At 36.9% G+C, this 72,089-nt stretch overlaps 4 protein-coding genes across 4 annotated transcripts; 1 reads left to right on the top strand and 3 right to left on the bottom strand.

Annotated features, from left to right (window-relative positions):
* The first annotated feature begins 22,329 nt into the window (after positions 1–22,329).
* Positions 22,330–28,796, top strand: LOC136203217 (uncharacterized). The gene is made up of 13 exons (XM_065994319.1): positions 22,330–22,786; positions 23,729–23,802; positions 23,884–23,967; positions 24,056–24,136; positions 24,726–24,806; positions 24,983–25,075; positions 25,739–25,915; positions 26,015–26,082; positions 26,178–26,229; positions 27,241–27,294; positions 27,372–27,464; positions 27,560–27,626; positions 28,386–28,796. Exons 1-13 carry the CDS (start codon positions 22,645–22,647, stop codon positions 28,475–28,477), a joined length of 1,158 nt encoding a protein of 385 aa, XP_065850391.1. The 5' UTR covers positions 22,330–22,644; the 3' UTR covers positions 28,478–28,796.
* Positions 28,797–32,635: 3,839 nt separating this feature from the next.
* On the bottom strand, positions 32,636–39,153 carry LOC136203892 (uncharacterized). Its single transcript, XM_065995108.1, has 13 exons — positions 38,607–39,153; positions 37,793–37,866; positions 37,610–37,693; positions 37,441–37,521; positions 36,825–36,905; positions 36,452–36,544; positions 35,434–35,610; positions 35,251–35,336; positions 35,096–35,147; positions 33,813–33,866; positions 33,643–33,735; positions 33,480–33,546; positions 32,636–32,985 (listed from the first exon to the last, which is right to left on the bottom strand). The coding sequence occupies exons 1-13, from the start codon at positions 38,746–38,748 to the stop codon at positions 32,894–32,896; spliced, it is 1,176 nt and encodes a 391-aa protein (XP_065851180.1). The 5' UTR covers positions 38,749–39,153; the 3' UTR covers positions 32,636–32,893.
* A 1,624-nt stretch (positions 39,154–40,777) lies between these two features.
* LOC136203100 (uncharacterized) lies at positions 40,778–49,181 on the bottom strand. The gene is made up of 5 exons (XM_065994154.1): positions 48,675–49,181; positions 45,525–45,649; positions 43,487–43,798; positions 43,220–43,389; positions 40,778–42,249 (listed from the first exon to the last, which is right to left on the bottom strand). Exons 1-5 carry the CDS (start codon positions 49,017–49,019, stop codon positions 41,858–41,860), a joined length of 1,344 nt encoding a protein of 447 aa, XP_065850226.1. The 5' UTR covers positions 49,020–49,181; the 3' UTR covers positions 40,778–41,857.
* Positions 49,182–54,544: 5,363 nt separating this feature from the next.
* On the bottom strand, positions 54,545–59,268 carry LOC136204007 (probable inactive receptor kinase At1g48480). Its single transcript, XM_065995210.1, has 3 exons — positions 57,993–59,268; positions 56,249–56,578; positions 54,545–54,891 (listed from the first exon to the last, which is right to left on the bottom strand). The coding sequence occupies exons 1-3, from the start codon at positions 59,266–59,268 to the stop codon at positions 54,545–54,547; spliced, it is 1,953 nt and encodes a 650-aa protein (XP_065851282.1).
* Positions 59,269–72,089: the final 12,821 nt, after the last annotated feature.

Below are 72,089 nucleotides of genomic sequence, written 5' to 3'. Positions count from 1 at the left end.
AACTTTGCAAGTGCCTCACTAGCTCCTTAAACTTGCTTATTTTGTATCACCAGCTCCCTAAAGTTGTCCATAAAAGTAGATTAGCTCCTTGAACTTTGCAAGTGTCGTACCAAGTCCCCAAACTTGCTTATTCTGTAACAACTAAATACAAAAACTTATTTCGTATCACGAGCTCCTTAAAGTTGTCCATAAAATGCATTCCCCACCCCACCTGTCTCGTTTACATTCCTAGCAGATTGCATTTACAAATCGAGCAAACCACAAGTACCCTTTTCGTACTTTACCAAAAAAATAGCCAAAAGACATAATTACCCTCCACCTTTTCCTATATAAACACCATACCCAACATAACCGAACTACTCATCAACACCCTTTTCATACTCCAATCTCTCTCTCCAACCCAAAACCCAATCAATTTTCTCAAAAACTAAAACTAAACTTTGATGATTCTATTCAGACAAATTGAAGTTCAGTAACCATTTTCAGTGACCAACAATGCATTTACACCCTAAAAGACATAATTACCCCTATAATTTAACCTTTTCATATGATGTCACCATAGAGACTTTATTGAAACAAAAAGGGTAAATTACACCCATGACAACTGAATTTTATCCATTTTCACATTATGGTCACTGAACTTCATTTCTTCCTAGTATGGCTACTGAACTTTACAGGTGGCCATTCAATTTTAACTAACTTCTCAAAATGGCCGTTAACGACCTCAAAATGAAAATATTCAAGAATTAAAGTTGTTCAGAGTGACATTTACCATAAAACCACATTTTTTATTTTCGAAAATCACATTTCTTGGAACTTTCTCTCTCTAAAAATTCACTTTCTCTCTCCTAACCAAACAACACCTAAATGACCTCAAAACGAAAATTTTCAAGAATTAAAGTTCCTTAGAATATTATTAATACTTTGAATTTTTTATTTTTAGCAGTCATCAGTCGTTTTGAGGCGTTGAATGGCCACCGATATTAAAAAGTGTAAAGTTCAGTAGCCATACCGGGAAGAAATTAAGTTCAATGCCCATAATGTGAAAATGGATAAAGTTCAATGGCCATGGGTGTAATTTACCCGAAACAAAAACCAAAGTTGGATGACTTTATCGAAACAAATTAAAGTTCAGTGACCATTTTAACACAAATTCCAAAATTCAGTGAGCAACAGTGCATTTCACCCCAAGCAAAAGACATAATTACCCCTGCACTTTATCCTATATAAACACCACCCCCATCTCAACCCAATCACTCACACCAAAACCATCTCCAATCTCTCTCCAACCTAAAAATCAATCAATTTTCTCAAATGGGTATGAACAAATTAGCTTATGTGACCATGATTGTATGCTTATTAGCAGCAGCAAGTTCATGAGAAGCAGCTATAACATGTGGACAAGTAGCAACAAAGGTTCAACCATGTATAGGATACATGAGAAGTGGTGGAGCAGTTGTTCCACCAAGTTGTTGTGTAAGTGTTAAAGCTTTAAATGCACAAGCTAAAACAACTCCTGATAGACAACAAGTTTGCAAGTGTGTTAAATCTGCTACAGCTTCTACTCCTGGTCTTAACTATGGTTATGTTTCTTCTATTGGTTCTAAGTGTGGTGTTAATATCCCCTTCAAAGTTGGACCTAATGCTAACTGTGCCACGTAAGTTTTCTTTCTTCATTTCATGATTTTTTTGTGTTTTTTTTAAGTAGTTTTGGAGTGGATTATTCGGGTTTGAGGTTGTTCAGACACTGTAGTTTTACATCAGATTATTCGGTTGGATCTTGGACCAAACGGTCGAGGGTTCGAGTCCTGGCAACCTCATTAATTTGTGAAATTAAAAACACATGGCGGGATGAGCCTCTGTTATGCACGCTGCAAGCCCAAAAGGTATTTACATGTGGGGGGTGTGCCAGAGATTAATATAAGATCTATGATTAGGTGCTTAACTATCAGCTTAAGCTTTTAGTTAAAATGGTTCCATGACTTGGTGTCAGAGCCGCTTGGACCAAACGGTTAATGGTTCGAGTCTTGGCAACCTAATTAATTTGTGGAATAAAAAACACATGGAGGGATGAGCCTGTGTATGTGCAGACAGTAACTATTAGTTGCTAAAAATGTAAAAAAATCTATGGAAATTGTGAATGAGGCTTTGATATTTCTTTTTATGTAAAAATACTCAAAAAATTTGAGGTTGTTCAAACACTGTTTAATTAGCTTTAGATTGGATTATTTGGTTTGAGGTAGTTTTAGATCAGATTATTCGGTCTGGGATTTAGGGGCTTTGAGTAACTAGTGGTTGCTGAAAAGTGTAAAAAATTCTATGAGAATTGTGAATAGGGCTTTGATATTTCTTTTTATATAAAAATACTCAAAAAATCTGAGGTTGTTCAGACACAGTGTCTAAGTAGCTTTAGATTGGATTATTTGGTTTCCGGTAGTTTTAGATCAGATTATTCGGTTGGTTTCTGAGGTTTAGGGGTTTGAGTAACTACTGGTTGCTGAAAAGTGTAAAAAATTCTTTGAAAATTGTGAATGGGGCTTTGATATTTCTTTTTATGTAAAAATACTCAAAAAAATCTGAGGTTGTTCAGACACTGTTTTTTTTTTTTGGTAGAAAAGGAAAGGAAAGCAAAGCAAAACAAGCAACTACACCGGGATTAGGCTAGGAAAGCTAACCCCAATCCTATCCTCTAAAAGAAGAGGAGAAAGAGTGATAGGGGGAATGGTAAGGGTAGAAACACCTAACACCCCCTCATGGCCTGCCGCCGCCAAGTGATCTGCAACACGGTTCTGCTCCCGGAAAATGTGGCTGAACTCAAGGATATCAAATGAGGGGCTAAGCCTCTTAATAGCTTTAATAAGGTTGCGGCTATGAAGACCCATGGCATGACTACCCAAAATCATATTGATGGCCTCCAAGTTATCTGACTCCACAGAAAGCCTCTTAACACCCAGCCTAATCGCCAGCTGGATCCCAGAGAGAATGCCCCAGAGCTCCGCAGAGAAGGAAGAACCCAAACCCAAATTCTGGGTAAACCCAGAAAGCCAGGCGCCTCCCGCACCCCTAAGAACACCTCCGGCAGCAATCTTACCATTACTGAGGCAGGAACCATCAGTATTCAGCTTCACAATCCCCTCTCTCGGCCTGCTCCAGCTCACGAGGTGGACATCACTACTCGGGGAAGATCTGGCAAGGGACTCACCTTTGAAACTATCAATAATAGAGGAGAGTTTCTTCAAGAAGAACTCAGCTAAGTTAGGCAAAAGCACAGCTTTATTATCAAAAATCTCCTCGTTCCTCCATTTCCACACTTGATGACAGATAATGGCAAAGAAAATGTCCCCATGCTCCATATAAGACAATAACTTTCCCCTAATACCATCTGAGAACCAATCGTTCACAAAATGGGACATGAAGGAAGAGAAAGTATGATGAGGGAGATTTTCTTCCAAACCTCTTCACTCTTAGGGCAATCCCTAAGAGCGTGGCACAACGATTCAACATGGCCTCTACATCTACCGCAAGCTCCAGAGGTCGCCAAATGCCTTCTGTATCTATCTGAGTTAGTAAGTAATCTGTCTTTAACGCCCAGCCACAGGAAGCCCCTCATGCGGTAGGGGATTTTAAGGGACCAAATGGTCTTCCAAATATCCGAGGGATTATCAGTCCTGTTAAGGGAAAAAGCTTCAAAGGCAGATTTACAAGAATAGACTCCATTGTTAGTCAGCGCCCAGCAATGCTTATCCATGTCTTCCTCTTGATTACTCACCTTCACTCCTCTAATTCTAAGGAGAGTCTCAAGGCTAAAGAAAGAATCAAATTTAGGCCAAACCCAGTCCCCTTCAGAGTCCACCACATCGGCTAACCTCCAGTTTTGGATATCACTAGGCGGGGGGGAAGTGCACACATCCACTAAAGGTTTATCCCCAATCCAGGTATCAAACCAGAAGCTTATGGACTTACCATTACCCACATCCAGACCAACCCCCGAGCAAAACTCAGCAAAAACTGTTTAAGTAGCTTTAGATTGGATTATTTGGTTTTAGGTAGTTTTAGATCAGATTATTTGGTCGGGTTCTGGGGTTTAGGGGGTTTGAGTAACTAGTGGTTGCTGAAAAGTGTAAATTTTTTTTATGGGAATTGTGAATGGGGCTTTCATATTTCTTGTTATGTAAAAATACTAAAAAAAAATCAATTTAACACTTATAAATCAAGGTAAGCACCCGGTTTAGTGAATTCTGGATATATCATGTTAAGATTTAACGGGTTAGTTCTCTTTTCATGGATTTTTGGTTTTTTATAGTAGTTTTGGAATGGATTTTTGGGTTTCGGGTTGTTTAGACACTATTTAAGTAGTTTTAGATCGTATCCAAGGGTTTAGGAGGGTTTGAGTAACTGCTGGTTGCAGGATAAAATAATCTATGGAAATTGTTAATGGGATTTTGATTTTTCTTTTATGTAAAAACGGTAAAAGAATATCAATTTAAAAATTAAATCTTGGATTCGTCATTGTCATTTAAGATTTAATGATTTTTGTTCTCTTCTTCTTAGTTTTTTATTCTAAATAGTAAAATAAAATTGTGATTAGGGAGTTTTTATATTAAGCACTAGGTCTTTCATGTTACTCGGATGACCCCCAATTCACATTTGACATGTATATTGTGACCCCACGTAATAATTAAAATAGTGGGACCTCTTAAAATATGTGTGGGTCCATATTACACATGTCAAAATATGTATGAAAGATCCTCCATTTGACATAGAGAACCGGATGCTTCTAATAATTTGCCGTGATCAGGGTCGAGAAGAGTAGTTTAAATCAGTTATTTTCTACCAATTATCAGTAAGAACAGTAATTAGCTAGTTTTAATTTAATTTAATTGGGTAAATTACACCCATGGCCACTGAACTTTACCCATTTTAATATTGTAGCCACTGAATTTCAATTCTTAACGGTATGGTCACTGAACTTTACAGTTTTTAACACCGGTAGCCACTCAATTTTAACCAAGTCCTCAAAATGACCGTTAACGATCTCAAAATGAAAATATTCAAAAATTAAAGTTGTTCAGAACGACATTTACCATGAAACCATATTTTTTATTTTCCAAAATCACTTTGTTTTGACATTTCTCTCTCTAAAAATTCACTCCCTCTCCTAACCAAACAACACCTAAATGACCTCAAAACGAAAATTTTCAAGAATTAAAGTTCCTTAGAATATTATTAACTCTTCGAATTTTTTATTTTCAGACCGTCAATGGTCATTTTGAGGCGTTGAGTGGCCAGCGGTGTTAAAAAAATGTAAAGTTCAGTGGCCATACTGTTAAGAATTGAAGTTCAGTTGGTATGGGTGTAATTTACCCTAATTTAATTTGAATTCAAGTCTATTTTAATTTAATTTACATATATATAATTATAAGATAGTTTTAAAGAATGTTTTTTTTTTCCAACTTGTGCTTATGATTTTTTTTTTTCAATGATATTGCAGGGTTAAATAAATTGTGCTGGAGAAGAAGAGTGTAGAGTAAAAATAAATAAATAGTATTAATAAAATAAGAAAATGGGAATTAATAATTCTGCCATTTGTTTGTTTGTTTGTTTTTCGGATTTATCTTTTTGTTTATTGTTGTATGGGATCTTATCTTACACTCAGCCCATATCTATTTGAGCTGTCTTTTTTATTATTTATAAATGTTCAATTAATAATATGACTTTATTATGTTTCATATGGTTAATTTTTTTTAATGGAACAAGAAAAAAAACATAAGGAATAAAAACCTTACAAGATACGCTATAGTAGGAGGTTTGTTTCGTGACCATCGGGGGTTGTGGTAGGAAGGTTATGTGGTTAATATTGGTATTTGCACTGTGTTTATGGCTGAGCTGTGGGGGTTATATTTTGGCTTACGACTGGCATGGAGCAGGGGTGTGAAGAAAGTAAAAATTAAGATGGACGCTAAATCGGTGATTGATAGTCTAGAGAAGGGTGTTGAACTCCATCACCCTTTCTCTTGGCTAATCAACCAATGTCTTGATTTCCGGTCTCGGGATTGGGAGATCTCATTTAGATATACATATCGGGAGGGCAATCGGGCTGCTGACTGGATTGCGGAATTCGCAGGATCAATTCCTTTGGATTATCACAAGTGTGATGTGCCTCCTGTAGGCATTCAGAACATCTTATTTGAAGATCGTAGTGGAGTGGCCCTCAGCCGCTTAACCCGTATGTAGTTTCCTTCCTGTGTTCTTGGGCTTTTTGCCTTCTTACTGATAAAAAAACCTTACAAGATTCATAAAGATAAAAAAAAACGACTACAAAGAGCAAAAATAACCATAAAAGGTATTAAAAATACAAAAGAACAACAAAAAATATACTTCTCGTAAATTCAAATCCGTAGAAAAGCATCTGCAATCCAATCATCATCATTTAAGCCATTCTGAACATTCGGATGTAAATCATTTCTTTTGTTGAAACCATGTAGATCCATTGATCCACGAATAAGATAAATTGTTTCTGCTCGTGCTAAATTCGAAAAAGGTATAAACAAAAGAATAATAGAGAACTGATACAATTCAGACGAATAAAGAGATCAGATGAAGTATATGAACACAGACAGAAAAGAAAAATAACAATAATAAAAAAATACAGTAAATCTAACCCAGTGGGAGAGGAAGAAGGAAGACAAACTTTCCTCTTTCTCTTCAAAGTAGATTCACAAAATAAGAAAAGTTATGTATTTGAAAAAAGAGGGGAAAGAATTGAGAAGAAGATCAGAAGGGAGAAGAGAGGTTGGACAAGTTTTTTTTTTAAAACTATTATTACTCCTTTAATTACTTTTTATTTTACTTATTGTTATGCTAACGGGTATTGTATTTGCAGGTACTCGGCACGATCCGGTTTTAATGGGACTATCCGTACTCTGTATAAAAGGGTATGAGATCAAAACAATTACCCATTAAGGTATGAGAATACCTAAGGTACCCGGTACATGTCATATCTCTTTTCTATATTAAAAAATAGGCATTATACACATTTAGGTCTCCAAATTAAAGTTTCAAAGTCAATTAGATCCCTAAACTCTGAAAATCATCAATTAGGTTCCTGAGCTAAGCAAAAATCATTAATCGAGTCTCTATCCTATCTAAAAGCATAAACTATGACTATTTAATATAGACTGTAATAATCTTTGTGTTGGTTTAAAATGGGTTTGAGGAAGAGGGTCTGAAACTGTTCAATCGAATGATTTTTGACGAGGCCTCAATTGATGATTTTTGTTTAGAATGAGGACTCAATTGATGATTTTTGGTTAGTTCAGGGACCTGATTGATGATTTTGATAGTGTAAGGTTTTAATTGACTTTGAAACCTTAGTTTAGGGAGCCAAATGGATATTATGCCTAAAAAATATTATTGTTTTTTTTAGATGTAAGATGATGTGAGATTTTAACCTCAACCTTTTGTTCTTCAACCATTGAGTGAGACTACTAAACTATTTTATTCTTATTGATTAACGTTCAATTTTTTGAATTTTTTAGATGAGTGATTTATTAAATTTATACTTTGTTAAATTTGTAATATTTTTTGTTTTATTTTTATTGATTCTTAGCGGGTAAGGGTACGAGATGTAAAAAGTATACCCGTTAAGATGATGGGATAGATATGGATAATTAAAAAGTAAACGGGTAAAGGTTTGAAATTGAGATTGACACTACCTGCAGGTACCCTGCCCTCCCTAGTAATGACCTAAATACTTAAAAGTTTTCCAAAAAAAACAACAACTAAATACTTAAAAAGAAATTTAGAATTTTTTTTATGAAAAATGTCTACATCTTCATTAGATATGAAAAGAACAAGTGCAACAAGAAACGAAAAATATAAAAACATTACAAAATCTACAATGAGATGAAAATGACTACAAAAAGCAATAAAATCCATAAAATGAAAAACGTACGAAAAAATGTTTATATAAGTTTGGAAAGAAAAGTATAAATATGATCGATCAAAGAGACACGCTGTGTGAAATTAAAAATAGAACCATGTGGTTAAGCAACGAAAGCTCAAAACAACATGACGTCTCAACGAGCCAACAAGTCATTCTCTGAACTTCTAAAGTGTACAGATAGCCTCTTGAACTTGCATAAAATGTCCAAATAGCCTCAACTTACATAAAATGCAATCAATTAATCACTCGGTTGCAAAAACGTAAGATGCATATGGAAGATGTGTTGCATGCGTCTTTAAAATATCATTACATAATTCACATAATAGATTAAAATATCGTTAAAAAAATGAAGTTCTTACTTAGTCAAATGTAAAACTTGTCTTCTCTAATATTAGAACCGCATACATCAACCTTCATTTTCAAAGATGCGTGTAACACACATTTTGTATGTAACTTTTTTTTTTTGCAACCGAATGATTAATTGATTACATTTTTCGCAAGTGAAAGGGGATATCTGGACATTCTATGCAAATTTAGGGGGCTATCGAGACAATTAAAAGTTCAGGGAGCCAATCAAACTTTTTGGATAAGTTCAAGGTACATCATTTTTTTTTATTTTTTTGTTCTTTCTCCATTTATGAGTGGTTGTGGTATGTATCCTATATGAATGTTATCATGTTTTTCTTCATAGAAAAACAGAATAGTTTTGTCTATCATCACATAGATCTGACTAATTGAAAGATCATGAAGTCATTCCTGGATAAAAAGACTATGAAATAGATTCTGAGTGGAATGTGTTTCTCGTCGTTGTGCTAAAAACAGTTTCAAACAATGTCTATTATTGCTCTATCACGATTTAATATATTAAAGATGTAGATTCAAACTTTTTTTATATCTTCTGTATTATTATTTTTTTAATTATTTATGTAGAAATGTACTATTTTTCTTATGAATGAAACAATTATCATTTTTCTAGAAAATGTTGTTATATTTAGTATTATTTTTTTTTATGATAAGAAGAAGGTTAAGAAACCCATGGAACAATAACGAAGAAAAAACTACTGCAAACGAACTCGTCGCTTCGTAGTAACTCCACTAGCATCAGCTAACAGAGTATTTTGGATGCCTGTAGGAGGCACACCACGCTCGTAATGACCCATAGGGAGAGATCTGCGAAATTTTTCATACAGTCAGCTGCTCTATTCCCCTCACACAGGGTGTGAGCAAAACGGACGTCCCGATCCTAGTCCCGAAGAAAATAGCACTGCATTAGTAGCCACGCAGAGCGGTGCGACTCCTCCGAGTCACTCTCCATCAGTTGGACCACCACTCTTGAATCCAACTCAAACAACACATGATCCAGCCCCCTATATTTAGTTCGATGCATAATAAATATAGATATTGAAAATAGGCTTAATACCATCCGAACTTAGACTTGTGACAATTAACTCCCTCAACTTGCTTATTTAGAACAAATAATCTCTCAAATTGCTCAATTTGAACAAATAACTCCACAAATTGCTTATTTAGAACAAATAACCCCTAAACCTAAAAAAAAATTCAACATAATATTACATCAGAATTAAAAGATTTCAAAATATCGGTTGCTACATCTAACTAATCTACTACAGTAAAACATATGTATAAGAATACTCTACATGGGAATAACCTCTATTTTGTTATAAAAAAACTCGGTCCCAACTTGGTAATAACCTCTATTATCAAACTCTATTTAGTAATAACCTCCCAATTGTTATACAAATAACCCGGTCCCAAGTGTATTCCTATATAGAGGTTTTACTGTAATATATTAACTAAAGGGCAAAAAAAAACTCCTGAAATAACCTATTTGTGGGGTTATTTGTTCTAAATAAGGAAGTTGAGAGGGTTAGTTATCACAAACTTAAGTTCAGAAAGTCAATTACAGTATTGAGACAACTTGAAGAAGATTAGGAAGATATTAAACCTTGAAAATATAAAAAGAATATTGTATTGCATTTATATGCAACCCTAGAGATTGCATATATCAAAACCGTATTTAATATTACTTATTACATATAAACTGATTCGGGATATGAATCAGGGCCTGAAGGCCCAGGAAGGCCCAAGGCCCAGGAGGGCCCAAAGCCCAAGCACCCTCTATAAATACACAGCTCATCTTGGGAATCCAGATGGGTAACTCTTTCTATCTCTTACACAATTGATTAATAAACGCTCTTGAGCTACTAATTGTCTTGCTCGCCAGAGCAAGCCCCAGAAGCGGTGGTCATCGCGGGAAGAGGAGCCAGGGCCGTTGCGACCAGAGAGGGCGAGGAGCGGCGAGAGGGGACTACAGTCGCGAATAGCGAAGAGTTGTTGGAGCTGAAGATTCAGCATTTTCTGACAAAAGGGCCCTCGGGGGCGTGATGGGAGGAAGCATCACCTCCAGCAAAACACCACTGGTGCAAAGGATCATCGAGAAGAGGTTCCCGCGCGACTGGAAAGCTCCTCGACTAACCCAATATTCAGGGACCGAGGATCCCAACGACCATGTGGCATCGTTCATGAGCACCATCAATTTATACTCAAAGGATGAGGACATCATGTGCAAGGTCTTCCCCACCACTCTCTCATCCAGTGCGCAGGAATGGTATCGGGGACTTGCCTCAGAATCCATTGATTCTTTTGATCTCCTAAAGGATCTTTTCCTCTCCCGCTTTGCCGCAGCGGCAAAGGTCAGGAAAATCAGTTCGGACCTCAACGGGCTCAAGCAGCGAACAACCGAGCCTCTGCGCAATTTCCTCTCAAGGTTTCATCACATGGCCTCGCAAGTTAAAGGCCTTAACCTGGAGGTGGCCCACGACGCCTTAGCGAAAGGGACCACTTGCGAGCCTCTAAAGTAGAAGTGTTTCCGAAAGATGCCAAGATCTTTCGAAGAGCTGATGACCATGGCACAGACGTTTGTCCGATACGATGATTGTGACCATCCCGCCGGCTACGAGGAGACAGAAAGGGACAAGGCCAAAGGCGACACGCACAAGCAGGATAGAGGCAGGACGGTCCCGGAATCGCGTGAGGAGGCCCGAGTCCGCAAGGAGGCTCCGATGCCCTTTTCGGCCCGAACCGAGCGCGCCAACCCGGAGTGAAGGGGAGATCGATCCCGGGGCAAGGAAGTGCATTACGCTATTCAGAGTCAACCTCGCCGATTCACACAACAGGTTCCGACCGGAGACAAGGGCAAAACCGGGGCAGAAAAGGAATACTGTAAGTATCACAGATCCTTCGGACATTCCACGGAGAACTGCTATCAACTACAAAAGGAGATCGAGCGGATCACGGAGCAGGGAGCGCCACCAAAGGCGAGCAGGCAAAGGGAGCAAAGCCTGAAGCAGAGGGAAGTGGGGCGATCAGAGGAGCCAAAGAGGCCAAGGTACCATGGGGAAATACACGTCATAAGGGAAGGAGCACCAGCACTTTCCGCACCGCCCGAGTGCTCCCGTAAGAGAAAGGCGATCGGCCAGACACTAACGGTGCAACCTCCACTCCGTACCAGCCACTCGGAGGCCCTTATTGTCACCATTAGCATCGCAGGTTTTAAAACACACCGAGTGCTTGTGGACACAGGAAGTTCGGTGAACTTGCTCACCTGGGCAGCACTCCGTGCAATGAAGAATACTCGCACCGCCCTCCGGGCCGGGACTTTCCCTTTGGTTGGCCTCTCAGAAATCGAAGTGCCGGTAAAAGGAGTTATTAAACTACCGACTATCTTCGCCGAAGGGGTCGAGGAACTCGAGGATACCGCAGAGTGGGTGGTGGTCGATATCCCCCTGGCTTACAATGCTATTATCGGAAGGCCTCTTCTGGCCGCCCTGAGGGCCACGGTGGATATCTCCGGACTATGCTTGACTTTGCCCCTTCCGCGTGGAAAGATTACCATCCAGGGAGATCGTATGCTGGCCAAGAAATTGCAATGGGAGGCGACTCAGCCTCGAACAACGCTCTACCTAGAGGACGGTCTGATGGACATGAGGGGTTACAATCCCGTGCCCATTGAACCAGTTGATGACTGTATCCTCAGGGACAACAAGATAGTGAAAATGGGAATGAAACTCGCTTCCCCGCTGGCCGAAGAGATCAAGGCTGTCCTAACAGAGCATTCGGATGTGTTCGCCTGGTGCACCGGGGACATCACGAGGGTCGCCCCTGAGAAAGCAATGCACAAGCTGAATATCGACCCCTCTGTGAAACCAGTGAAGCAAAGGATGCGAGTGCAGGCGAAAGACAAGCAGGCAGCAGTAAAAGCAGAGATCGACAAACTCCTAGCTGTAAAATTTATCCGCGAGGTCAACTATCCGGACTGGCTTTCTAACGTTGTACTTGTAAAGAAAGCCAGCGGAAAGTACCGCATGTGTGTAGATTTCACGAATGTCAATAAAGCTTGCCCTAAGGATTCTTATCCGCTGCCTAACATAGATCAACTCCTCGATCAAACTGTCGGTCGCAAGATCTTGTCTCAGTTTGACGCCATCGCCGGTTTCCAGCAGATCCCTTTGGACCCGGCCGACGCCGAGAAAACCTCTTTCATTACACACGAAGGCATATATTGTTACAATGTCATGCCTTTCGGGTTAAAGAATGTAGGGGCCACGTACCAGCGTTTGGTAGATAAGTTGTTCGCCCATCTCATTGGTAAGACAGTACAGGTGTATATCGACGACATGGTGGTCCTAAGCACCGAAGAGGGCGACCATTCGCAAGACTTAGCAAAAGTATTTAAAATCTTCAGAGCCTATAACCTCAAGCTGAATCCGGAAAAATGTTTCTTCGGAATTCGCAGTGGCAAATTCCTGGGTTGCGTGGTATCAGAAAAGGTCATCGAGCCTAACCCCGCAAAAATCGAAGCAATTCTAGCAATGGAACCACCGCGTGATCTGCAAGGGGTACAAAGGCTCAATGGAAGAATCATCACTTGGGGATGTTTCATCTCCTGCTCGGCGCAGCGATGTCTCCCCTTCTATAAAGCAATCAAGAAGGAGCACCCCTTTAGGTGGTCTACAGATTGCCAGGCCGCTTTCAACGCCATAAAAACTTTCCTCGCAACACCCCCTCTGCTCTCGATGCCAAAACCAGAGCAGGACATTCACTTATATTTCACCATCACGGATGAAATAGTAGGGGTCGTTTTAACTCAAGAAGAGGGGACGGAGCTTTTTCCAATCTACTTTCTGAGCAAAGTGCTGAAGGGAGCCGAAATCCGATACTCCGAGGTGGAAAAAGCCCTATTCGCCATCACTCAAGCTTCAGAACGTCTGAGACCATATTTCCAAGCACACACGATCGTGGTCAGGACCAATTATCCGCTAAAACAGGCCGTCCAGAGACCAGAGGTTTCTGGGCGTATCACCAACTGGTCCGTTCGTCTCTCCCAGTTTGACGTCCGTTTTGAGCCCCGCACGACGATCAAGGCTCAGGCCTTATCTGATTTTATTGTCGAATTTACCGGCTGTGCTAACACCAAGCCTACGACAACGGCAGCTCGCACTGACGACATCTGGACTATGAGCATTGACGGGTCCTGCGCTCCAGGACGGGCAGGCGCTGGTATAGCCATTCAAGCACCCGACAATCTCCACATGCGGTACGCCGTCCGGCTAAATTTCCCGACCACTAATAATCAGGCCGAGTATGAGGCCTTGATCGCCGCCCTTCGGCTATCAAAAACAATAGTGAGCGGACGGCTGATAATATGCTCGGACTCGAAGCTTGTCGTCAGCCATGTCAGCGGCACTTACCAGGCAAAGGACCCGACAATGTGCCAATACCTGGCCCTCGCCACATCCCTACTCAATGATCTCAAAACAAAAGGAGTAACCCTTGACCTGATACTAGTACCACGAGAGGAGAACGAGGAAGCATACGCTATCGCCGCGCTTGCAGCAGGTGAACAATCTAGTGACCCGCTCACCTTAATCGAAATTGTAAGCGCCCCAGCTATTCGCACCGAGAGTTCGCTACAGATCGACTCAGTAGACGCTGCGGTAGGAGGATGGAGAAGCCCAATTATCAGATATCTTCAGGATGGGACACTCCCAGCAGATCGGACAGCGGCATCCCTCGTGGTCCGGCGTTCTTGGCGTTATGCATTACATGATGGCTTACTTTATCGCAAATCTGCCACGCATCCCTGGTTGCGCTGTGTATACGAGGAAGAGGGAGATCACTGTCTTAAGGAAATTCACCAGGGCGTATGTAGCTCGCATCAGGGCGCCCGAACAATTGCAAAAAAGGCCCGGCTCCAGGGGTTCTACTGGCAGACCATGGATTCCGACGCAACGCGTCTGGTTCGCAGTTGTCAGGCATGTCAACTACACGCCAATACCCATCATGCCCCGGCGGCTCCATTCAAAGGTATCATCACACCCTGGCCATTCGCGGTATGGGGCATCGACCTGCTAGGCCCTTTCCCAATGGCTTTAGCACAAAAGCGTTTCGTGGTCGTGGCAGTCGATCACTTTACCAAATGGATCGAAGATGAAGCCCTTGCCAAGATAACCGCTGACAACGTTATCAGTTTTCTCAAACGAACAATTATTTACCGATTCGGGGTCCCTCACTCCTTTATCACTGATAATGGGAAGCAGTTCGACTGCAGTCAGTTTCGCGATTTCTGCGCAGACTGTGGTATCAGAGGACGGTACACGTCGGTAGCTCACCCTCACGGAGGTAAGCAACCGAACGCTCCTTCGAGGGATCAAAGCACGTTTATCCGACCAAGGTAGGGCATGGCCCGATCACATTGCGGCAATCTTATGGTCGTACCGCACCACCCCTCATACGGGAACAGGACGTACCCCCTTTTTCCTCGCTTATGGGGCAGAAGCAATGGCACCATCTAAAGTCATTCTTCGCTCCCCCCGACAGACCAGTTTCGAAGAGGTCGACAACAACGCGGAGCTCAGGGAAGCCAGCGACCGACTCGAGGAAGAGCGCCTTAATGCTCTTTTGCATATCACGGCCCATAAGCAGAACATCGCGCGCTATCATGATAGAAGAGTTCGCCCGCGCACTTTTCAGGTCGGAGACCTTGTGCTCAGAGACGCCGCGGCTGCGCAATCCCCTTTAGCTCAGGGAAAGCTCGGCCAATCATGGGAGGGACCGTACAAGATCGACACTGTTCTCCACAATGGAGCTTACAAGATCACCTCTTTAGACGGGATGGTTTACGATAATAGCTGGAATATCCAAACGTTAAAGAGATATTATCAATAACTTGTACACGAATCACGATTCATAGAGATGTTTTGGTTACATCGTCTAACTATCATTTTGTTAACGATTTTGAGCGAGCAGAACTTTATCGCGTTCTCCGCCAACTAAGCATTCAAATGCTAGCATCAGGCTCTTCGATCATATCGAACGCCTCCTACATCGTCTAACTATCATTTTGTTAACGATTTTGAGCGAGCAGAACTTTATCGCGTTCTCCGCCAACTAAGCATTCAAATGCTAGCATCAGGCTCTTCGATCATATCGAACGCCTCCTACATCGTCTAACTATCATTTTGTTAACGATTTTGAGCGAGCAGAACTTTATCGCGTTCTCCGCCAACTAAGCATTCAAATGCTAGCATCAGGCTCTTCGATCATATCGAACGCCTCCTACATCGTCTAACTATCATTTTGTTAACGGTTTTGAGCGAGCAGAACTTTATCGCGTTATCCGCCAACTAAGCATTCAAATGCTAGCATCAAGTTCTTCGATCATATCGAACGCCTCTTACATCGTCTAACTATCATTTTGTTAACGATTTTGAGCGAGCAGAACTTTATCGCGTTCTCCGCCAACTAAGCATTCAAATGCTAGCATCAGGCTCTTCGATCATATCGAACGCCTCCTACATCGTCTAACTATCATTTTGTTAACGATCTTGAGCGAGCAGAACTCTATCGCGTTCTCCGCCAAACAAACATTCAAATGTTAACATCATGCTCTTCGAACATGTCGAACGCCTATTACGTCATCTCACAATCCCACATTATGAACGATTTGGAGTACGCAGAACTCCGCCCCCTTTCTTCGCTCCATTTAATTTATAAATAAAATAATAAAACTCCTCGAGCATCCGAGTATAACATCTGAATGTTATCGTTCGAGTCTCTCCACAACATTCAAGTCTTATCACGTGAAAAGCACATAGATTAAAATAAACTCGCAAACTACAAGGTCAACTACGATATCAAACTACAACAAGGTCACTCCTGCTACAAAGAGCCATTACAAACATTTCTATGGCTACAGCAAACGCATAAGCAACCTTAACACATTCAGGTAGATTGAGGACGATCAGGGTTCGGGATAGCCTCCTCATCCATCAAATCTTGATGCATCGCTCTCCAGTCCACACACTCATCGGTATTATGGCCGTTCTGCCTATGATACAAACAGGCTTTGCCCACATGGGTCACACGATGATTAGGATTAGCAGGAACGGGACCAAGACTTCCCTGCCTCGTAAACTCCAAGAAAACCACACTTCGAGGTTTGATGGGATCGACGAACGTCGGTCCATATGGACGCGTTGGCGAGGCATGGCGCCCTACTCACCGGTACTCCGTCTCATGAGGCAAGTTTATCACCCTTTCCATCTCATCGGCTAGCAGCCTCTTTATCCAGGAAGGATGCGGATTGAGCACCGGAGCGACGGTTTCATCGGGGTGGAGATACCCGATGCCCTCATGAGACCATATTTTCTTTTCTGTTGAAGAAAGCGCGCTAACAACGACCTCACAGGAATCGGTGACGGATCCGGTATGGGGAACAGAATTCTCACTCTCCACTTTCCTCCTTTGAAAGGCCCAGCCCCGGTTCATCCAAACAGGGGACGAATACCTCACTTTCCTTTCCAGATCATTCTCCTCAGACGGGGGACAATAAACATAGGGATGTGGCATCGTTGATATTGCCTTCTGCACCTCCAACACGCGGGCTGGATCGACGATGTCCCGAAGCGACATTTCCCCGAGAAAATTAGCTAAAGAAGAAAAGGAAAGGGCAAAAAAGAAAAGTCCACAACGAAAAATCCGGCTCCTATTTATAGCACAACGGAGAAAAGACATGAAAGACATCACAATGAACTACAATCAAATCAACTTGCAGGACATAATTAGAACACTACAATATCACAAAAAAAGATTCAGATTGTACGAATCATCATTACATCTTTGAAAACAAAATGGACAAAGTACAAACTGCCTACTGCTTCTTGAAACGACCACAAAATTCGACAGCCTTCGCCTGGGCAGCTTTGTCATACACATTCGGAGCAAAGATCACCTCCGGAGGAACTTCGTAACCGGCAGAATAAGCAGCGGTGATCAGCATCATACGATCCAGCTTTATGAGTTTCTCCTCGCGCTGACCAGCGAGAGCACGAAGATCAGCAGCCTCTTTCCGTGCAGCTTCCAGTTGTTGCCTAAGAGAGTCGTTCTCCTCGACCAGCACTGCCGCCCGTCCCGTTTTCTCCTTCAAAGTCTCCGCTACTCGACGAGTCCACCCAACAGCCATCCTGAGCAACACCCTGTATGCACAAATCTCCTCGACATCTTGTTTCAACCTCTGGGAGAGCTCCACTCGACCGGTCATCTCTACTTTCAGCTTCTCGGACAAAACGGTAATCTCGGCCGCACGACGATCCAGAAGCTCCCGCGCAGCTACCAATTTCTTATTTGCCTCCTCGAGATCGCCGACAGATTTCCGCAGACCGTCTTCCATATCACGAAAAACTTGATCATCATTAACGCACATGTCGAAAACCCTGGTTGCATTCTGGATAGCCTACATAAGATAACACAAGTTAAAAGACGAAAATCATGAAAAGCAAACCAAGGCTAACAGTGCGGATAGGAGAACCCACCACACCAAGGGCCGATAAGGTCTCCAGCCCAGGTTCATTTTTGAAGCCCCCTCCATCCGCTGATGCTCCCCGGGGACCCTGGCAACGCGAGCCATCGCGCGAGCTAGATCGGAAGTCATCATATCTGAATGCATCGACAAGTTCATAACATAGTCCCTGAACTTGGAGATTTTCGTTTCCATCCTCTTAACCATTTCCGGATGATCTCCTACTCGATCCGGCACGTCAGCAGACAGCTCGGTCCGGCCGTCAGAGCATGGCTTCTTGGCACCCTCGCTGGCACCAGCTGCATTTTCACCATCAGGCTCTTCCCCGGCCACATATTCATCAACAGTTTTCCCCGTATCCCTTTTTCGCTTCCGAGCAAGCACCCCATGATTCGGACTGCCGCCTTTTTCTTCTTCAAGGACGATCACCCCCACATCGCCCTCAAGCTCCTTGGCAACTGGATCATTCACGGGCTTTCCTTGCAGAACATCAACTAATCTGTCAGCATCTTCTCGCACATCAATAACCCCTCCCATACTTTGCACCACTTGGTTCGCATCCTCGAGCGAGGAAAACGAAGCCAACGAACCTGAAGCACCTCCGAATGCCTCATCAGCGGTCTCCAGACCAACACTGAATTCATTAGGGTCAAAATCCATGCTGACACGGGGATCTCCTGGACCTGCAAAATACAGAAGGGAGAAAGAACACTAAGACATTCCGAATACACAACAACATATTACATGCGACATAATTCACAAGGCAAAATAAAATCCCAGCCCCTCACCTACAACGGCAACATTTACGGAGATCGCCTCCAATTCCGCCAATTCTCCAGCTTTGAAGTTATATCCCCGTTTCCATTTCTCAAAATCCTCAGCCGACCACCCTCTAAGTTGAGCCATCCGCCATTGATTCCAAATGTAGTAACCGGCGGCCAGGAAATGACGAACTAACTCATCTATATCCTGCTTATGATCCTTATCCAACGGGAGACCTTTCAAATACTTCACCAAATTCTCCTCGAAAGGCAGCTTCGGGCGGGTTTTCAGCCATCGACTGGAGTCCATGGGGTCGTCGTTCCATACCACCCTAAAAGGAAAGTCCCTGTCGAGCTTCCTCGCCAAGAAGTAGCGGTGGCGGTATTCGGATAATTTATCTTTCAATCCACCTATCACTTTGAACTTCTGGTGTGAGAACGTGACATGTTGAGATCGTTGCCCCTTGCTTGGTTTAAAAAACTCGCGAAAGACTAGACCTGTTGCTCGATACCCGGCAGATCGACACAGGGAGTAGAAGGCGACAATCATTCTCCAGTCGTTCAGATGTATTTGCCCAGGGCACAGATCGTATTCCTTCAGCACTTCTACAAAAAAGGGTAGGAGTGGCAGCCGCATCCCCGATTCTAACTGCTCCTCGTAAACGATGAGCTCATTTGCGCCACCCGCAGAATGGGCTCTATTTTCTTCGCCCAGCGCAACCAATTCGTAAGGCTCCCCGAGTCGGTACACCGCAGATATCGCCGGCAGGTCTGCTGAGACGATTATACTATAGGCATCTTCGACCGAAAGGGATTCCGGCCTCTTAGGACGCTCGGCTCTCTCAAAGCGCTTACCCTCGATACTAGAAGTCCCAAGAGATCGAGTCCACACCCTCTCGCGCATTTCCTCGTAAATCGCGGCAAGGGGCCGCTCCGCAGTAATCAGACCCTCCGGCACAACCACTACCACCTCTAGGACGCCGGCAGCAACGCCCCCGGCAGGACGATCGACGGTGGGCGGCGGACGAACAACGGATTTCTTTCTTTTCTTCGCCGCACCGGCCACTGCGCTATTTTCACTATCCTTTTCCGCTCGCCTTTTTCGCGATACCGTTCGCGTCCGCGAAGCGTCTCGAACCGTGAAGTCACCAGGGGCAACCGGCGGCAGTCTGCTTAGGGCTCCCCATGAAGAACCCTCTAACATAATACCCCTCCCCAGAAAAGTCGAAATAAAACAAAGAAAAACGCAAAGCCAAGGCCAAGAGATTATACGACTAACCTTAGTAAAAGTTACGACAAACTCTGACGCGAGGAATCTCCCGAAGAGCAACAATTTTCGGATGACCGCCAAATTTTCAGTGCACGGGCAAATCAGGGCAGGCCGACACGATCGCAGAAGAACCCATAGGAAGCAAAAGCAGACAGAGAATTTTTTCTCAGAAAAAATTGGAAGATGAAATAAAGAGATTTCATCTTACCTCTTCTGGTATTTATAGCTGGGGGGGTAAAAGGCGCCGGCACAGCTCATTTTTTCAATAAATTCTTACGGCGCATGCGGGGGATTTAATTACAGACGTAATTAATGCGGCGCTACAAACAAAAAGCGCATGCAGTAATCCCAAAGGTTTCTTCCAGATTAGTCTGAAGATCTCTTCTTACAAATGTCCGCCATTTATCTGGGCGAGAAACAGATGCAGTCCCGTATCTTCTCGCATTAAATACTCGGCTTAGCTCTTCGGCGGGGGGGACTACTTGATTCGGGATATGAATCAGGGCCTGAAGGCCCAGGAAGGCCCAAGGCCCAGGAAGGCCCAAAGCCCAAGCACCCTCTATAAATACACAGCTCATCTTGGGAATCCAGACGGGTAACTCTTTCTATCTCTTACACAATTGATTAATAAACGCTATTGAGCTACTAATTGTCTTGCTCGTCGGAGTATTCGCAGGGACCTTTCCAGGCGCAGGGACGAGCAATCGGAGAGCCAGATATCATCACCGAAGGCCAGGATCACTGTATTCACATTCCCAGATTATAAACTATTACGTTAACATATTATATAAATTAAAAAATTATCATAGTTATTCTGATTCTAATTCCGTATTAATTTTTTTTATCTCAATTCCGATTTCAAAATGTAAGCAACACACCATCTGAAAATTATTATTATTATTATTATTTATTCTAAATAGTAGAAAAAGTGTATATTTGGATAAAATTATATTAAAAATAGCATTTTTTTTTGGCCTAATACACAAATAACCCTCTAAACTTGTCCAAATGTTGCAACTGTCCCCCCGAACTTTCAATTATAACAACTTACCCCTCAAACTTATCCAATTGTAAAATATAACCCTCAAACTTGTCCAATTGTAAAACATAACCCTAAATTACTGACATGGACTGCAATTGAAGAAACATGTGAAATACAAAAGCTGCAACGCTCGTGGAGTGTGATAATCAGATCTTTGGCGTGATACGAATCCGGGGAAATGTTTTTACGGTTGCTTCAAGTACGGGGTAAAAAAATTCCCAAATTGGGGTTGTGTTTTACAATTGGACAAGTTGGAGGGGGGCAGTTGCAACATTTGGATAAGTTCAGAGGTTATTTGTATACTAGGCCTTTTTTTTCTCTTAGAAAACAAAGGGAAAAGTACACAAATAAACATTGTGGTTACACCTGTTTTCAATTGCAGTCTTGTGGTTTAAAAGTTTGCAAAATGGTACCTTGAGGTTCATTCCGTTAGCAAACACATACCAAATTGACTAACGGTGTTAAAAGTTAAAGGGAAAAGAGTTAGTTTGGTCCTTATATTTATTTATTTTATAAATTAACCCCCTTATTATATAATTATCACAAACAAATCCAAAAATAGAAAATAAAAATCGATTATACCATCTTCTCCATCTCTTTAATTTCTTATTTTTTTTCTTCATCTTTTTCTCTCTTAATTTTTCTCTCTCTACAATCAATTGAACTACCAAACAATCAGGATTAAAATAAATTAATTGAGATTAATGACAAATACAACAAAATAAGAACTCATATAATCGAATAAACTTATTATTATTATATGTCGGCTGTTCTTATTTTGCTGTATGATATCATCTCAAGTTCCTCGGAGATCGGCAGAGATGCGAGGCAATGCAAGAAAAGTTCACGGAAAAAATGGAACAGGTGCATACTGGCTATCAAAAGATGGGAAAGAGGTGCCAGATGTTGGAACAAGAGGTTGGGACTTTGACCAAGGATAAGCAAGAGCTGCAAGAAATTTTTTTTCTGAAAAGTCCAGGTTAGTGTACATCATTGTTTCTTGTCTGATCATCTATTGTCATTGAATGTAAAGGCATGAGTAATTTAATTTCAGGCAGAAGAGAAAAATTAAGAGAAAGAAAGATGAAGAAAAAAAATAAGAAATTAAAAAGACGGAGAAGATGGTATAATCGATTTTTATTTTTTATTTTTGGATTTGTTTGTGATAATTATATAATAAGAGGGTTAATTTATAAAATAAATAAATATAAGGACCAAACTAACTCTTTTTCCTTTGACTTTTAACAACGTTAGTCAATTTGGTATGTGTTTGCTAACGGAATGAACTTCAAGTACCATTTTGCAAACTTTTAAACTACAAGACTGCAATTGAAAACAGGCGTAACCACAAGGTTTATTCTTGTACTTTTTCCAAAAAAAAATGTTTTGCTTAAAAATTATAATTAGGGCAAAATCAATTTTAGGACAAAAATATTTGGTAGAGCGAAGAGTTAGCTGAGTCAAACAAATTTCATTTGTCTGAATTTCCAAAATCAACCCATTGATCAAAATTCATCTTCTTCTTCTTCTCCCCCTTCTTCGTTCTGTCTCTCTTTGACCCGTAAATCTTTCTGCCGTTCTCCGCCCTTCTCGTAATCGCCGTCCCCCTCTTTTCGCCCAATGTTTTGGTATAAATAGAAACGCCATTTTTTCAGATTCAACCTGCCTTGTCTTGTCTGAGCTTTTGAAGAACTTGGCCTTTCTTTCTGGGTATATTGCTGGAATTGGTGGGAAATTGCGACTATCATGGAGAGCGTCGTTCAAAGATTGAGAAAGTTGGATGCTTATCCTAAAATCAATGAGGATTTTTATAGTCGTACTTTCTCCGGTGGCCTTATTACTCTTGTTTCCTCCTTGGTTATGCTTTTCCTTTTCGCCTCTGAGTTCAGTATGTTCCTTTTTTCTCTTCTAATTTCAGTTTTTGGGGCTTTTTTGATCGGTAGTTTGCATGATTGTAATTTATATTTCTTCAATTGCCTTACCTAATTAGTAGTTTTCTCTGGTTTTGAAATCATGTTTGATTTAGATTAGGTGTAACTAGGTTGGATTTTGAATTGGGAATATGCTGAATGTTTTGTTATTAAGAAAGTTGTGTGAGGTGAAAATGAAGAAACCCATTTGTCCTGTTCGAATCCCGGCAGCCTCATTTATTGATGAATTAAAAAACACATGGTGAGACTGGCCTTTGTTGTACACGCTGCAAACGCGGGGGCATTTGACGTGTGAGGTGTGTCAGATTGAGCTTTTAGTTCAATTGGTTACATGACATCTTAGATATCCTACATTGCTTAATTAGAGAGCTATATGGCTCTTTATATTTGCGAGGCAATTCTCATTAGACCTTCGTTTACATGGTATCGAAGCCATCAAAGCCTTGTATCCCATCAATATTTGATTCCAGCTCCAGACGGTTCTGAGTGTGAGGGTGTGTTAGATAATTGAGGCAATCATCCTCGTTTAAGGTAACTTTTCGGGTGAGTTAGGTCTTTGTTTAAAATGTTCTTGAAATCAGAGCAGACTCGGTAGAGCTTGGATCAAATTCAGCTTGAATTGTTATTCATTATAAATGTTATTTAAGTCCCATGTTGTTATGCATCAATGGAAACGGACACGAAACACGGAAAAGCTAGTGAAGAAGAGTTTCCGTGCAACATTTTACCTATTAAACACAGGCTATGATCTGATCCTTTCTATCAGTAACTTTTTTTAGAGCAGCTCTCGTTTCGTTTCATGTTATCTAAAGATATTGGGAGTTATTGAATCTGATCTCATTACATCGTAAAAACACGGGTTCCTATTTGTTGTTTAATGTGCCTGTTTTTTCTTGAAGGCTTATACCTGCACTCTGTTAAGGAGACAAAGCTTTTAGTGGATACTTCAAGGGGGGAAACTTTGAGGATTAATGTAATGTTCTTTCTGCTTATATGTTCACCGATTCAGTGAATTTGTCATATAACTTATATTTTTATACGTTTCGATATGCAGTTTGATGTAACGTTTCCCGCCATTCCATGCTCGTTACTCAGTCTTGATGCCATGGATATCATGGGAGAGCAGCATTTTGATATAGTATGTGCATAACTGATTTCTTTTTGGTGATTTTGTGCTTGCCAATTCCGTGGATGCTCACTCAATCGATTTCATTTCTCACTTGCAGAAACATAATATAACTAAAAAGAGAATCAATGAACATGGTCATGTATTAGGAGTCAAGCAAGATGGAATTGGTGCACCGAAAGTAAGTGACAAGATCATTCTTTCATTCTCCCGTATGATGTGCATGCATCCCCTTTCCGTTTTGGTCAATTCTATAGACTCGTAACTCATAACGTCTCATTCCTCGGAAAAATCATAGCATGTGTTCATTACACCACATCTTTCAATGATCAAATCATTAGACACTACTCTGCCTACCTTCATGTTTATACGGGATAAGGACTAAATTCGCCCTTGAGGTTTTTCGCAAAGAGCAATTTTATTCCTATCGTTCAGAATGGCATAATGTTGACCCATGGTAGAATTCTTATTTTGATTTTATCATGTTAAAGGTATTTCATTGGAAAATCTATCGGTTATTAGCGACAAATTTTGATTCATCGGTCATTTTCGTCGGTGTCATTTTCGTCGGTATTACTTGGAAAATGATAACATTGAGCTAGAGTTTCTACCATGAGGACAATGTTGTGCAATTTGGAATGTTGCTCTCCCCAAAAAAAAAACTTAGGGGCAAATTTGTACTTCATCCCTATTTTTCGATTATCATTCTTCGCTAATATATATTGTGCTTTAAATATGGAATTGTGTTTAATTTTTTTCCTCTCGTGTAGATTGATAAGCCTTTACAAAAGCACGGTGGCAGACTTGATCGTGATGAAGTTTATTGTGGTTCATGTTACGGTGCTGACACGGTAAATATGACCTTTGGCATACCTTTGTTTCTACATTTACCATTCAAATTTTAGATCTAAGCTTATTAGAATCCTACGGGTTTGACCTGTAGCTCTTACCTTAAAAATGATGCAAAAGGTCCATTTTTTCCGCCAAGTAGTTCACTAATTTTCTCCGGTAACTCATTTTCATGCAGTCAGCTGAACATTGTTGTAACTCATGTGAAGAAGTTCGTGAAGCATACCGGAAAATGGGATGGGCTTTGAATATCATCGATGAGATTGACCAGGTTAGCTCGTCATTTTTCTACTTCAGACCTTATGCTAATTTAATTAGTAGTTGTTTAATTGACGGTAGACATACATTCCCGCCCCCTCGTCTCCTACGACATGGAACTTTTAGGGGGTTAATGTCCAATTTTTCCACCTAGCATATTTCAGTGCACACAATTAAATCCGTGATGTATTCGATGGTGCAATGTTACCCTCATTGTCTTTCCCTTTCTCAAGGGAAAAACATTGGAAATCTAATTGGAATTACTTACGGAGTACTGTTTGTCGGTAAATCTTATTGGTACTTGCTCGAAAAGGGGCAAAATTTAGCTAGGGAACAAGAGGAAAGAAGAAAGAAAATGAGCCAGAAAGGAGGTAAATAGAGGATGAGTTGGAGTGCTGCATCTGTAATTCCCGACTATGTTGCACGGAAATGGAAATGGACATCGGGAAACATTATTTCTAAAAAAATATAGCTAGGAAACGGTAATGAAAACGTAAAAGAAACTGAAACGGAAAGGAAACGCGGAAATGCTAATGAAGAAGAGTTTCCGTGTAACTTAGCTTCCCGACCATTTATTATCTGCTCTGATATAGGGTATACAAGCATCGGAAAGTTTTTTCGAACTTCCGAGCCATGTATTGTATTGAAATTTTTTGCATGTTGCTTTTGGTTTTAGTGCAAACGCGAAGGCTATATCCAGAAGGTCAAAGATGAACAAGGTGAAGGCTGTAATATGTATGGATCTATGGAAGTAAATAAAGTGGCTGGAAATTTTCATTTTGCACCCGGGAAAAGCTTTCATCCCTCGAACTTCGAATTGAATGATGTAATTACTTCAGTGCATATGTATAATGTAAGGAAAAAGTACCTCTCTTTTTCGATTTTTTACTTTTTTTTAAATACGAAACTTCTAATTTAACTGTTGTTTTACATTTTTTGATGGACTGTATAGATAAGCCACACTATCAACAAGCTATCTTTTGGTGATTACTTCCCCGGTGTGATAAATCCTCTTGACGGGTAAATGTTTTCGTGGTACCCTTCAATATCAATTGTTAATAATAGGTTTAGAATCTGTTTCATTTCTCGGAATTTCTCTATCTATCATTTTTCAGGGCACAATGGGTCCACGAAACACCAAATGGCGTGCAACAATATTTCCTCAAGGTTAGTTTTTATCGATTCGATTTCTAACGTCAAGATAGATAATTGGGATAAGTTAAAAAAAAAAAAACCCTTTGGTTTCGTGCTTTGACACTTTTGAGTATTATTACTAACTTTTTTTTTTCTCATCGAAAACCACGGGTACCATTTTGTCAAAAAAATGCCACGATCCTCAAAGTTGTCAAAATATGATCTATCTTATCAAAAGTGGGTAAAATACATCTATGGCCCCTGAACGATAGCTCTACTAACAATATAGCCCCCTAAACTTCATTCTGTGACATAAAAAATCCTTGAATTTTTCGTTATTTAACATTAAAGTCCAACTGAAAGGAAATCCATTAATAAAATTAAAGAAATGATGACCAACAATGTACGTTATTTAACTTTATATGCCGCTTCTTCACCCGTTCATCATGTTTCAGCTTGTGATTTAAAAATTGAGTCTGCACAAAATAAAAAAACTCTCCAACACATAAGTGGTTGAGAGTTCATGTTTTCATAGTCATTGGTAAAATCAAGTCCACCGCTAAGACATTCATAAACCACTATCTCGGCAATAATGAGCTAAGCTAGTATTTGCCGTTAATCCCCTTGTTAGTCATGCATTACGACGGGAACTCCTAATTCCCTAAAAAATACAGCCCTTTTGATCATTTCTTCGTATGTAGCTGCAGTGGGCGGACCGACACTATGGCTGGAGAGAGCCTTGGCCCCACCAGCCAGCTCAAAAGTACTTTTTAGTACGGTGGGTGAAGGATTTTGGCCCTGTCAAAATCCCCAGTTGGCCCCCGACCTCAGCTAGCAACCCCCTTTAACATTTTGGCCCCTGTAACTTTATCCCCCATCCGCGCCTATTCAAATAATGTCATTTGATTTCACTTGTTTCCGCCTGTGGTTTAAAAATTGCGCGGCCGCAAATTAAAAAAACGTCTCTTAAACGCATAAATGGTTGAGAGTTCACATCTGTTTCTATGCAACCAGCAATATTCAGATTGTTTTACTCCTTTGCAGGTGGTCCCAACAGTATACAGAGATGTTAAAGGCAACCTTGTAACTTCGAACCAGGTATGTAATCGACACCCGAAACACGATTTCGTACTCATGTAAACACACAAGTCACACTTTGCATTGGTCTTGTACAGTACTCCGTTACCGAGCATTTCAAGAAACTGGATTTTGCTAGACTTGACTTCAATCCTGGGGTTTTCTTTATTTATGACTTCTCCCCGATTAAGGTTCGTTCTTTTTCCGGAATTAGCAAGTCTTTTGCATCTCTGGTCCGAATCTGTTTCCGATTTTCGCAACTTATCATGTGTTGGCATATTTGCAGGTGAGTTATGAAGAGAATCACGTCCCATTCTTACACTTCATGACAAATATTTGTGCAGTTGTTGGAGGTAAGCTCTCTTCATTTCTCCCGGATTCTCCGGATAAAAGTTTGTGCAGTAATTTAAAGAGCATGATATTGTTTCTACTCAGTTAGCATTACAACTATAATAGCCTAGTTTAAGAGTTTCCAGGTGTTCTGTGATATCTCGGGTTAAATGCACAGTTGGTCACTGAACTTTCAGATGGAGGCCGTGTCATGTTTACCGTGTCTTTACTGAGACAAAATTCAAAGTTGAATGATTTTATCGAGACAAATTGAAGTTGATTGACCATTTTGAGACAACCATAAAAGTTCAGTGATCAATGGTGCATTTAACCCGTGATATCTCCCTAATACTTTCCAATATATGCCGAAATTATTGCGAAAAAGTTAAGATTTAACCTCTGAACTTGACACCATCTATCACTTCGGTCATCGAACTTCAATTTTTGCACATTTAGCCCTTATAGTTTAATCTTTTGTAGAATTTTGCCTCACTTACCGCGTATCACTTTCACCGTTATACATTTGAGAAATAATTTGACAACAACGGGTCGGCTTTCACCGTACGAAAAATTGAAATACGAGGACCAAAGTGATAAAATGTGTCAAGTACATGGTCTCATAGCTCAGCTAGAAATGTCATATATTTAGCTAGTTGTTAAGTAACACGACACATTGACTCAACACTCAATTTTTGTTGCTTTTACATCAAATATACTATCGTATATAACATAACGCGATTATGACATGATAACCTGAATCTCCATTGTCTTTGCTCGATTAGGTGTATTCACGGTTGCTGGAATAGTAGATTCGTTCGTGTACCACGGACAAAAGGCAATCAAGAAGAAGCTCGACCTCGGAAAAATGAGATAATATATCCGGATTGAGTTGAGTTCTTCGTGATTCTTTCGAAAGGGTGAAAGCAATGGGATTGATTCCTCTCAAAGGCGGCCATGGTTATCAAAGATATATATGTACTGCCCAGTTTGTTAATAGCCAAAATGTTAAATCTTTTTTAGACACAAATTCAGAGAATCAAGTCAGGTAGAACACAGGCTAGAAAGAAAGATCATTCTGTAAAAACTATATTCCATTGATTTGGGGAGACAGAAATTTGAATTTTGACTTCACGAATTTCATTGAGCTGTCTCGTTATTGTTCTATACGATTTTAGTTTTTGTAGTGTTGTTAATTTCTGATATGATAATACGATTTTTAAACACAATCGACCACTGCTTGTTACGATATTTATACGATATGTAACTATACCATTTATAATCCATCGTTGACAGTTGCCGGAGTTAATTGGGATAAGGTGTGGGCTCTTTAGGTTTCGCCAAGATAAAAAATCTAATTTGTAGAACCTTGGCTGGCTGTTTACCGTCGCTGAGCGCTTTATCTGCTCGAAGGGTTCCGATCAATAACATGTGTCCGTCATGCCTGCAATCGGAAGAGGACGACTTCCATGCTTTAGTTGGCTGCGTTGCAGGACTTAGAGATTCTTGCTCTTCGTTTAGGGAGTTCTGGGAGAAGCTGGGGTTAACGTTCCCGTCAGAAACTGGTATGCAGTTCATCTCAAGTTGGAAATAACAAAGTATGGTCAAAACAAGTCATGACGCCTACCATACTCTTCTCCACTGCCATGCAGTTCATCTCAAGTTGGAAAGCTGCTCAGAGCCAGGGACGTGGTGCGGTTGTGATGACCGCTGATATAACTAAAAAATGGTGCAAACCCCCCGCCTGGTATGTTGAAACTTAATATTGATGGCGCCATATTTTCTGCCTCGGGTACTGCTGGCTACGGATTCATCTTGCGGGACAGCGGTGGCGGGTTCCAAGCTGCATGTAACAGAACCATTTACTGCTGTCTAGACCATTTTTTAGTGGAGGCGATCTCGTGTCGTGAAGCGTTGAGTTGGTTGATGGAGTCTGGCAGGCAGAACATGTTGGTGGAATCGGATTCACAATTGCTAGTGTATGCTATTCAGCGAGAAACTAGTGGCAATTCGGTTCTGGATTTAGTTATTGAAGACTGCAAAATCCTTATTAAGTATATAGTTAATGTGTCAATTTCATTTATTCGTAAGTCAGCAAATTCCGCTGCTCATTCTCTAGCCCGTGCAGCTACACCTGCTTTTGAGAGGGAGGTCTGGATTTCTGTACCTCCTCCTTGTGTTTGTACTGCTCTTACTGCTGATATTTAATAAGATGATCATTTCTTCTAAAAAAACTCTTCTAATAAGAATTGGAGAAAAGGAGAATACCGTATCAGTTCAAAAACCGAATATTGAAATAATAAAAAAAATATGATACTCGAGTGTATAAAATTTAATTAACCGAACCAAAGATATCGAATACTGAAATAACCAAAAGGTTGATACTAAAGCATATAAAACTGAAATATTTGATTTGGTTCGGTTTTACATGAAAGAAAAATTGAATTTAATTAAAAATAAAAACAACAAATAAAAGTCACTATATTTCCTTTAACAGTAAAGAAAACTCAAATTACTTTCATAATGTCTCTATTTTGAATTATTATCGTAATACAAAATAATTAAACTTTTGATATGTATATATAATATATATATTTTTAACCAATACTGCAACTTCATTAAATAACAAGACCAGCGTCCTCACGAATAACGTTTTCAAACCATGTAGGCATTACACTGAAAAAACTATCGTTAGTGTTGGAATAAGCCCGCTTGCCATTAAATGAGCAACCCTATTCGCTAAACGAGGAATAAAACATAATTTGAACCCAGAGTGAGAGTTGATGATGGCCATACAATCTTGTATAATCGAACCAAACTCCGAATTGTCTTGTCGATGAGAATTAACCGCATCAACAACCAATTTGGCGTCCGATTCAAAGACAACATGAACAAAGTTTTGGCTAGTAAGCCAACTCAAACTCGTACATACCGCAAGTGCTTCGATGATCTTTGGCTCCTTTACGGCGTTGATTAAACAGCTGCTGCCGAACAGAAAGCGGCCTGACTCATCCCTTACAACTGCTCCCAAACCACACCTTCTATCTCCCACGAAAATCGCTCCGTCCATGTTGCACTTAACTAAACCAGCAGGTGGCGGACTCCAAGTCGCAGACGTCCTGATCCATTGTAGTAGCGAATCATCAGTTGCGAGAGAATCCTCTGTTACGGACGTCCGCGGCTCCAAGACAACAGCGACTGCACTAACTGAGCGCGTTCCAGCAACCATGAAAGCTTTCCAGTCTCTGGTATCATCGAACACGGTTCGCCAACTGATATCCGTCGGCCACCACTCTTCTCACCAAAGCACTCTATTCCGGTGCTCCCAAATTGCTTTTAATCCGCAGCAGGTTCTGACTAATCGCTCCGGTATTGCATCTTCTAACTCCTGCAGTACCCATTGTGAGAAAGTCATACTGCCAACTTGTGGAACCGACAAACCAGCTACCCGCCATAGGTCAACTGCAAAAAGAACAAACTGTGAATAAATGCCGATCTGATTAACCGATAATTAGTAAAAAACAAATTGAATTTATAATTTGTATTTTTACTCGTTTTCTTATATAAATGCAATTAGAATATTTATTATACTATCTAAAAATTATAATATAAAATGATTTAATGTTGAAAAATATGTAATTTATAATATATATCTTTAAAAACGTATAACAAAAATATATTTCAATAACAATATCATTGAAATAAATTAAACAAGTAAGAAATAATATTAACAAGTAATATAATTAACAAAAAAAATGAAATCTTATATTTAAGTCTTCAATCATATCATGGAAACAAATAAAGAACACAATCAAATAGAAAAACTCAAAAATAATAAACACAATTCTCTAAAAACTATGTGAAAACATTAAAAAAAATGAATTAAAATAAAAAAATTAAAATAAAAATAATAAGATATTTTTTGTTTTGATCGCCACCTAAGTAGCCTCAAGGCAACTTGGCAAGGGGGCAAAAAGGGGTCCGAGGCTAGCAAAGAAAATCAGAACGAATTCTTGATTTTGAATGCCTAGACTATCCAAACCGTTTTTTTTTTTTTACATTGGACATGCATATGTTGGACATTAACTATCAAAGCTATTGTTTGGGGTTAAATGCATCATTGGTCACTGAACTTATATGATTGTCTCAAAATGGTCACTCAACTTTAATTTGTCTCAATAAAATCACTCAACTTTGAGTTTTGTCTCAATTAGGTAACTCCGTCGATTTTAGTGGTTAAAACGCATGGAAATAATGACATGGGTGACACATCAACATGGGTTAACTCAAATATCTAACCGAAATGAAATGTGACAGCCACATGTCGTGTATTTTTATGAAAAAAAAAATAAATTTTAGTTTTTTTGTCATAAAAATAATCGACACGTGATAGCCAGGTGGCGCATATGTAGATGTCATATGTCATTTCGGTTAGAAATATGGATTGTCTCATATTGACGTATCACTTATGTCATCATTCTGATGTTTTTTAATTACTGAAATCATCATAGTGATCTAATTGAGACAAAACTCAAAATTGAATGATTTTATTGAAACAAATTGAAGTTGAGTGAGCATTTTGAGATAACCATGTAAGTTCAGTGACCAATGGTGCATTTAACCTTAAAGGAAATATAATGACTTTTATTTGTTGTTTTTATTTTTAATTAAATTCGATTTTTCTTTAGTGTAAAGCCAAACCAAACCAAATATTTCAGTTTTATATATTTTAGTATCAATTTTTTGGTTATTTCAGTATTTGATATTTTTGGTTCGATTAGTTAAATTTTATACACTTGAGTATCAATTTTTTTTATCCTTTCAGTATTAGGTTTTTGAACTGATGCACACCCTTAAAATACGGTATTCTCCTTTTCTCCAATTCTTATTAGAAGGGTTATAAATGCGAAAATGGTATAGCTACATATCGTAATAAGCAGTGGTCGATTGTGTTTATAAATCGTATTATCATTTCAGAAATTAACAACACTACAAAAACTAAAATCGTATAGAACAATAACGAAACAGCTCAATGAAATTCGTGAAGTCAAAATTCAAATTTCCGTCTCCCCAAATCAATGGAATATAGTTTTTACAAAATGATCTGTCTAGCCTGTGTTCTACCTGACTTGATTCTCTGATTTTGTGTCTAAAAAAGATTTAACATTTGGCTATTAACAAACTGGGCAGTACATATATCTTTGATAACCATGGCCGCCTTTTGAGAAGAATCAATCCCATTGCTTTCACCCTTTCGAAAGAATCACGAAGAACTCAACTCAATCTCGAAATATTATCTCATTTTTCCGAGGTCGAGCTTCTTCTTGATTGCCTTTTGACCGTGATACACGAACGAATCAACTATTCCAGCAACCGTGAATACACCTAGTCGAGCAAAGCAATAGAGATTCAGGTTATCATGTCATAATCGTGTTAAGTATAGTATATTTGATGTAAAAGCAACAAAAATGATTGTTGAGTCGATCGTGTCGTGTTAGTCAACAACTAGCTAAATATATGACACTTCTACCTGAGCTATTGAGACCATGTACTTGACACAGTTTATCACTTTGGTCCTCGTATTTCAATTTTTCGTACTGTTAAAGCCGATCTGTTGTCAAATTATTTCTCAAATGTGTAACAGTGAAAGTGAAACATTGTAAGCGAGGCAAATTTCTACGAAAAATTAAAGTATAAGGGCTGAATGTGCAAAAATTGAAGTGCAATGACTGAAGTGATAGATGGTGTCGAGTTCGGATGTTAAGGCTCCGTTTGTTTGCTAGAAAATATTGTGTTTTGGAAAATACTGGGTAAGGGAAAATATTTGTTAGAAAATAAAATATTTTCCGGAGAATATGGGAGAAATGAAGAAAGATTACCTCCAACAACTGCACAAATATTTGTCATGAAGTGTAAGAATGGGACGTGATTCTCTTCATAACTCACCTGCAAATATGCCAACACATGATAAGTTGCGAAAAATCAGAAACAGATCCGGACCAGAGATTCAGAAGACTTACTAATTCCGGAAAAAGAACGAACCTTAATCGGGGAGAAGTCATAAATAAAGAAAACCCCAGGATTGAAGTCAAGTCTAGCAAAATCCATTTTCTTGAAATGCTCGGTAACGGAGTACTGTACAAGACCAATGCAAAGTGTGACTTGTGTGTTTACATGAGTACGAAATCGTGTTTCGAGTGTCGAGTACATACCTGGTTCGAAGTTACAAGGTTGCCTTTAACATCTCTGTATACTGTTGGGACCACCTGCGAAGTTAAATAGAGTAAAGCAATCTGAACATTGCTGGTTGCATAGAAACAGATGTGAACTCTCAACCATTTTTATGCGTTTAAGAGACATAAACGTTGTTATCGTGTGACCAAGAGGTCATGGGTTCGAGTCTTAGGAGCGGCCTCTTGCCAAATAAATTGGCAGGGGAAGGCTTGCCCCCAGTACACCCTTGTGGTGGGACCCCTCCCCGGACCCTCGCTCATCGGGGACACGTAGTGCACCGGGCAGCCCTAAGAGACATTTTTTAATTTGCGCCGGAGCAATTTTTAAATCACAGGCTGAATAAGGTGGAATCGAATGACATTATTTGAATGGGCGGACGCAGTATAAAGGTACAGGGGTGCCAAAATTTTAGAAGGGTTGCTGGCTAGGCTGGGGGGCCAACTGGGGAATTGGACGGGGCCAAAATTCTTCACCCACCATACTAAAATGTATTTTTGGGCTGGCTGGGAGGCCAAGGCTCCCTCCAGCCACAGTGTCGGTCTGCCCACTCCAGCTACATACGAAGAAATGATCAAAAGGGCTGTATTTTCGAGGGAGTTAGGAGTTCGTATCATAAAGCATGACTACTTAACAAGGGGATTAATGGAAAATACTAGCTTAGCTCATTATTGCCGAGATAATGGTTTATGAATGTCTTCCCGGTGGACTTGATTTTACCAAAGACTATGAAAACATGAATTCTCAACCACTTATGAGTAGGAGAGACTTTTTTATTTCGTGTGAAGAAGCAATTTTTAAATCACAGGCTGAAACATGATGAACGGGTGAAGTAGCGCTATATAAAATTAAATAATGTACATTGTTGGTCATCATTTCTTTAATTTTTTTAATAGATTTCCTTTCATTTGAACTTTAATGTTAAATAATGAAAAATTCAAGGATTTTTATGTCACAAAATGAAGTTTAGGGAGCTATAATGTTAGTAGATTATAGTTCAGGGGCCGTAGATGTATTTTACCCATTTTTAGCACAAGTACCGCAAATACGAATCTATGAAATCAGATAAGATAGATCATATTTTGACAACTTTGAGGATCGTGGCATTTTTTGTGACAAAGTGGTACCCGTGGTTTTCGATGAGAAAATAAAAGTTAGTAACAATACTCAATAGTGTCAAAGCACGAAACCAAAGGGTTTTTTTTTTTTTAACTTACCCCAATTATCTATCTTGACATTAGAAATCGAATCGATAAAAACTAACCTTGAGGAAATATTGCTGCACGCCATTTGGTGTTTCGTGGATCCATTGTGCCCTGAAAATGATAGTAGATAAGTTAGGGAAGTTCCAATAAATGAAAAATATTCTAAACCTATTATTAACAACTGATATTGAAGGGTACGACGAGAAATATTTACCCGTCAAGAGGATTTATCACACCAAGAGGATTTATCACACCGGGGAAGTAATCACCAAAAGATAGCTTATTGATAGTGTGACTTATCTATATAGTGCATCAAAAAATGTAAAACAACAGTTAAATTAAAAGTTTCGTATTTTAAAAAAGTAAAAATCGAAAAAAAGAGTTACTTTTTCCTTACATTATACATATGCACCGAAGTAATTACATCATTCAATTCAAAGTTCGAGTGATGAAAGCTTTTCCCGGGTGCAAAATGAAAATTTCCAGCCACTTTATTTACTTCCATAGATCCATACATATTACAGCCTTCACCCTGTTCATCTTTGACCTTCTGGATATAGCCTTCGCGTTTGCACTAAAACCAAAAGCAACATGCAAAAAATCTCAATAAAAATACATGGCTCGGAAGTGGGAAAAAACTCTCCATTGCTTGTACACCCTATATCAGAGCAGATAATAAATGGTTGGGGAGCTAAACTCTTCTTCATTAGCGTTTCTGCGTTTAGTTTCCGTTTCTTTTTCATTTTCATTATTGTTTCCTAGCTATATTTTTTCAGAAATAACGAGCCTTGGCGCAACGGTAAAACGTTGTTGTCGTGTGACCAGAGGTCACGGGTTCGAGTCTTAGGAGCGGCCTCTTGCCAATTAAATTGGCAAGGGAAGGCTTGCCCCCAATACACCCTTGCGGTGGGACCCCTCCCCGGACCCTCGCTCAGCGGGGACGCGTAATGCGACCGGGCCGCCTTTTTTTTTTTTTTAACGTTTCCTGATGTCCATTTCCGTTTCCGTGCAACATAGTCGGAAGTACAGATGCAGCACTCCAACTCATCCACTTTTTACCTCCCTTCCGGCTCATTTTCTTTCTTCTTTCCTCTTATTCCCTAGCTAAATTTTGCCCCTTCTCAAGTAAGTACCAATAAAATTTACCGACGAACAATAATCTGTAGGTAATTCCAAATAGATTTCCGATGGAATCCCTTGAGAAAGGGAAAAATAATGAGTGTGACATTGCACCATCGAATACATTACGGATTTAATTGTATGCACTGAAATATGCTAGGCAAAAAATTGGACATTAATGCCCTAAAAGTTCCATGGCGTAGGAGACGAGGGGGTGGAAATGTATGTCTACCGTCAATTAAACAACTACTCATTAAATTAGCATCAGGTCTGAAGTAGAAAAATGATGAGCTAACCTGGTCAATCTCATCGATGATATTCAAAGCCCAACCCATTTTCCGGTATGCTTCACGAACTTCTTCACATGAGTTACAACAATGTTCAGCTGACTGCATGAAAAGGAGTTACCGGAGAAAATTAATGAACTACATGGCCGAAAAAATGGACCTTTTGCATCATTCTTAAGGTAAGAGCTACAGGTCAAACCAATGGTAATAAGACAAATAAGCATACAATGTATAATGCATTTGGTCGGTCACCGTTAGATCTAGGCTTATTAAATCTAAGTCTTACGATGATTTTAATCCCCACCAAAGGATTCTAATAAGCTTAGATCTAAAATTTGAATGGTAAATGTAGAAACAAAGGTATGCCAAAGGTCATATTTACCGTGTCAGCACCATAACATGAACCGCAATAAACTTCATCACGATCAAGTCTGCCACCGTGCTTTTGTAAAGGCTTATCAATCTACACGAGGGGAAGAAAATTAAACACAATTCAATATAAAAGCACAAAATATATTAGCAACCCGTAAGTTTTTTTGGGGAGAGCAACATTCCAAATTACACAACATTGTCCTCATGGTAGAAACTCTAGCTCAATGTTATCATTTTCCAAGTAAATACCGAAGAAAATGACCGATGAATCAAAATTTGTCACTAATAACTGATAGATTTTCCAATGAAATTCCTTTAACATGATAAAATTAAAATAAGAAGTCTACCATGGGTCAACATTACGCCATTTTGAATGATAAGAATTAAATTTCCCTTTGCTGAAAACCTCAAGGGAGACATTTTGACCTTATCCCGTATAAACATGAAGGTACGCAGATTAGTGTCGAATGATTTAATCGTTGCAAGATGTGGTGCAATGAACACATATGCTAAGAATTTTTCTGATGAATGAGACGTTATGAGTTACGAGTCTAAGAATTGACCAAAACGGAAAGGGGATGCATGCACATCAGACGGGAGAATGAAATAATGATCTTGTCACTTACTTTCGGTGCACCAATTCCATCTTGCTTGACTCCTAATACATGACCATGTTCATTGATTCTCTTTTTAGTTATATTATGTTTCTGCAAGTGAGAAATGAAATCGATTGAGTGAGCATCCACGGAATGTGCAAGCACAAAATCACCAAAAAGAAATCAGTTGTGCACATACTATATCGAAATGCTGCTCTCCCATGATATCCATGGCATCAAGACTGAGTAACGAGCATGGAATGGCGGGAAACGTTACATCAAACTGCATATCGAAACAAAAAACAGGAAGAACCATATTAAAAATATAAGTTATATGAAAATTTCACTGAATCGGTGAACATATAAGCAGAAAGAATATTACATTAATCCTCAAAGTTTCCCCCCTTGAAGTATCCACTAAAAGCTTTGTCTCCTTAACAGAGTGCAGGTATAAGCCTTCAAGGAAAAATAGGCAAATTAAACAGCAAATAGGAAGCGTGTTTTTAAGATATAATAACATCAGATTCAAGAACTCCCAATAACTTTAGGTAACATGAAACGAATTGAGAGCTGCTCTCGAAAAAGTTACTGGTAGGAAAGCCTGTGTTTAATAGGTAAAATGTTGCACGGAAACTCTTCTTCACTATCATTTCCTCTTTTCGTGTCGTTTCCTAGCTAATTTTTTTAGAAATAACGTTTCCCAGTGGCCGTTTGATCCAAGCTCTACCCAGTCCGCTCTGGTTTCAACGACATTATAAACAAAAACCTAATTCACCCCAAAAGGTACCTCAAATATTCACGGGATACAAGGCTTAGATGGCTTTGATATCATGTAAACAAAGGTCTAACTCGTCCAAAAGTTACCTCAAAGAATGAGAATTGCCTCGCATATATAAAGAGCCATATAGCTCCCTAATTAAGCAATGTGGGATATCTAAGAAACATCATTGAATCCAATCATTAGCATAGGGAACAAACAAAAAGAACATTTCACAAATGGGTTTCTTCATTTGCACCTCACACAACTTTCTTAATACCAAAACATTCATTTGCACCTCACACAACTAATCTAAATCACATATGATTCCAAAACCAGAGAAAACTACTAATTAGGTTAGGCAATTGAAGATATATAAATTATAATCATGCAAATAACTCATAATTAACTGAGATTTGAAGAGAAAGAAAAAACATACTGAACTCAGAGGCGAAAAGGAAAAGCATAACCAAGGAGGAAACAAGAGTAATAAGGCCACCGGAGAAAGTACGACTATAAAAATCCTCATTGATTTTAGGATAAGCATCCAATTTTCTCAATCTTTGAACGACGCTCTCCATGATAGTCGCAATTTCCCACCAATTCCAGCAATATACCCAGAAAGAAAGGCCAAGTTCTCAAATGCTCAGACAAGACAAGGCAGATTGAATCTGAAAAATGGCGTTTCTATTTATACCAAAACATTGGGCGAAGAGAGGGGGACGGCGATTACGAGAAGGGCGGAGAACGGCAGAAAGATTTACGGGTCAAAGACAGACAGAGCGAAGAATGTGGAGAAGAAGAAGATGACGAATTTTTTGATCAATGATTGATTTTGGAAATTCAGACAAATGAATTTTAAAGGGAACTTCGCCATTGAGTTGTGGCGCAGAGTTGATCGAGCGCTGCTTATCGATATTGCGGCTTTCGGCTTTCGTTCTCCTCTCTCTCTCATTTTTCTTATCTCAGAGTTGGGGAACGTTAGCATGATTATTGAAGGGATTGCTAGTTAGTGCTTTCAAATTACTTATCACCGTTTTTATTGGATAATTTTGTCCTCGGCGTAAAAAAATTTCGAAATTGAGAAAAAAAAAATTTGAGAGAAAATTCAAAATTTAGCCTAAACGGATGCGGCATACCGTTCGACCCACGACGGGAACGGATACCGCATCCGTTCCTACCATGGGTCGGACGGTACGCCGCATCCGTTCCCGCCATGGGTCGGGTGGTATGCCGCATCTGTTGAGGGCAAATTTTGAAATATGCAAAATCGTAAAAATTTTAGTGACGAAAAATACTAAATCATTCAATTTTTTGTGACGAAAAATGCAAAATCGTCATGAATAATATGTATTATTTACATGAGTTTTTTTGATAAAAATATGTAAATCTTAATGGTTCCGACTCGTAATCATTCATTTTCGGAGTTCGGATTGTCACACATCAATTATTTTGATAATTTCAATTATTGTTGTTCGGATTTATGATTTTGGAGAGAGAATTTTCAGTTTTTTATCAAAATTATGAGAAGGGCAAAAAAGTCCAAAAGAGACGGTGATAAAGAATTTGGTTGCGGTATTTAGCAGTTGACATTCAGAAATAATGCTTTTTAAAAAAAAATTCATATAAAACTCACATGTTTTCACTAATTTTCAGATTAATGACTGTGATTTACTTTTTGTCAAAACGAGAATTGAGGTTTCAAACTTTAGCAAAATAAGGATTTTTTCGATTGATACTATTAAAATCACCATTGACGACTTCAAAAATGACATATTTTAAGAACTACTAATATTCTAAGCAACTTTAATTCTTCAACTTTTTTATTTTGAGATTATTTAGATGATGTTTGGTAGAGAGAGAAAGTTAATGTTTAGAGACAAAAAGTTCTAAAAAAAAAGATGATTTTCGAAAATCGAAAATGTAGTTCCATAGCAAGTATGACATTGAACAACTTTAATTCTTGAAAATTTTCATTTTCAGGTCGTTAAAGATGGTTTTAATAGCATTAATCCAAAAAGTCTTTGTTTTATTAAAAGTGTGAAATCTCCATCCTTGTTTTGACAAAAAGTAAATCACAGTCCTTTATCTAAGAATTAGTGAAACCACAGAGGTGTTATTTGAAATTTACCGTTTTTTTTTTGTAGTTTAATTTGATTATCAAGTTAGTTCGATGTTTTGACGATGGAAAACTCGGTGCAATTTTTTTTTTTTAAAGAAAAATGCTTGTATTATTTTCATTAGATGAAAGAAGAAGTACAACGAGCAAAATACAAGGAATAAAATTTCACAAGTAAAGATTAAAACCAATACAAGTTCCACGAAGGGAAAAACGACTACAAAGAGCAAAGAAAACCATAAAAGGTATAAAAAAACATCAAACAACAATATAACATATACTTCTCGTAAATCCAAATATGTGGAAATGCATCTGCAATCCACATTTCATCCTTTTAGGCCATACCGAACATTCAGAGTTGAATCTTTTTTTTTTTTTTGCAACCACGCAGATTTATTGATCTACGGATAAGATAAACCGTTTTCGCTCTTGCTAACTCCGAGAAAGGTACAAACGACAGAATAATAAAGAGCAGATACAATTCAGACAGATAAAGAAGATCCGATAAAATATATGATACAGACAAACAAATAAGAACAAAAAACACAGAAACCTAACCTGGTGGAAGGAGGAAAAAGGAAGACAAACTTCCTTCGTCTTCCTTATAATAAATCGACAAAACAGGAGACTTTGACACAGGGAAAAGAAGAGAAGTGAGAAGAAAGAAGTTACTTCTATGTGAAAGTCGGTGAAATTAAGAAGAAAGAGTAAACGAGGACAAACAATAACGGTTAAATACACCATCGGTCACTGAACTTACATGGTTATCTCGAAATGGTCACTCAACTTCAATTTGTCTCAATAAAATCACTCAAAAATTGAGTTTTGTCCACTATGATGATTTCAGTGATTAAAAAACATCAAAATGATAACATAAGTGATACGTCAATATGAGACAATCCATATTTCTAACCGAAATGACACATGATATCCACATATGCGCCACCTGGCTATCACGTATCGATTATTTTTATGACAAAAAAACTAAAATTTAGTTTTTTCATAAAAATACTCGACATGTGGCTATCACATTTCGTTTCGGTTAGATATTTGAGTTAACCCATGTTGACGTGTCACCCATGTCATTATTTCGATACGTTTTAACCACTAAAATCAACGGAGTGACCTAATTGAGACAAAACTCAAAGTTGAGTGATTTTATTGAGACAAATTGAAATTGAGTGACCATTTTGAGACAACCATGTAAATTCAGTGACCAATGATGCATTTCCTCGTTTCCTCAAAGCTATTGTTTGTCCTCATTTCCTCGTTCTTCTCAATTTCACCGAGTTTCACATCGACAACACATAGAAGTAACTTCTTTCTTCTCAATTTCACCGAATTTCACATCGTCAAAACATCGAAGTAACTTGATCAAATTAAATTACAAAAAAAAAAAAAAAGCATTCTTTCTGAATCCTATTCCTGTGTCAAAGGTCACGGTTCAATAATCATACTTCTTGCTAATGTTCCCTAACAAAAATGAGAGAGAAGAGAACGAAAGCCGAAAGCCGCAATTTCTCATCAAAGGAGAAAAGGAAACCGGATTGAGGTCGAGCAATTTACTCACTTTAGGAGCAAACTCCTTCTTGAGTGATTGAAATTTGTGAAAGCTTCATCTTTAATGCCTCAAACTCAGCATTCTGTCTCTCTTCATTCGTTAACCATATCGATAAGCAGCGCTCGATCAACTCTGCGCACGGCGAAGTCCCCTTTAAAATCTTTGCTCTACCGAAATGTGTTATTCTTGCTAGATTGGAATCAGAGGGCTCAGCAGCATACATATCGAAAATGTCCTTTATAGCAGCGCACCAGATAGGGCGAGCCACGTTGAGGAAGTCGTGCAATGCTAACACTGGGAGATTTACGCTTCCCAGTTCAGATTCGCAGTTTCCTCCTCTTCCGTGAAAATCTGATCCTCCGAGCTTCAGAAGACCGTAAACATCTGCTAGATCACTATATACTGTTTCAAGAAAATGAATTTGACATGTTATTTCTGATTCGAAGATCGAAATACAAAGCAAAAAATGCCAAATGTACTTGGAGACAGTTCGTAGGAACACGAAAAATGTCACACAGGCCAACTGCGTTGGGAACTCGTTTCTACTATTCCATGGTAAAGCAACATCTTCCACTTAAAGAAAAAAGGGCGGCCCGGTGCACTACGCGTCCCCGCTAAGCAAGGGTCCGGGGAGAGGTCCCACCACAAGGGTGTATTGGGGGCAAGCCTTCCCCTACCAAATTTTTTGACAAGAGGCCGCTCATAAGACTCGAACCTGTGACCTCTCGGTCACACGACAACAACGCTTACGGCTGCGCCAAGGCTCGCCCTCAAAAGCAACATCTTCCTCTATATGCAAATATTGATCAACGCGAAATATATCCAAAATTAAGTCAAAAATATTTCAGATATTATAGAATTTGGGGGATAAGGTACAAATTTAGCCCTATTGAGGAAGAACGGATTTACACTTCACATATAAAACCGTGCAATGTTAGCACTAACGTTTGTAGATTGAGCAATTTCAGACTTCGTTAACGGCAAATCTAACAGAAGCCCATTTTCAGTTAATTTGGTTCATGTTTGTGCCATTAAATTCCACCGGCGTCCATGTGGAACCAAACGTTAGTGGTACCATTGCAGTGTTTAATACGTACAGAAGTAGGACCAAATTAACGGGAAATAGACTTCTATTGGATCTTCCGTTAATAGAGTTTGAAATTGCTCCATCTACAAAATGTTAATACTAACATTGCACAGTTTTACACGTGGAGTCTAAAATTATTCTCCCCCAATACTCGTAGGACAATAGTTGTACCGTACCCTCAGAATTTCACGACAAAAAAAATAAATAAAAAGAAAAACCCGAACTTGCAAAAGCTAAAGAGTTGGGAAAGAAGTTAAGTCAAGTTTAAGGCGAAAAACGACATACCTGAAAGTTTCCCGTCACTTCTATAAACTTCCAGCCCGTGAAGACCCGCTTCTTTCAACTTTCTGATAACAGCAACCGGATCCTTTAATGCCCATGGATGAGCCAGCACAGCAATACCCCCAGTTTCACGAATTAGTTTCACCGTTTCCTCTGCAAGAGGCTCACTTCCCCTGTAACAAGAAAATACAGATGTCCCCGTCAACACTTTTCGCAAAATACGGATCAAACTACAATGTGTTGTTAATAACAAAAATGCTAGATTATTACGTTGAGTAAGCAGGTCCGTCATCGTGTAGATACTTTGCAAAAGCTAGTTTGACATTCTCAACATAGCCTCCCTCGACCATTGCTCGAGCCACGTGCATTCTCCCAGGAGCAACTCCTTTGCCAGCAATCTTCGCAACTTGCTCCCACTTGACTGGAAAGTTGAGTTTGTTGAGTTTCGAGACCATATCTTTCGCACGAAAGAAACGACCGTCTCTTATGTTAGCCAATAATTTTTCTACTTCCTCCGGCTTTCCTGGTCCACAGCTACTGTAATATGCAAGAACATGAACTGGCTCCTCTGCTTCAGGATTTCTGCTTATTAATTCAAAGTTCACCAAACATCAGAGCATAGACAAGGACAAGAAATGGAAAAATAAATCCACTGAAGTGAACTTTGTTTAATTTTTTTTTTCACTTTTAGTAGGCTCTTCAATCCCGGGGTTTAAAGCTCAGACGATCCTCAAACTTAGGAAGTTGACGGCCCATAGTTGTTAAAGGCATGCCTCAGTCAAGGCTCAGGGTCTTGAGCCTTGAACCCATAAAACGAGGCTCTATACAAAAGGCTCTCGCCTTGTGCGCCTGGCGGTTTTTGCTTTAATCGACTGTGATGATGATGATTATTAGTTTTTTGTGTGTTCTTCTTTTATTAACAATGAATGATTATTAGTTTAGTATCATTAGTTATAGTTAGGTATTTTAGCTATAGTCCGTGTCTCTATGACCTATGAACTTAATTTGGTGTTTTTGACATTTATGATTTAGTGTTACAGTAAAACCTCGATAAATGAATATTCGACAAATTAATAACCTCGATTAAATGATAATTTTCTCCGGTCCTGACTTGGGCCAATGGGATAAAATAATAACCCTGCTAAATGCATAAGATAATAATTTTTAATCCTTGAGACCCATTGAAAATATAAAATAATAATTCTTTAAATATGTATGAAAATTATGTATATAATTCATAAAATAAAGCACTTCCTAAGCAATTTTTATTACATATAGTCAATAGTTTCTTCTTTTCATACGAAATGAAATCAATTTTATCTTTAACTTTTTAGAGGGCATAACCTACAGTAATTTTCCAAAGTCCCTTTTCTTAGTTATTGAAAAAATATTAATTGTTTAATTTGAGAAATATAATGTATGAAATAAAAATTATTCTATAAATTAATAAATATTCATTTATCCATAAATTGATAAAATATTCATTTATCGATAAATTAATAACCCCTTATAAGATTATAATTTTCCAGATCCCAAAGATATTCATTTATAGAGGTTACTGTATGTTTTTATGTGGTTTTGTTTTGTTCGTGTGGTCATAAGTGTGTGTTCTGGTTTATGCTTAACTAGTACAAGAGTATATATTTTTTTCAATTTTATGCGCCTCATGTTTCTAAGGCGCGCGCCTCGCCTTGTGCCTTTAACAACTATGCAGCGGACATAAACTAACTTGTCACTAAAACCCTATACTTTGACCGGATTTCACTAAATTCATTTTTGAAAGAATTCACTAAAATCCTCGTCGGGATAATGATATGGACTCTGTATACCAGTAGTGCTCACTTGGACCCTGACCAAATGTTCGTGTGGTGGATATCCAAAACATCCTAAAGTGTAGATTTAGTGATCCTAGATCTAACGGTAATGACCAAATTCATTTGGTCATTCAGGGTCCAGGTGAGCGCTACTTCTCTGCATAAACCCATTCGTTGAACACATCTTGTCGACTTGGCATCCACGTGATCTCCAAAATCATTTCATTCTGCTCACTGTGTCCAGTTAATGAGTCTACACTACGTCGTCATTCAACGGAGAGTTTTACCGAATTCTACCAGAAAGGGTTATACAGAAACTCAATCACCCGTAGAGACTATTTGTGCATTCAACTCTATATTCTACACTAAAACATATTGTACAAAAGAATTTACACTGCATTTTTGTGGAAAACTAACTGATCCTCAGGTTCAAGTTACAGTCACCAGCCAGACAAAGAACTACATATATGAATTAAAGAAGTGATAGAAAATACCTTGAATGATACATTGTGCTGATCTCAACACCCGGGATTATCTTGATGCCGAATTTTCGAGCTGCTTCGATAGCCTCCGGAATGCCAGCCATTGTATCATGATCTGTCAAGGAAAGAACTTTCACCTGTTCTGAACACAACGTAACAAGCATTAAACCATTTGAGCTTGAAATAAATGGCAACACTACATTTTCCTTGATTTACTTAATTGGGAAACAAAAGCCAAAACAGGAATAGTTCCAATATATTTCTCTGGATTTCAGAATCACACCGACAAATTAAAAGGCCCATTTCAGGCTTTTCAGCCATTAATTCAGGGACCCTTCAAATTAAAACTATGGAACTAAACCCATTACAGTTGCTAAGTAAGGTCCAAAACTAACCTATGGTTATTGGGGGAGAATATATTTAGACTCCGTGTAAAACCGTGGAATGTTAGCACTAACGTTTGACAGATGGAGCAATTTCAAACTCCATTAACGGTAGATACAAAAAGCCCACTTTCTATTAATTTGGTTTCATGTCTGCATCGGGTAAACTCCATTGGCATCCACATGGAGTCAAACATAAAGTGCCAAATTTGCACGGTTTTATAGGTGGAGTCAAAATCTATTGGTCTAATACACAAATAACCCCCTAAACTTGTCCAAATATTGCAACTGCCTCCTGAACTTTCAATTGAACAACTTATCCCTCAAACTTGTTCAATTGTAAAACATAACCCCTCAAACTTGTCTAGTTGTAAAACATAACTCCAAATTGCTGACATGGACTCCAATTGAAGAAATACGTGAAATACAAAAACTACAACGCTTGTGGACTGTGACAATCAGATTTTGGCGTGATACAAATCCGGGGAAACGTTTTTACGGTTGCTTCAAGTACGGGGTATAAAAATTTTCAATTCGGGGCTATGTTTTACAATTGGACAAGTTTAAGGGGTAAGTTGTTAAAATTAAAAGTTGGAGGGGGCAGTTGCAATAATGGGACAAGTTCAGGGGGTTATTTGTGTATTAGGCCAAATCTATTCTCTCCCTCATAACTATAGGGCTGAATTTGTACCTTATCCCCATAGAATAAATAGAACGCTTAATACATCAAGGATCCCCTGAATTTGGCCCAAAAAACCTCGATTGGAACTTGCTTAAAATGACTTGAACTTATGTAAAGTGACCTATTAGACCCTTAAACTTTCTTAAATTGATCCCTTGACTCCTTAAACTTGATTAATTGACGCATTGACTTTTTAAACTTGCTTAAAGTGATAAGCAACTAAACTTGCTCTAAAATGACTTCCCTGTTTGGTAAACAGCCTTTAGGGGTAAAATTCGAGGGTTTAGACACTTTAGTGGTGTTTGGTGAAGAGAGGTTTGAATTCACTTACCGGTCCAAAAAAAGCTAATTTTGAAAAAGCTAGTTTTAGGAGCTTTTTCAATTAGCTTATTGCTCCATCTCTTCTGAAGGAAATTTTTACCCTAATTACTATCCTTTAACCCCCAAATAAAATATAGCTACTAAAATATAATTGTGCTTATTTGTCACTTTACACGAACATTTATCATCAATCAGTTAAGTTTTACCAAACAAGTTTACAATCAGCTAGCCAAATCAGCTAACAGCTATTTGCTAAACAGGGCCTTGAACTTACTTAAAGTAACCTATTGGCCCCTTAAACTTGTTTAAAGTGATCGATTGACTCCTTAAACTTGCTTAAATGAACCATTGATTCCTTAAATTTGCTTAAAGTGATAAGCAATTAAACTTGCTCTAAAATGACTTGAACTTACCTAAAGTGACCTACTGGCACTGTAAACTTACTTAAAGTGACCCATTTACAACTTACTTAAAGTGACCCATTTACTCCTTAAACTTGCTTAAAATGATAAGCAATTCATCTTGCTCAAATCTCTTGTTACTCTACCACATATTAGGACTTCATCATATCATTTAAGCACACATCATCCTTAAGTACAGGGACTAATCAATTTTTTTGGGGCCAAATTCAAATTCACCTGACATATTAACCCTAAATATAACGCTCAATACATCAAGGATCCCATAATTTGGCCCAAACAAATTGGAACTTGCTTAAAATGACTTGAACTTCCATAAAGTGATCTATTGGCCTCTTAAACTTGCTTAAAGTGATCCATTGATCCCTTAAATTTGCTTAAAGAGATAAGCAATTAAACTTAAGGCTTAATACATCACCAACTCCCTAAACTTGTCCATAAAAGTAGATTGGCTCCATGAACTTAGTTAGCGTGTCACACCAGCTCCCTAAATTTGCTTATTTTATATCACCAGCTCCCTAAACTTGCCCATAAAAGTAGATTAGCTCTCTCAACTTTGCAATTCATCTATTCGAGATGTAATTTTCTCCTATCTTTCAACCTATTACAAGAGTTAGTGTTGCAGGTTTGAGAGATGGAATGTACGAGGATCGAGAGTTAGTATTATGGTTTTTGTATTTAGTTGTTACATGATTAGCAAGTTTAGAGAGCTGTGAGACATTTGCAAAGTTTATTTAGCTAATCTACTTTATAAGCAAGTTTAAGTAGCTAGTGAGACACTAACAAAGTTCGGACAATCAATCTACTTTTATTTATTTTTATGGACAAGTTCAATGAGCTGGTGATTTATTAGCCGAGTTGGTCCCTGAACTTACATGGTTGTCTCAAAATGATCACTGACGATTTCACTAATTAAAAAACATCATTGAATTTGTCTCAATAAAATCACTCAAACTTTGAATTTTGTCTCGATTAGGTCACTCTGACGATTTCACTAATTAAAAAACATCATGATGACGTAATGAGTCAACTTAGATCTTTGACAGAACGACACATGAGTGATAGCCATGTGGCACCTACCTGATATCATGTCTCATTTTTATGATTCATGTATGTCACAGTTCTAATGCTTTTTAATCACCGAAATCAAGACAAATTGAAGTGCATTTAACCCTGTATTAGCCCTATACTTAATCTAAAATGACTTGGGGCATATTCAAATTCACCTGACATATTAACCCTAAATAAAACACCTATTAACAAAACAACATTTCATCTGCCCATCCAAACAATCAAAACAACCAAAACATCAAAAATCAAAAACAAAAAACTGAGAAAACAAAGGAAAAACACTCACCCCATTCGCATGAGCTCTCTCAACAACCTTAGTAGGAGACAAATACCCATCACTACATTTAGAATGACAATGCAATTCAAAAACAACCCTTTCCCTACAACTCGCCGTAATCTTCTGCACACCAAAATCATCATCAACAACAACAATGGAATCAGAACCAGATGAAACCAAAGGGCAAGTTTGCTGCTGCTGCTCTAAATAAACCCATTCATTAACAGCTTTGTAAGCTAAAATCTGATCGGCTGTCAATTTCTTCTTCCTGCCTCCTCGCTTCTTCTTCTTTCTCTTTTTATCTTTAGGTTTTTTTGGGGTAATTTCTTTGGCGAGGAAAGGGTCATCTCCCATGGCTGCTATGTGAAGTGTGGGAAGAAGAAGAAGAAAAAGGAAGAATCTATTTTTCAATTGGGATTTTGAGAGGTGGATTTTGAGAGTAGAGAGAGAAACGTGGGTTTCTCAGGAAGAGTATTACGGATAGAGGGAGTCATTGATAGAGACTGCAACTCTACTTCTAGACTAGAGGCCCATTTTAACTCCTTCCACTTGTCATGTCGTTTTTTCTCTTTCTCATTCCATCTGTTCCATAAGAGCATCTAACAGCGTTTTAGTTCACTCCCCGTAAATAATATAAACAATTGGTTCTTAGTTACTTAACAGTGACTAAGATATATCATCCCCAATAATGTTTTTTATATTCGCTCCTTATTTATTATTTTATTATTAAGATTATTCTTTATTGTTACATTACCAATAGTGTGAGGATAGAGACACATCAATAATAAATTATTAATAAAAAATGAAGGGTTAAGGTGCAAAAATACCCTTAACGTATTGGGTCAGGTGCAATTTTACCTCTAACGTCTAAAATGGTACAATTTTACCCCTAACGTTGAAAGTCAAGAGCAATTTTACCTTTAAGATTGATAAATTTGGTCAATTTGAGAAATAATTCATCAAACTGTCTTATCGGTCATAAATCTTGTCATCTAAACTTCACACGTGTGTCATTTTATCAGTAACAAATCACAAACATATGTTAGGATGTGAAAAAAATACAAAAAATATACTGTCTTTTAGTACGAATTAGATAAAAAAAAATTCAAAAAATTCACCGAATTACAAATATTAATCTCCAATTCTATTATTAAATTATGAAAAACATGAAATCCTTTTTGTACAACGAATTGTTATACAATTGATGCAGAATAAGAAACAAAAATATCTGTGTTTTATAACAGTGTCTGAAATTGACCCAATTTATCAACGTTAGGGGTAAAATTGCTCTTGGCTTCCAACGTTAGGGGTGAAATTGCACCATTTTAGACGTTAGGGGTAAAATTGCTCCTGATCTAAAACGTTAGGGGTATTTTTGCACCTTAACCTAAAAATGAAGTTAGGATGCACTAAAAGGTGGAGAGAGGTTCTCTATTAATAGAGAGGATTGAGAGGCTCTTAGTGATTTGAGGAGCCACTAAGAGGCTGTTGGAGATGAATTTTCATTCTCCTTCCTCAAATTTTAACTTAAGAGCCAACTTAAGAGGCGGTTGGAGATGCTCTAATATGGGTCCAGTTGTTTTATCTACTGTTTGTTGTTGCTATTACGGTTTGCTATTTGCTGTTGAAAAAAGCTGATTTTCTAAAAAGCAGAGATTCTCTGCTTTTTGTTAAACGCTGTTTTTCGAGTGTAAAAGGCAAACATGAGATCACTAACCAAACATGTTGTTTTTTAGATGTAAAAGGCAAGCAAGAGGTCACTAACCAAACACCTAAAACTCTCCATTTTGAAGTGAAAAGGCAAACAGAAGCATGAAAAAGAGCAACCAAACACCCCTATATGTGCTTAATACATCATTTGCCTCGTGAAGTTGTGCAAAAAAAAACTTGATTGGGTTCTTGAATTTTCAAAGGGTTCTGATAGCCTATTCAACTTGTATACAATTTTCAGTTAGGTCTCTGAACTTACATAAAATATAATCAATTGATCATTAGGTTATAAAAAAGGTAAGTTAAATGCGGAATATAATTTCACGCAGCTTAGAAAGTTATCACATAATTCAAAAATAGATTAAAAATGAAGTTATTACTTACTCAACTATAAAACTGAATTAATTCGGATGTTCCGGGATGGTTCTGCTGTTGCTGACCCCCATATAATCTTCCTCAATCAGCTTCCGCAAGTCTACAGGTTCTTCCAACAGGAGTGTGGTTCCCCTAGGGGAGTTCATGGTGACTTTTGCGAGCCAATCGGCACATCTATTTGCTTCAGGATAGATATGTTTGAAATTAATAGTTGCTGTAGTTTTGGAGCTCAGAATGTTCATTATGATGACTCTATGTGGGTGATGTTGATACTCTTCCTTTGGTCCATTCAAAAGTCGGATAACTTCTAGACTGTCTGATTCCATGTAGATGTTGTTAAACCCACGATTAATCGCTAGTCTTAGCCCGGTGGCATTGCCCCATAATTCTGCTCCAAAACTATCACATATACCAATATTTTGCATAAAACCTAACGACCAACACCCATTTCCATCCCTTAGTAATCCTCCTGCAACAATTGTATTCCATTGAGCAGAGCACGATCCATCGGTATTGAGCTTAACCCAAGGTGGTGTCGGTTTCTTCCAGTTAATGAAAATTGTTTGTGTCTGCCTTCTTGTAGTGTCGCTATCTTCGTTCCAATCAGTACAAATTCGCAGGATAAATTTTTTAATACCTGCGATTGGGTCTTTGTCTTCGACATAGGGATTGTCAAAAATCATGGAGTTTCTTCGTTTCCATATGTGTCATATAGCAACAGCGAAAATGGTTCCTATGTTTGTATCCCAGCTTGTGTTCTCTTCACTTTTTAGGTTCATCCAAAGCCATCTGTCTAAGTCCAGGGCGAAAAAAATCTCTTTATTGCTGAGCTCCTTCAGCAAAATCCACATTTTGCGGCTCTCTAGGCAGTCCCTTAAGGCATGTAGGATGTTTTCCTCACCTTGATTGCACCTGGGGCAAGCTGCATTTGATGTGGCGTCGGTATCTTTCCTTTTGTGTCAGAATTTTATTGTGTAACATGGACCATAGTAAAGTTTTGATTCTCTGAGGGATCATTAATTTCCAGATGAACTCCCATTTCCAGTTTGTTGTCTCCCATTGGTCTCCTGCTATTGTGAAGTAAGCTGATTTGGCCGAGATTTTCCCGTTGCTCGACTCCTTCCAGATAACCTCATCTTGGCATGAGGCTGTAGCATTGGTTTTAACTGCTGCTATTTTGAGGCATAAGTCCATGGGGATCCATTTTTCCAATTCTGACCAGTTCATTCTCCTTCACTGGTTGTATAATTCTTGACAGTGTACCCAATCTTATAAGTACATTTTTATAAGTTATGGGTCAAATAACATGTTAAGCCCCATCATATACGGGCTTAAAGCACTATAGGCCTCTAACTTATCCAAAATATTTATTTTGTACATTTATATATTATTTGGTAACATTTGCCTACGTATCTAAAATGTTGATATTTAACCACTGACTTATTATTTGGTAACATTTGCTTTATGAGGTATCAAAATTAATAAAAAAGTATAGAAAACAAGACAAAATCACTTCGAACGCTTCCAAACGTATACCCATTTAATAAGATTACTGAATTTTCCATTTAATTTCAATAAAGTCATTCTATACCCATTTATATATAAAAAAAATTATTAGAATGTTGACATGCACAAAAAGATGATTTGGCTTAGGTTGCGGCACATTGCACACATGTGGTTGTCCCGTGTTTGTCATATCAACATTGTTGTAAAAGTCGTAAGGTGCTAGTCGGCCGGACAAGACCTCAAAAGATTAATCGGGGATTAATCGGGGATTAATCGGATATGTATTTTTCTATTTTTTATATTTATAATTAAATAAATATTATATAAACACATTTAAAATATAAATTATCACATCTAAAAATAATATTAATAAATATTATCTAAATATTATAAATATTTACTTTAAATAAATAATAAAATATCCATAAATATTCATAAAAAAGATATGTCTACTACCTTCTCCATATTCATCAAATAATTCTTTATTTTCTTCCTCAAAATATTAATTCGTAATTTAATATATTTGAAATTAATTTTATTTAGTGCTATGTAAATTAGTTTTATTATTTTTAGTTGTTGTTGTGATCATTAATTATTTGTATTATTTATTTTGTAGCAAAATTTTTATAATTTTATGATTTGACCTGATTTTTAGCCGCCTAACCCGATTTTTAGCCGTCTGGCCCGATTTTTAGCCGCCTAACCCGACTTGCCCGCCTAACCCGACTTGCCCGACTAGCCCGACTTGCCCCGATTTACCCCGACTTGAACCGCCTAGGCGGAAATATATCGGCCCCCGACTTAACCCGCCCAGTTATAAAAAAATCGGTCAGTGTTCTGAATTTCACCGATTAGTCGGCGACTTGGCCGACTTTTAGAACACTGCATATCAACTATAAAAGTTAGACATGTTCGACATATGACTTTTATCAGTTGACAATTGACATAATGAATCAACTATCTCGAAGTCCACGTCAACATTCTCATAAGTAATTTGTACATAAATTGGTTGGAATAACATTATTAAAATTAAGTGTAGAGGTCGGTGATTTTAAAAAATTCAGTGCCCTTGATGAAAAAGAACCCAAAATTCAGTGATCGCTGGTACATTTTATTCTCTGCGTGAGTTTTGGATGTAATAAGGTCTCAAGAATTTGATATTAGAAATTTAGACTAAAAAAACGTAATTCCCTTATAGTTGTACTAATTTACAATAAATCACAGATCTCGATCTGGATTTAACTCCTTACAAGTAGAAATTCAACTACTTACCTCTCGGACCTCCAGTTGTAACGACCCGGTTCGGAGAGGGTGGCGCCGGGGTAGAAGGCCTGAGCAAGGAGCGGCCCTAAGGGATGGCGATGGGGGCAGGAATGAGCTGAATCCCACATCGGAAATGTAGAGAGAGTGATTGAGGCTTATTAGTAAGATGAGAATCCAATACATGCAGACGCGTCTTAAAGCCGTGAGGCCCAGTGTGTTGGAATTGAGACAGAGCGGACAATATCTACATAGTATTGGACCAGAGTGTTACAATTGGTATCAGAGCCGACTCTCCACGTACGATGTGTGGTTCGGGGACGAACCAAGAGGAAGCTGGTGGGCCTGTAACGACCCGGTTCGGAGAGGGTGGCGCAGTGGTAGAAGGTCTGAGCAAGGAGCGGCCCTAAGGGATGGCGATGGGGGCAGAAATGAACTGAATCCCACATTGGAAATGGAGAGAGAGTGATTGGGGCTTATTAGTAAGATGGGAATCCAATACATACAGACGCGTTTTAAAGCCGTGAAGCTCAGTGGGTTAGTATTGGGCTAGAGCGGACAATATCTACATGGTATTGGACCAAGATGTTACACCAGTAGCTTTCTCTTGTTTTTATTATTACATGTCTAATATCCTATTTCGTGTATTAAACTTATTAAAGTCAACACCGGTCCAATTTTTCATAAATATAAATCACAGAGCGAATTTCAAAATCCAAAACTTAACAATGGAAACACCGATTATTAAGCATTTACACTCAGCTTTTTCAAGTAAACAACTAGAAACTAAAAGTTAGAATAGATTCCGAATATCCCAACTAGATTCAAAATCTTTAAAAAATTAAATAAAAAATTAAAACTACTCAATCTAATTTTTTTTTTCTGTTTTTTATTTGCAATAAAAAAAATAATCCTCCGTATTTTTGTCCGACAATCAAGAAATCTACCGTTAACTGACTGGTCATAGTTTCGAATCCTACCGTAGAGATTTGATTCGTTTCCGAACTTTTAATTCGGAAAAAAATTGGTCATTTTCCATTAGCACCAATTATTCCTGAAGCACTAGTTGACAAAGATTCATCAGTTAAAGATTGATCCATGGAAGATAAATCTTCCTCTTCCGATGATTCAACAACCTTTATATTCTCCACTTCTCTCACTATTTCACTCATCTCCGGCCGTTTCTCCGGCGACTTTTCGCAGCATCTCATAGCAATTTGCAGCAGTTTTAGCATACCGGAAGCCGAACTTCTTTCTGCCGATATTTCAACATCAAAAATCTCGGCAGTCCATTCCTCTCTTACGGCTCTGTGAACCCAGCTGCAAAGATCAACTCCATTAGTTCCCGGTGGCGCGGAATGTGCTGCTATCCGTCCTGTCAATAGAAATGCAGATGGTCGGTTAATTAGTGCATTAATTAAAATTAATTGGTCCATTAGAATTAGATGATCATGTATCATTTGATACGTTATTTTAGTCGGTTAACCATTAATGACTTTTTTTATGTAATTATCTGGTATTCTAAGCCGACATAATTCAGATTAATCCAGATTCGAGTGGGATAAGTCCTTTCAGGAAATCAAAACTCTCCCACCAAATATTTTAATCACAAATTCATTTGAAAAAAAATTCTCTACTTATTTATATATTTAAATAGAAATATTAAAATTTAAATTCAATTAAAAAATATAAATTTTAAATATTTTGAAATTAAAAACTCAATACATATTTATATATTTAAATAGAAATATTAAAATTTAAATTCAATTAAAAAATATAAATTTTAAATATTTTGAAATTAAAAACTAAATACAAATATGCATATTTATATATGAATAGTAAAACTTTATATTAGTTATATCCGCATTTGCAGTTGATTTTTTATTTAATACATTATTTAGTACTTGTATTTATAATAATATATTATAAAGTCACTAAATCTGTTCATTTAGAATATGTTTAATATATATTTATATCCTTAAACTTGATAAATTTTGACTATTGACACCCTAAACTTTTAAAACGACTTAGGAAATACCTATAGTTGACTCTAAAAATCTATCGCACATCTATAGTGGGCTTATTCAGACCTATTGCATCTAAATCGTTGATTTGTTATCTTTGACAGATGAGGTGGCATGTGACCGTTATAATACATACAGAACGAATTCACGCGCTTTTCTTTTTTTCTATAACATGCACATACCACCTTATCAGTCAAAAATGACATATCTAACAATTTTTTGTGCAGGAGGCCCGAATGAGCCAACTATAGATATATGATATGTTTTTAAAGCAAATTGTAGATATGTGATAAGTTATTTTAAAAGTTTAGGGTGCTAATAAGTAAAACTTGTCCAGTTTTAAGGTGTAAATATTTATTAAGCCTTTATAATACTACCAACTTTTTTTACCATTAGTGGTAAATTCTATCTATGGTACCTAAATTTTAAGATATTTTACATTTCAGTAACCAAATTTTAATTTTATACTTGAAAAATACAATAAAGTATTATAGATGTAATTTACCATTAATGAATAAGAAAAATTAATATTTTAAATAGACGGAGTAAAAATTCTAATAAAATATTTACTTTTAATCGTTATATATATAATCAGTTAATTTTTCTAATTCAGTTATCCATTTTTAAAAACCATGACCTAATCCATCCATTTTGATCTATTTTTCAATTTCAGAAATCCGTTTTTCGGTTAGTCTTATTTTTCCTTACCTGTCAGGAGTTCAAGCATCAGGCACCCATAGCTCCACACATCGGACTTCCTCGAGACTCTCTTTGACGCCATATATTCAGGCGATTTATACGAAACCATTCCGTTTGCAGCAATGGGAGGTGCTACTAGTGAAACTAGCCCGAAATCCGAAACCAAAACCATTTCGTTTTCGTCGAGAAATACGTTAGATGATTTCAGGTTTCCATGGGGTAAGTTAATGGTTTGAGGCTTGGTGTTTAGGTGAAGATATTCCAGGGCTCTTGCTACTCCTCTTGCTACTGATAATCTTGAGCTCCATCGGAATTGGATCCTGTCTTTGCCTCTTCCTCCTGTCAAATTTCCCCCAATTTAGTTGTTAAAGAAATGGAAAGAGTTATACATCGGTTAAAATGCATCTTTGGTTACTGAATTTTTATGGTTGTCTTGAAATGGTCACTCGACTTCAATTTGTCTCAATAAAATCATTCAATTTTGAAATTTGTCTCAATTAAGTCACTCCGGCGACTTCATGAGTAAAAACATACCGTAAAAGTGACGTGACTGACACATCATTAGTAGTCAACTTTCATCATTTACTGAAATGACGTGTAACTCCCACCTAGCTGACAGCCACGTGTGGTTTCGGCCAGCTAGGTGAAAGTCATGTGTCGTTTTAATCAGCAGTGAAAGTTGACTACAAATGATGTGTTAGTCACGTTACTTTTTCGGTATATTTTTTGCTCTTGAAGTTGCCGGAGTAACTTAATTGAGATAAATTTCAAATTTGAATGATTTTATTGAAACAAATTGAAGTTGAGTGACCATTTCTAGGAAGAACCTAATCCTTTTTAGACATATTCATGGTTAGGTTGGGCTGAGCCCACCGGTGTTTTATTTAAAAATGCTTAGTTTAAGTCTAGTATAGCTTGTTGTTAATTTAGACGGGATCGGATCAGGTTGGGCTCGGGCTTAAAAATCAAATCTCAAACTCAGTCCATATAAGTTCACCTAAATATATAGTAAAAATAAAATTTATGCTTCAAAATAAATATTAATATATAAATTTATTAATTAATTATAACAGGCGGACCGAGCTGGCCGGACCGTGCTATTTTTGTAAATCCAAACCCACAAAAAAGACGGGCTTTAGCAGGCCTATATCAGGCCTAAGTATAATTTTTGATGTCCAAACTCGATCCAAGGGATACAAGTCTGGACGAACCGGGCAGGTACCTGGACCGTGAATAGGTCTAATCCTTCCTAAAATTTATCTAGATCTACAAAATTACGACATACATCTCAGTAAAAATACACGTGTTCTAAAATATTAAGCACAATACTATAAAAACTTTTTGTACTTTCCGTATAATATTATCCTAAACTTTTGGACCGGTTGGTTCTCTCATAATCAGTGGTGGAGATAGGGGAGGCTCAGCGTGTTGGAGCACCCCCAGCCTCTGGAAACCACCCCTCATAAGGATGATTTAACCCCTTGTTAAGGGTATAAATTTGCACCCCTAATTTTCGAAGTCTGTATTCGCCCTACTAATAAACCAAAAAATCTAGAACTCAGAATCCCGAACATCAATTTTATCAATTAAAATTTAGCCAATTCCAAAATAGCCTTCTACTTGAATCACTCTCCGAGTTCAACAATATTCATACGCGCGGGAATGTGTCAGAGATAATAAAACCGTACTCAAACTCGCATATAGTGAAAACTTTTAACAAAAACAAGAACTTTCAGAATTGATAATTACTTACCATGAATCCTGTTAAAAAGATTTCCTCTTTCTGCAAATCTATACATCAACAACTTCTCCTCCTTTGAATAATAATAAGCGAGAACCGGCATCAAATTCGGGTGTTTCAGATCCGCGATAACATTCAAATGCTTCATAAATTCATCAACACTTAAAGGTTTCAAATCCCTCAAACGTTTCACCACAACACCCGGTTTTCCTTCCATCATCGCCTTATAAGTATTCCCGAAAATTCCTTTCCCCAATCCCTCCGCGGAAGCTTTCAGAAGATCATTCAGATCGAATATCGTCCTCCCTTCCAAGAATATCAGGTTTCCTGCCCCGTCTCCCGCAGCAGAACCCACAGCCGCAGCAGCAACAACCACGACATCCTTTCCTTTCGCCTCTATCGAGCTTTTATCCTGTTCGTCCTCGAATTCCTTTGTCGTCTCCTGATCTTCCTTGCCTTCCTCTATGTTTTTGTACCTCTTCAGGATTTTCTTCAGCTTTTTCGCTTTCCTGAGGTACAGAATGAATAGCAGAATCACAGCTACTAGACCGACAATATCGACAAGTAAGAACATTGTTCCGATATTCGGCCCTGAAAAGCTTTTCTTCGGTTGACCCGATGGTGGAGTTGCTATGTCGGACGATGATGCACCATTTAAGTCATTCTTACAAGCATTTCTCGAAGGCGGACCGCATAACTTAGGGTTATCGTTGTAACAATCAGAGCCGAATAATTGCATAACATAAGTTTCAGGAATCTGACCGTCAAGATTATTATTCGACACATTAAAAACCGCCAAACTAGACTGATTAAACTCCGGAATAGACCCTGTCAGGAAATTATCTTGCACCTGAAATGATTCCAGGGACTCAAGATTCATCAGGGACATAGAAATCGGCCCCCGAAACTCATTCCCCGACAAATCGATTTTCCTGATCCTGGAATTGGAAGAGAAATCCATAACTTCTCCAGAAATAGAATTATTCCTGAGACTAAGGGTTTTCAGCTCACCGAAAACCGAAAACGCATCGAAACTGATAATCCCGATTAACCCCAAATTTTCAAGCAAAATTTCTGAAACTCTGCCATTCTCACAACTAATTCCATACCATTGAGTAGGATACCTGAGAGGGCATTGTGGTCCACTCCAATTAATGTTCAAAAAAGGGTTATTGAAATTGGATTTAAGAGCCAAAAGGGCATTTTGTTCTAATTGAAGTTCATGAGCTAGTGATGAGGAAATTAGGATTAAAAATGCAAACTTTTTGAGAAATTGATGAAACCCCATTGTTTGGAAGTGGAAATTAGAAGTTGGGTTTGCTTGAAATTAATGGAATTTGAAGAAAAATTATTGGAATTTAGTGGAATCATTGAGATTCTAAAAAAAATTCCAATTACAGCTAGAATTTAGCTTTGTTTGGGGACAAGAACAAGGTTGGAAATTTTCATAGTTTGGGTTTTTATGTTGAGAATCCTAAGTAGGTTTGTTGTTATTGTTTTGTTAGATAAACTAAAGTCCAGCTATATGTTTATGTGTGTTTAGCATTCAAAATTTTAGCAAAATTACAAGAAGAAAGTCCACTTGACATGTTCAATTTAATTTAAAGTATTGATTAGATTTTTTTTTATTACAAATAGCAAAAACAAAAAGAAAACATGATGAGGAGGATGGGCTCAAAAGCCCAGCAGGCCCATCAGCCCATATATGCTAAGGCACGTGGACTCCACTCCTGAGCCTATGCAAGATGTTTATAAATAAGTCATACCATCTGATAGGGACGCGCTCTCACTCACTTTAGAACTCTTATTTTTTTTGTCCGTATACTCTTATAATTGTTTACTAATTTGACCGTTAGAGTATCCACATGGACCAATCCCGGTACAGGAGGTGAAGCGAGACGAGTCCATTCGGAAATCTCACATCATTATTATTTGGTGCGATGAGCGGAAGGAATACACGACTCTTATTCTTAGTTCCGAAAAGTTATATGGTAGACCAGCAGCCAACTCCTACGTCGGTCAAGGAAATGTTAAACCATTTGATTGCCAGCTCTAGCTCCCCTTCTGTGGAAGTGCAACTCAGTCTAATGGAACAGCCACAAAACTTAAGCCCTTTGCTAACGGAGGTCGATTCCCATTATAAGACCGCCAAACCCTCCAGGCAGCTCCTTAGCATGATCAAGAGCTTTTAAACAACTCAAGTCGTTCAAACTGCACCTGAATGATGATCATTGACTAGCAGCAACCATCCAAGAGGATTTGGGAGTTCTTGAAGGCCCAAGCAATAGCACAATGGCAACCTTCCGCATCAACCCCTCTAATAGCGGTTATGACAATGGTAGCGCCAGCCCCCGAAGCAACCCCTACCATAACGCAGACAGTTTAGAGCTCTCTGCTGATCTTGTAGTCCGTCATTCAAGCTCCATCAACTGCGCAGTCACCCATCATCGTGGCCCCAGCTTCCCTTTCTCCACTCAATGTTGAGGAATTTCTAGAATCCAAAATCTAAAAGTTTTTCGACAAAAAGGCCATTGGCAGAGTGATGGGGAAAATGTCACATCGACCAAAATCCCATTGGTCTATCGAATCATTGGCACTTGTTTTTTTTGGACTGAAAACCCCATCAAACCGGCATACTATTTCGGCACAGAGGACCCCAACGATCACGTTGCCTCTTTCATGAGTACGATAAATGTGTACTCAAAGAATGAGGACATCATTTACAAGGTTTCTACAACCTTGTTTGAGACCACACAAGAATGGTACAAATGTTAGGCCCCCGAATCTATCGACTCATTTAACTTGCTCAAAGATTTCTTTTTGTCCCACTTTGCATCTGTTGTCAAGGTTAGGATGATCAACTCAGACCTTGCGACAGAGACCAAGTAAACCCCCCAAAAATTTCTTATCCCATTTTCATCATCTAGCCTTCAAATGCCTCAACCTTGAGGTTGCCCACGAGTCTGACAAAAGGGACATCTTGTAAACCCCTGAAGTAGAAGTGCTTGTACAAGCTTCCTCACTTTTTTGATTTGTCTTAATAAAATTGTTTTGATTCCAATAAAATCACTTAACATTTTTTGATAATTTTCGCATCAAAGTTACTGACGTGACATTTAATTATATGTTTCAGCACCATGTCAATATCACATGGCATACTAAAAAAGAATTAACCATAATAAATAAGCTAACTGAACTCAAGTGGCGCTAACATAGCGCTAACCTAACCCAAGTTAGCTTCTTTATTTTGGTTAAGTTTTTATTATTTCCTTTGGCGCTTACACGTGTAATTAGATGCCACATTTGCAATTCCGGCAATAAAATGATTAAAAATGTTTAAAGTGACTCTATTGAAACAAAAGTAAAATTTAAGTGATTTTATTAAGACTAATCAAACTTTTATGACTTCTTAAGGACATTGGCCAACTTTTGTGAGCCTAAAAGATGAAATTGTTAGACTATAATCTTGTTTATTTGTCAAGAGAATATTGTGTTTTAAAAAATAGTGGGTGATGATTTTTTTATTTTGTTGACAACCGAAAAATGAAAAGAAGTGATGAGTGACTACTGTTTTCAAAAAGAAAAAAAATAGAATAGTATTTCAAAAAAGCATAAATAAAATTTTTTACTTTTTTTAAAAGAATTAAACATTTTCCTCACTTTCTTTATATATTTTCCTGTTAACTAATATAAAAAAAATCATTGACTTATTTTTTTAAAAGAATACCAGAAAATTTCTCTGACGTAATATTTTTCAATAAATAAAAGAGACTTATTTTTTCATATCTATACTATATATAATTACGGAAGCAGAGAAAAATGAGAAGAAGTGTTTTAAAGGTCTTTTTGATGAGTTGTCAACGTAGTAAAAAATCAGATTAAAAATATTTAATTAATTGAAAATAACAAATTTATATTTATAATATATTAAATAATTACTAGCATATTAATTAAAATAATAAAAGAAAGCAAGAGTTACGGGAAGATGAAAAAACACAAAGCAAAGGAAATCCAAAAGTCACAAATAAACTTCTATATAAAGCATGATAGATAGTATTCCACCATTATATTCATTGGTCACGATAGATAGTATTATATTTCTGAAGGTAAATATTCGATTTTTTTCATATGTTGTACTTATTTTGTTTTCAATTATGTTGTTGTTTTATTTTTATTAAACAATAGTGGTTATAGTTTCATCTTTCAGATTCATTTCTGTTGTTACCCAGGTTCTATACCTCTCGCTATCTTATCCATGTTTTCTTTTTTAGTTGTCTTTTTTTCCAAACTGATAGCTTCAATTGAAGAAATACGACAGAAATAGAAGATGCATGAACAACTAAAACCGGAAAACACAAAAGTGTCAAAAATTACAATAAATTCTTATGTTTCTCAAGGTAATTATTCGATTTTTTTTCATATGTTGTAGTTATTTTTGTTCTCAATTGTTTTGTTGTTTTCTTTTTATTAAACAATAGTTGTTATAGTTTTATTTTTCAGAGATGAAATTCCATTTTTGTCGTTACCCAGGTTCCATACCTCTCGCTACATTATCCATGTTTTCTTTTTTATTTGTCTTTTTTTTCAAAATGACTAAAATAAAGATTTTGTAAATTTGTATTCTTTTTTAGTATATGTTGCTAGATGTTATCGTTTCGATTGCTAACTCTTAACTAAAATTTAGATTTTCAGCTTTATATGAACTCAATTTTTGACTTTCTCAATTGTGCTGTTGTTTTATTTTTATTAAACAATTATTTTTATAGTTTCATCTTTCATAGATGAAATTCTATTTCTGTCGTTATCCAGATTCCATACCTCTACCTACCTTATTCATGTTTTCTTTTTTATTTATTTATTTTTTAAAATGACTAAAATAAAGATTTTGTATATTTGCATTCTTTTTTAGTATATGTTCCTAGGTGTTATCGTTTTGATTGTTAACTCTAACTAAAATTTAGATTTTCGGCTTTTTATGAACTCAATTTTTAGTTTTAATTGAAGTTAGATTAATTTTTCTAATTCGGAACATGTTGAAATCCACTCATTTTTTTAGTTTGAGTTTGATATGGATTGTATTTTTTATTTTTATGCATTTTGGTACAAATAGATTTAAAGTTTCACACGATAGTTGTTCATTGAAGTTTGAGACATATTAAATAAAATATTAAAGAGATCTTGGAATATTATACTTACAATGAAGTTTATTTCAATATAAATTATGTTATATTATTATTATTATTATCAAGACGTTATTTTTTTCCCAATTTTCTAGACAAGGAGATTGTAAGCGTCTAATACGCTTGATAAGATGTTTATTCTTGAAGAATGTGGATTATGCTAGATACGAATTCAAAATCAAGGTAAATAAAAATAAACTTTGATGCTCAAAATCCTAAAAATGTACATTAATTATGGATATTGAGATAATTGCTTTTGCAACATTGGCTTATATAATTTTTAACTATTATATTATGGTTCGTACAAAATTGTTAGTATTTCAAGAGTTTTTAGTAGATGAAAATAAAATATGATCATAGGACAAATTATTGAAAAATATTAATTAAGAAAATATTATTATTTGAATCTCTTCGAATTCTCAAATGTTGAGCATAATGATTCTAATTAATATAATTAATTTCACATATTAATTATAAAACATTTTTTTGTACTTAGTGTTTACAATTGCGATTTAATTCTATTTATAACTAAAATTAATTTATGGACTTAATACTCCATTAAGAAAAAAATAAAATGTTTAATTAATGGGTAAAAAATATTTTCACTCTCCTCTTTATACGCTTATGTCTCGACATTCTCTCTTATTTCAAAAAAAAAAAACACCCGAGAGGAAGATGGTTCTCTCCTAATTATCTTTTTCGTCCCTTCATTTTTTTTCAATTCTTTTGTTTGTTTTTCTTACTTACAAAATTCAAGAATATATAATTATTAGAAAATATTAATGAAGTCAAATAAGTGATATCTGGGAGTATGGCTGATATTCTATATAGTGAAAGAATGAAGAACAAATTGATCGAATGTCTTGATGAGATATTACGAGATGAAAATAGGAGAAATCATCATCTTAAACTGATTCAATTAGATATATTGGGTTATTGTAGTAGAATGAATAATTAAATTCGAATACTTGGTGATCATGAAATTCCATCAACCAAAATAATTATCATCAAGATGAATTTGTGACTAATTCTTACGAATTTTATTTTTTTATATGTAACATACTGAATTGATAAAGTTTCTTCATATGCAACATTAGAAAAGTATTGATTGTAATAGTTTATAGAATAATATATTGATGTTGCTTCCATTTTAACATAGATTGTAATTCTTTTGTATCGGAGATATAATATTTAATTTTAATTGTAGTTTAATTCAATTTTTGTTTAACCTATATTGTAATTCGTTTGTATCGTAAATATAATATTTAATTTTAATTATAGTTTAATTCAATTTTTGCTTTTTTATTATATTCTAATATATAATAAAAAAGATTGACTATTTTTTTTTATAGAATTTTAACTAAAGATGAATGATTTATTTATTTTTACAAAATTCAATGATTTGTACTTTTTAGGAATTTTAATACATTTTCATATTCCAAATATTCTGTAAAACAATAATAATAAAATAGCAGATTAATTAAGAAATATATTATATTCTAATATTTTTTTTTGACAACCAATGAAGCATATATTAAGAATCAAGAAGAAGCATATTACAAATAAAATCAGAGGGTACAGAAAACCACTCACCCCGATGTAAAGGTAAAAAACTACTTCTAGCTAACAAATGAGCAACAGAATTTGTAGAGCGACAGACAAAACGAATAGAGCAATTAAAAAGCTCGTTCAATGAAAAATGACAATCATTGGCTAAGACGTTAAAAGGAGATGAAACCTCTAACGGGCAGGCCATAGACTGAACCACGATCAAAGAATCTGATTCAATGAATATTATATTCTAATATATTTCTTAATTAATCTGCTATTTTTTTTATTATTGTTTCACAGAATATTTGGAATATGAAAATATATTAAAATTCCTAAAAATTACAAATCATTGAATTTTATAAAAATAAATAAATCATTCATCTTTAGTTAAAATTCTATAAAAAAAATAGTCAATTATTTTTTAAAATTAATTTAATTTGAATTATCATTAAAAAAATATATATTAATTTCAAATATACATAATATAAAAAAATTTCATAGCATGATATAAAATTATTTAAAAGAAAATATATCAATTTATTTATTTATCTAAATTATATAAAAGTTTCATACCCCGTGCATCGCACTGGTTTTCGACTAGTATATATATATATATATATCCGTGTAGGTAAAGGAAGTGGTAGATGCCTCTTGCACGGTTTGAGAAACCAATCTAGAACATTTGGATGATGTCTTTTGTTGCTAAATGCGTATTATTGGATGCCAATTCGGATATACAATGCAATTTTGGTTCTTTTCTTATAAAGATAATAATAAAGAATATTATGTCATACCACTTTCTAGCCTCTACCAACGATACGTCTTGGAATTTCATCAATTATTGTAGGTCTAATACACAAATAACTCCTTAACTTGTTCAAATATTGCAACTACCTTCCTCAACTTTCAATTGGAACAACTTACCTCTTAAACTTGTCCAATTGTAAAACATAACTCCAAATTGGGAATTTTTTTACCCCGTATTTGAAGCAACCGTAAAAAAGTTTCTCCGGATTCGTATCACGCCAAAGATCTGATTATCATACTCCACGAGCGTTGCAGATTTTGTATTTCACGTGTTTCTTCAATTGCAGTCCATGTCAGTAATTTGGGGTTGTGTTTTACAATTGGACAAGTTTAAAGGGTAAGTTGTTACAATTGGACAAGTTTGAGGGGTAAGTTGTTACAATTGAAAGTTGAAGGGGGCAGTTGCAACATTTGAACAAGTTTAGGGGGTTATTTGTGTATTAGGCCATTATTGTATGCATATGCGAATTTTCCACTCCATTTTATCATTATTATTAGGCTTAATACATCATTTGTCCCGTGAATTTATCCAAAATGGTTGATTTGCCCCCTAAACTTTCAAAGTGTCTCGACAGCTCCCTGAACTTGCATAAAATATTCAGTTAGCTCCCTGAACTTGCATAAAATGTAATTAATTAATCATTCGGTTGTAAAAAAGTAAGTTGAATACGGAAAATATGTTACACGTGTCTTAGAATGTTATTACATACTTCACAAAATAAATTAAAACATGTTAGAAAAGAATTTCTTACTTATTCAACTATAAAACATTTTCTTCTCTAATATTATAATCGCATACCCCGACCTTGATCGTTTTACTTTTTTAAGATGCGTGCAACATATCTTTCGCATTTAACTTACTTTTTAAAAACTGAGTGATTAATTGATTACATTTTATACAAGTTTAGGGGGCTAACTGAACATTTTATGCAAGTTCATGAGGCTATCGAGACACTTTGAAAGTTCAGGGGACCAATCAATTATTTTGGACAAGTTCAGGGGGCAAATGATATATTAAGCCTTATTATTAAGAGGATGATAATTCAATTTTAAAACCGAATATAAAAATTATTCAAATTTGTGTGGTAATCAGTCAAACGCGTTTTCTACACGATGTGGAAAAATTTAATAAAAAATGACACATGACATTGGTGTGGTCATCAGTCAAACGCGTTTTCTACACGAGTCAATATAGAGGTGTAAAGGGCTGTATGTGATGTTTTTGGAGAGTTAAGAGGTTGTCCCCTAAGTTGAGAGGGCCAGGTAAAAATGTGTTACAAATTTAGGGAACTTAGTGCCTATTAAGACTTAAAAAAAAAACTGTACGACATATATACTGGTAATAATTAGTAAAATGTCCTTTTATGTAAATAGGTAGACACCATAAATAGAGAAAAGGAAATAAATACTTCTTTATTTGGCAACCATCAATTAATTAATTAATACTATTGTCTCTCAATTTTGAATTCACTTGCCTACGTTTTATGCATTTTTAGCAGGTTTTTCAAATTTAGATATTTAAATTTAAATAAAGCAAAAATAGGACAAAAATGTATCCAACTCTGATTAAATGACCTTTTTGCCCACATCTAATAATTTTGTGGTGTGAATAGCTTAGAAAGTTAATGATTTGGTCAAAATCAGTTTGAAATACTTATTTCTTTGTGTGAAATGGGGCATAGAAAGTTAATGATTTGGTCTCAATACAAAACAATTTTAGGATGATTACTGAAATTTGAAATATTTTTTATAAATTCCTTAAAAATTCTTTTTATTTCAATAAAATTATTTCCGCATAAAATAAACAAAATAAAAATGGATTTTATTATTCACCGTCCTCAAATTACTTATCACCGTTTCTTTTTGGACATTTGCCCTTTTCAATTTTCATTCAAAAACTTAATATCCTCTTTTTCCCGAACCAAAAATTGGATTTATAAAAGATGGATCCGAGAACATTGAGGAAATCGAATAACTACAGTTCCTATTTACACTAATTGAAATTCATCTCCAAAAACTAACCGATTTAATCAATATAAAAAAAAAAAGGCGGCCCGGTCGCACTACGCGTCCCCGCTGAGCGAGGGTCCGGGGAGGGGTCCCACCACAAGGGTGTACTGGGGGCAAGCCTTCCCTTGCCAATTTATTTTGGCAAGAGGCCGCTCCTAAGACTCGAACCCATGACCTCTTGGTCACACGACAACAACGTTTACCGTTGCGCCAAGGCTCGCCCTCCAAAAAGGGCAGCCCGGTGCATTACGCGTCCCCGCTAAGCGAGGGTCCGGGGAGGGGTCCCACCACAAGGTGTACTTGGGGCAAGCCTTCCCTTGCCAATTTTTTTTGGCAAGAGGCCGCTCCTAAGACTCGAACCTGTGACCTTCGGTCACACGACAACAACGTTTTACCGTGGTGTGAATATATTTAAAAAAAATTTCATCCAAAATGTGCTAAACGGGTGATTCACATCATTCCGCCTAAACGGATGGATCACCCGTTTCTTAGTCTTTTTCCTTTACCATGTTTAAGTCCCATGAATATTGTTCGAGTTTTTGAATTTCGAAAAAATGTGAGAGAATTTCAGTTTTTGAATTTAAAAAATGAAAAGGGCAAAAATATTCTAAAGGGGTGGTAATAAGTAATTTGAGGGCGATAAATAACAATCTACATCATTGAAATACACATCACAACAATACTAGAACAGTATCACTTTTTACACATGTTATGACAAAAAAAAATATTTAATTCAATTAATTAAAACTAAAACGTGGGGTAAATTCCCTCCATGGTGTACAAACTTTACCCTAAAACGTGACAAGTAAAAAAAATATACTTTTTATTTTTCTTTCTCCTAATGTTTTTCTAGTCCCCTTAACTTATCCAATGAGGGTTTACCTGTCAAGCAAAGGTTCAACGTCTTACCACTTGGACCAACCCTCATTGACATCATTTAGGTATTATTTAGTTAGTAGAGATAAAACTTTTTTTTTAAACAAGAGATAAAACTTAATAATGGTGATTTTAAAAAATAAAAAATATATTAAATTTAATTGTAAACAATTTTAATTCGTGAAGATTTTCATTTTAAAATGTCAACCATCAGTTGAAGCCTCGCAACCATTATGTTAGATAGTATAAAGTTGATGACTTTTATATTACTACCATAAGTGTAGTTGAGGATGTTTGTTTACCTATTTTTCACCTTCTATTTGTCTTTTCACTTTAAAATACAGAGTTTTAGGTGTTTCCTATTTGTCTTTTACGGCTGAAAAGTAGCTTTTTACAAAAGCAGAGAATCTCTGCTTTTTGGAAAAACAGTATTTTCTAAAAGCAAACAACAAACAGGAACAGCAAACAACAAGTAGCTAAACGGACCCTAATTTACTCATATACAGTAAAACCTCTATAAATTAATAATGTTGGGACCATGAAATTTTATTAATTTATAGAGATATTAATTAATCGATAAATTAATAATTATTAATTTATAGAGTGATTATAATACAAGGGATGAATCTGTCACAACGAATTTAGAGGAAGCAATCACTGAAGAAGACATTCATGAACTTGAGGGAATGATTGGTCAGATTGCTTACCGCAATCAAATGAATGTCAATCAAATATTGGATTATCCAAGTGAAAACAATGAACGCTCATAAGTCCAAAGTTTAGAAAAAATTGCGTTGAGTGTTATGCAAAATTCAATTGAAGCAATTATAGCATCATCCACTCTTTACAATTTTGTCGGTATCTTTGAAACCAGTCACAAGAAATGAAGCAATTATAGCATCATCCACTCTTTACAGTTTTTTGTTACAATTTGACAATGATACACCGGAACTTTTAAATGCACCGAGAATAGTTAGAGATGAAATTCAACTAGATTTAAATTTCAAGAAAAAACAAAATACTATAAATTCATATTTTGCTAAATTATCCAAAGTATGTATATCTATATATTTGAGAAATTATTAATTTATAGAGGTAATAATATAATGTGTTTATAAAGGTTGTTCCAGAAAATTATTATCTTATTAATTTATTAAAATTGATCATTTTTTTAACTGACCCAAGTCGGGACCAGAAGAAATTATTATTTTAAAGAGTATTAATTTACCGAGTATTAATTTATAGAGGTTTTACTGTAATCTTGTAGAAAGTATAAATTTAGCCTACCTAATATATAAAATAGCCAAATTTAATCTAACGTTTTCAAACAACATCAAACATCTAATACTAGTGTAGTGTTTGTGAAAAGAAGTTTGAAAAAGATTATTAAGTAAAAAAAGCTAATTTTGAAAAAGATATTTTTAAAAGCCTTTTCCATTAGTTCATTGTTCCATCTCTTTTGATAGAATATTTTTCCCCTAATTATTGTCCTTTAACCCTAAATAAAAGTTTTATCATATCACTATTTATCATTTTAAACAAACAGTTATTAGCAATCAGCTAATTTTCACCAAATAAGTTTATACAATCACCTAATAAGGGTAAATTCCAAAAAAAAAACCCATGTGGTTTGATGTTGTTCCAAAAAACTCTTGTGGTTTGTTATTACAAAAAAAAGGACTGTGGTTTGCGCCGTTACCCGAAAAATAGAAATGGGCTTAACGGTGTTAAAATGCTGACGTGGCACAGGGGTAGAGTTGGAAATTCGAATTTTTTTTATTTTTTCTCTCTCTACTCTTCTTCTTCTTCTCCTTCCTCCTTCTCCTCCTCATTCTTCCTTCTTCTTCATCCTTCTCCTTCTCCTCCTCCTTCTTCTTCTTCCTTCTTCTTCTTTCCCCTCCTTCTTCCTTCTTCTTCCTCTCCTCCTCTTCTTCCTCCTCCTTTTTTTTTCTTCCATTCTTTTTTTTTTAATTTCCGATTTCCGAAGAAGTCTGGAAATTTCCGAAATCTGGAATCTAGATTTCGGAAATTTTTAGATTTCTCCTGAAATCTGGAAAAATTCCAGATTTCCGAAAATCTGAAAAAATTCCAGATTTCTGGAAAATTTCCAGAAATCTAAAAATTTCCGAAACTAAAAAAAAAAAGAAAAAAAGGTAGAAGAAGAAGGAGGAGGAAGAAGAAGAAGGAGAGAAGAAGAAGAAGAAGGAGGAGGGGGAAGAAGAATAAGGAAGAAGGAGAAGAAGAAGGAGGAGAAGAAGGAGAAGAAGGAGGAGGAGGAGGAGGAGAAGAAGGAAGGAGAAAAAGAAGGAGGAGAAGAAGGAGAAGGAGAAGGAGATAGAAAAAAAAAAATGTGTTAAGTCTATTTCCTTTTTTCGGGTAACGGCGCAAACCACAGTCCTTTTTTTTGTAATAACAAACCACAAGGGTTTTTTTAGAACATCATCAAACCACATTAGTTTTTTTTTGAATTTACCCAAAAAATAATTCATCAACAGTGTCAACGTAACACCAAATTCAGTTTAATATCTGATCCGAGTTGATGGTCAATGTGATTAGGGGTGAGCATTGGTTCGGTTCGGTTATAACCGAACTGAATTATCGGTTAACTGAACTGAATTTTATATAATTTTAAAAATCAAACCGTATTTTATATAATTTTAAAAACCAAACCGTACCAAATAACTAAAATAACCGAAGTTGACCGAACCGATTTTTTTTACTTTGGTTTGGTTACCAACCAAATAACCAAAATTTTTATATTTTTAATTTAAATATTTAAAATGTTATAAATTATGAAATTTGAGGTTCATTAATTTAGAATTTGTAATTTCAAATTCAATTAATCAAATACCTTATATATTACAAATTAATTCAATAATGTTTAAAACTAAAATTTTGAGATTTTTTGTACAAATTAAAGTATAAAAAACAAATAAATAAGTAAAATTATATTATGTTTATTTAAATATATATTTAGTTCGGTTTTCGGTTAAACCAATATTTTTTCGGAATAACTGAACCGATAACCAAATACCGAACAAGGAAAATTTGACAATCGAACCAAACCAAATTATTAAAATAACCGAACCAAAACAAATTTCGATTTGATTATCGATTTGGTCATCGGTTATTGGACTTTTTGTTCACTCCTAAATGTGACACTAAATTCAGTTTAATATTCGTTCTGATTTTAAAATGGTCAACATGACAATAAATTCAGTTTAATATCCGATCCCATTTTAAAAACATAAACAGACATCAAATTCCAATGAACATCAGTGCCATTTCCCACTAATGGTCACCCAATTTCGTTTAGTTTTTCGGTATAATCATTAAACTATATATTATTTCAATAAAGTCACTTCCACTTCCACACAGGGCCGGCCCTGAGCATAAGCCCGGGGTGCGACCACCCAGGGCCCAAAGTTAAAAGGGGCCCAAAAAATTTAACTTTTTGAATATATACTTTTTTTTTTTTGGTATAAATTTAGTTATAATATCCATTAGGTCTAAAAATTGACCAAATAATATTATATTTTAGGTCTAAAATTGACCCAAATTTCTATTTTTAGATTTTTTAGTACAATTTTTTTAATTAAGGGCCTATTATCTCTTATTTCGCCTAGGGCCCCTAAAATGTCAGGACAAATTGAAGTTTATTTTTTAACCCCCTTCTTATACTATA

The sequence above is a fragment of the Euphorbia lathyris genome, chromosome 8 (assembly GCF_963576675.1).
Source record: "Euphorbia lathyris chromosome 8, ddEupLath1.1, whole genome shotgun sequence".
In the NCBI taxonomy this organism is placed as follows: domain Eukaryota; kingdom Viridiplantae; phylum Streptophyta; class Magnoliopsida; order Malpighiales; family Euphorbiaceae; genus Euphorbia; species Euphorbia lathyris.
The sequence above is the reverse complement of the archived record's forward strand: the minus strand, read 5'-3'. Positions and strand labels throughout refer to the sequence as shown.

What these genes read in the sequence shown, in the direction of transcription:
- LOC136203217 (XM_065994319.1), top strand. Translation starts at nt 22,645, where the DNA reads ATGGAGAGCGTCGTTCAAAGATTGAGAAAGTTGGATGCTTATCCTAAA. An exon ending in GGGAAACTTTGAGGATTAAT is followed by an intron (nt 23,803 to 23,883) that starts GTAATGTTCTTT and finishes TTCGATATGCAG; the next exon opens with TTTGATGTAACGTTTCCCGC. An exon ending in TATTTGTGCAGTTGTTGGAG is followed by an intron (nt 27,627 to 28,385) that starts GTAAGCTCTCTT and finishes TTGCTCGATTAG; the next exon opens with GTGTATTCACGGTTGCTGGA.
- LOC136203892 (XM_065995108.1), bottom strand. Translation starts at nt 38,748, where the DNA reads ATGGAGAGCGTCGTTCAAAGATTGAGAAAATTGGATGCTTATCCTAAA. An exon ending in GGGAAACTTTGAGGATTAAT is followed by an intron (nt 37,694 to 37,792) that starts GTAATATTCTTT and finishes TTCGATATGCAG; the next exon opens with TTTGATGTAACGTTTCCCGC. An exon ending in ACCTTGTAACTTCGAACCAG is followed by an intron (nt 33,736 to 33,812) that starts GTATGTACTCGA and finishes GGTCTTGTACAG; the next exon opens with TACTCCGTTACCGAGCATTT.
- LOC136203100 (XM_065994154.1), bottom strand. Translation starts at nt 49,019, where the DNA reads ATGGGAGATGACCCTTTCCTCGCCAAAGAAATTACCCCAAAAAAACCT. An exon ending in AGAGAGCTCATGCGAATGGG is followed by an intron (nt 45,650 to 48,674) that starts GTGAGTGTTTTT and finishes TGTTCAGAACAG; the next exon opens with GTGAAAGTTCTTTCCTTGAC. An exon ending in AAGTGACGGGAAACTTTCAG is followed by an intron (nt 42,250 to 43,219) that starts GTATGTCGTTTT and finishes TTCTTGAAACAG; the next exon opens with TATATAGTGATCTAGCAGAT.
- LOC136204007 (XM_065995210.1), bottom strand. Translation starts at nt 59,268, where the DNA reads ATGGGGTTTCATCAATTTCTCAAAAAGTTTGCATTTTTAATCCTAATT. An exon ending in TCTTTTTAACAGGATTCATG is followed by an intron (nt 56,579 to 57,992) that starts GTAAGTAATTAT and finishes GAAATTTGACAG; the next exon opens with GAGGAAGAGGCAAAGACAGG. An exon ending in GATGCTTGAACTCCTGACAG is followed by an intron (nt 54,892 to 56,248) that starts GTAAGGAAAAAT and finishes TTCTATTGACAG; the next exon opens with GACGGATAGCAGCACATTCC.